This window comes from Populus alba, chromosome 1 (genome assembly GCF_005239225.2).
Source record: "Populus alba chromosome 1, ASM523922v2, whole genome shotgun sequence".
Taxonomy (NCBI): domain Eukaryota; kingdom Viridiplantae; phylum Streptophyta; class Magnoliopsida; order Malpighiales; family Salicaceae; genus Populus; species Populus alba.
In genome coordinates this window covers 28,747,464-28,819,552 of record NC_133284.1, presented here as the reverse complement: position 1 = coordinate 28,819,552, position 72,089 = coordinate 28,747,464, and the positions used below count along the sequence as shown (strand labels likewise).

The window sequence follows — 72,089 nt, the reverse complement described above, 5'->3', positions numbered from 1 at the left end:
TTTTTAGCATGATCTAAAAAATAATTTTTTTTTTTAAAAAACATCATTTTGATGTATTTCTAAACAAAAAACACTTTGAACTGCAACCACTATCACAGTCCTAAACAGGCAAAGTTATAAGAAATATTGAGTGGATGAAGGCTTTCAAAATCATTGAAAGAAGATGAAAATAATATTATGAAGAAATGTGTCTAATTAAGTAAAAATTATAGCGTTAGCTTTAAAAGGCTCTAATACCATGAAATTAAAAAAGAAGAAGAAAGTTTTGCCAACATATATAACTGGTTTTGTAGTATTGATCAAAATAAATAGATACAATGCAAGAAGATAAGAGTATTATAAGAAAGGAAACACTTGAGAGTTAACAGTATAAATTTACACAATTAAAACTAATATGTTGTTGAGTGAGTATTTTTAAAGAGAATAAGACAGTATGAATTTACACAATTAAAACTAATATATTGTTGAGTATTTATACGAGAATAAATAACTGGTGTTGGAGTGGAGTGCAGGTTAAGAAAAAAATACATTAACAATTTAATCATATCATTTGAATGTGGCACCGCCAGAACTTGGGCTTACCTCTATTTTTTCAAAAATCCTAACTATTTTGGGTATTATCAATCCATCTTTATATATTAATTCCTTTTTGTTTTTTTTCATTTTAAATTAATATGGGATTTTATTCAGTATTCACAACGCATCTTTAGTACAGAGAAAATATTCTCTTTTCAATTAAAGATATAAATATTCTCTCAACAATTCTTCCTATGATCACAATGAGGGGCTTATTCATGCCATCATATAAGAGTCTATAAGTCCATCCTAGAAAATTATAATTACCCATATTAAAATTAGGCTAAAATATCTCCTCACTTTCATAGCGTTTGCCGATTTAATATTTGTCATGGTAATACAACTTTTGTGTTTTAAACGACTAGCTAATTCTGTTTATTATTCTTGAAAAAAATTAATTTAATAATTTTTATGGTAATATGATTAATTTTTTCTTTGGCCAAGTATTCAATTTACTTATTTTTCCAATCTTAGAGAAATAGAATGAAGAAAAAAATTAGTAAAATGGAAAAATTGACAAATGAAAGAATATTTTTGGAACAAACAATTACAAAATCAAGGATAGTCAACACCAATTAAAGAATTATTATTTTTTACTTTTATTGTTTTTGCTACAAGAACTTTTTGATTCGACAGGATATTCTCGTATCAACCTGCACGTTAATGTAGATTAAGTCTTCTTTAAGCGATTTTAAGAGCTCACTTAACCCATTGGCTTAGTGATTTCAGAAGAATTTAATAACTTTATATTAATGGTTTGAACTTAAACATTAAAAAATAGAACATATTTTATTAATCATGGACTGACCTTTAAAATCAAAATTAGTTAATCAATTTTTTTATAAACTAGAAGTATTAAGTTATAATCAACTCTGCTATAAGAATTTCTTTTTCTTCCGATGATAATGTTCGATTTCTTTCCTTCATGCCATGTGACTTAGATCCCCCATCTTTGACCCTTTTTATTTAACCAATCTTTAATTCTGACCTTAGTCTTCGGTTATTATGACAAACCTTTTGGACCATAAAACTGTTTACAAGGATTAAGATGAATGAATTCATAAAAATCTTTGCAGAAAAATGGTAACGTGCGTCTATGGATCAAAAAGGTATCAGTATTCAGTCCAACTCCCAGAAGAAAATTTAAGTGAAGCGCCTTTCTTTCATACGAGGAAAAGTGACACCTTGTCGACATGATAAGTGCCAATTTGTGCTGTGTTAGTTGTTGGGTCTCTTGCATGCCTTGGACAGTCCTTAGTCTAAGTTTGAGATCGTGCCAAGTCAAACCCATGACTTGCACAAGTTGTTGCACACTGTCAAAATCGCATTTGTGTGCAGGTTGCCAATGTCTGCGTTGCCGAATTCGCATTTGCGTGAAGGCTACCAATGTCAACATTGTTGAATTCTACGACAGCCCTTATTCTCATCACCCTATCCCCTGATGAGTTTTCCTGCCTAGCGTGGACAATCCAGCATCCAGCCCATGTTTGTCAACAATCTATGGTGTTGATTTTTCTTTAACGAACCTAACCTGCACAAATCTGCGCAGCCGATTTATCCCACTGTTGGCATGACTGCTAGCACCCTTAAGTACTATTTTGGACAGCCTGTCAAAGTGTGCACCTCATGTACATTTGACACTGTTACAAACCACCCCCACCAAAAGAACCCGATGCCCTTGTCGGATCAAATTTGAAGTACCTTTACATCACATTTGTTCCTTGTCACAATCCATGTTTCTCCCCACAAAACCTCTAGCTTTGCCCACATTCAAGAACAATTCAATACACCAAATTCTTTGTCAACCTCTTTCAAAACCAAGCTGTGACACAATTGTGTGTTGGCCGGTTAGTTTTTGACATATGTCAAACACACATACTCGGAAGTGTGTTTTCATGAAGTTCGGACACTAATCACAAGCATCCTAGGTATCCATCCCTCTTCACAAAATACATTCATATAAAATCACTTTGAAGAACCATATGAGCTCCCATATGAACATTTAATTCTCTAACCATTCTACGTGCCAAACCTGCATGCATCAATTTTAGATATTGCTTACTTGTCCATTGTACGACAATCAACTCTACTTTCATCACCATGATTTGTTTATCATCAAAGTTACGAAAATCCTCAAATTCTGCCTCGCCCAAGACAGTTTTGCCACACCTAAATCCTCATCGACTAGGCTAGCCACTCACAACTAAATTTTCATTTCAGTAATCCATTTTGTCTTCTTTACCTTGTACTATCCCTTGTCAAGGTCCCCACCGAAGGCATCAATTCTGCCTTATACTAGGCAGTCTAGCCAGGCAACATCCTCCTCAATTCGTTTGGCCACATGAATAAGTCTCTTAACCCAGCCGTTAAATTTTGCTTCCATCATGTCAAACAATCTATCATCCAAACGCACAAAATTCTTGTATTCTGCCTTCACCAAGACAACATATTCACCTTTTCCAAATCTTCCATTACACAACCAAGAACCCGACTTAGTTGTTGTGCACACGTATGAGGTGTACGTGTGCAAATGTCCCAACACCATCTTCCACATTAACAGCATCAAGGTTTCTCCTCTTTTGACAACGATCCTTCACAAAGTAATTTCCATCGTTAAGAAAGCAGTGTAAATTCAGTTTCAAACCCTTACCGATTTGCCTTCTCATCTGACCTTTCATCGCCAGCTGCAAGTTTGGGCTCCCACTAAATTGCTTCTTCTTCTGTTTCGCCCAACCTTCCTCTTAGGCTTTGATAAAAACTCAAAAACCCCAGAAGTCTCTTTGCTAGCCCCTGCTTTCAAGTCTGCTAGTCCATCGACAATTTTGATGGCCAAATCAGAACCCATCTTTAATTTGATCCTTTGTCATCACTTTGCGTTGCCCATAGAGTAGTTAAGCCATCAAACTTCGAAAGCTTTTAAACACCAACTCTGCCCAAAAATGCTTGCAAGTTTTTAACAAAATGGCTACGAACAAATCAGCCCTTCGATATGCCCCCACAGAATTATCCATCATTTGTGTTATGAAACTATCCATTGTTTCGTCCTGAACTCAAATCGTGCTCTATTCTCAAGTCTTCCAGTCCATTGACAGCAACGATGGTTCTCCCAAATCAATCCACCGATTTGTCAAAAGAAGCATCAACATTCTCATTGTTAATCATTACATTGAAACCTGCCTATCCATCGGTATAAATGGTAGCCCTCCTAAATCAATATGTCAATTTGCCCATAGTTGTCCTGCTAAGAAAGCAACCACGCTCTAATACCAATTATCACAAGGTAAATTTTTCACTCCACAAATAGACCCGTGCAACAGCCTAGTCTCCACTAGACTCGGCCAATCCCTCACCGATTCACTCATTTTGCCTAGTAACTAAGTGTTTCCCTCACTAAAAGGTTTCTCATACTCTCTCACATTACGCAAACAAGCGGAATACACAGTGACAATGCACAACACCAAGCAATAGCACACCAAGAATACAAGAACTCTCAACCCTTATTTATCTCGTCAACAAAGGATTACACAATAAGTGTGTGTGTGCTATTACATAAATTGTATGCTACACAACCAAAGCTTTCTAACCTATTTATACACAAATATGTAAGCTACAAGGCACACCTATGATCCCTATTTTTCAGGACATAGTGGGGCACTTTCTCTGCCATGCTCTTCATGATCTTAATGGCCTATTTTCCAATAAGTAGTGGACATTTACTCCCCGTTATCCCATGATCCGGCAACTTGTAGAGCAACACATGTTCTGCCCCACGTTCTGCCCCATGATCTCATGATCTTGGATGCCTATAATTGCCACTAACCCATGTTCTGTGTGCCCACCTGGCAGCCCCAATTGACAATTTGTGTTGCATCAACTGTTAGGTCTCTTGCATGCCTTGGACAGACCTTCATCCAAGTTTTAGATCTTGCTAAGTCGAAGCCATGACTTGCACAAGCTACTATGTGCTGCCAAAATCATATCTGCGTGCAGGCTACCAATATCAGCGCTGCCAAATTTCACGACAGCCCTGTTCTCATCAGCCTATCCCCCTAATGAGTTTTCCTACCTAGCGTGGACAATCTAGCGTCCAGCTCATATTCGTCAACAATCTATGCTGCTAATTTTCCTTTGACGAACCTACAACTACACAAATCTGCGCTGTCAATTTGTCCTATTATTGGCATGACTGCCAACAACCTTAAGCATTGTTTTGGACAGCCTGCCAAAGTATGCACCTCGTGCACATTTGACACTGTTACAGTATCCTTGCTGCTAATTATAGGTTACGAAGCGTATGCACTACGTGTAAAGGCAAAGACAAACATCATGGATGCTTTTGCTTGTATAATGAATATCTTAGTGGGGAGGAATCAGTTTAGCCGGCGTGATGGGAGGGCATCAGCTTCGTCAAATCGATAGTCGGGTACTGTTATGTCAATTATAATAGTGCTTCCTTCGGTTTTAGTGACATGTATACTAGTTAAATAGCAATTTGTAAACATTCTATACGTAAACAATGCCACTGATGCACTTGGTTTTGTTAATGATGGTTATATATCTTAATAAGGCATGGTGGCGCCGCCAGCTAGCGTTTTCAGCTTTAAAGATGCAAGCATCCAATGATTTGCTTACTCATCCTCTCCTTAGTTGCAAACATATATCCAATTCAAATATTTATATAGGAACACGTCTTGAATTATTAGTTATTTGGATGGAGATTTTTTTATTCTTTTTTAGCTTTAAAAGTTCACTCGTTGCTCGATCATGTAAATGGTTGTTAATCAGTAAGTTCAATTTTGTAGCGGCAGGAGGGAAAATGTTGTGGTGCAATATATAGTCAAATTAACTGTCAATTTAGTTAAAATATATGATTAAGCTAAAAATATTAATTTAGTCCAGCATCAGATATTCCTCGAAAATATTTTCATAGCTGCTCATTAATTTATTCCATAATCTTACTCAACAAAACAACGTTACTTACAGAATTTGACATTGTGTGTATAAAAAAATATGATGGCAAATTACTTAATTGCTAGTCTTTAGGTTACTGGTCATGGGTTGATGGGAATGGCACTGATGCTCTAAGTTGGCTGGCAGCAGTTGTGGGCTCATTCCATGCCTGGAATACGTTCTCGGGCTATCTCTGTTAGGTTGAAGATGCATAGATAACAGGAACCCTAAGAAAAAGAACACCAGTAAATAAAATTACATAGTTCGTTGTGTTAGAGAATAATATAAATTATTTCTTAAAATTTCACATAATAGCTTAAGTTATTGGGTTGAGATGATTCTTTAACATGGTATCAGAACCTTGATGACCAAGCGGTCACGAGTTCGAATCTCACCATCCCCATTTATTTAATAAAAATTAAGCACAAGGTAATATGTATATATGAAAGTTTCAAGCTCAAAAGACTTTCACTTGAGAGAATGTGTTAGAAAATAATATAAATCATTTCTTGAAATCTTATCTAATAGGTTAAGCTATTGGGTTGAGATGATTCTTTTACGGTTCAAAGACTCTCAGACCCCTTGATCTTAAATTTCAGTATTCATTTTCTTGGAGTGCAATTTTTGCAGCCCAACAAATCCATATTTTACTGCACTAGATCAACCGCCATCCACTCTCATTTACATTTCCATGCTATACGTACGAAGTTAAATATCTAATTAAGTTGTAAAAAAAACTCAAAAAATAACTATGCTTTGAATGGTTTAGGTGCATAATCATATTGTTCATGAATATGCATGTGATTTTCTCAGTGCAAAATTAGCAAACCACTAAATTGTAATAATTTATGTCAGATAATTAAAAGCAAATATATCTTAAAGAATCGTTGAATATTAATCATAATGGACCAAGGACAATCTCTGTTGATCAATAATGAGCAAGATACGAAGCTCTTGTACACTCCTCAGTTTGATATGTGTCATTTAAATAGTGTTTTAAAAGTATTTTTTTAAAAAAATAAAAAAATATTTTTTTTATTTTAAATTAATATATTTTTTTAGTATTTTTAGATTATTTTAATATGTTTAGTATCAAAAATAATTTTTAAAAATTAAAAAATATATTATTTTAATTTATTTTTAAATAAAAAAATATTTTAAAAAATCATAGCAACTATGCTTCTAAAAGAGGATAAAAGTCTATCTTATATGCATCGATTCGACCAATGCAGCATTGTAGTAAATCAATTCAAGATCCGATGCGGCACGTCACTGTTTAATTTAACACTTATAATACAAAACAAAATATATAAATATCATAGATGGAACATTCAATTTGTTGGGTCCAGAGTGCGTGCTTGGGTACCATCCCCGACGACGATCACGAAGATGCTCCCGGGTCATCATCACTCGTGGTCAGCCTCAGGAATATATCTGTGGGCTCTTTCAGTGCGCAAGTGATCACCACGTATACGGTGTCGACCTTTTGTTCTAGAAGAAGGAAAGAAGATTGCATGTCGAAAAGGAAAGGCCAGAAACTAGCAACGGAAGAGCTCTTTCCAAGGTCGAAGCATGTAGTGTACAGGTGGCTAGCATTAGTTGGGAAGGAGAATACAGAGGAGAGAGGAAAGGGGTGCAAACCGCCCAACCAAATTAATTTCCTAAAAATTATTTTTTTATATATATTTGAATTGTTTGGGATAATTTTGATGCGTTGCGATATAAACCACATTTCATTAAAATTTATTTATTTTTTACTAAAATTCTATATATATATATATATATGTTTTGAATCGTTTTGATGCTCTGATTTTAAAAATAATTTTTTAAAAATAAAAAAAAATATTATTTTGATGTATTTCAGCATGAAAAATACTTTGAAAAGTAACTGCAACCACACTTCCAAACAGGCCATAATGGCCGGTGTAACCACGTGAACTGGTTGGTACCTCTTTTGACTTGCGCCACCACACATGTGGTTAGCTTTTGTTAAGCAAACACCGGAACACGTCAACTTCTGTGAAAAACATTCTACTTTTTTTTTTAAGATAAAAAAGATTCTATCATCACTCCGTCATTTAGCCCTGGTTCGTTCAGGAAAATACATTTTAGAAACCATTTTCTTCACTTTCTAATATCTGGTAAACTTATAGAAAATTAGTTAAGGAAAAATCAATTCCTAGTCAAAGGAAAAGTTAGCTTTTATGCCAGGAAAGTGTTTTCCTTTTATTATCCTTGGAAAACACTTTTCTTTCTTTACAAAATACATAAGACACGATTTACTCTAAAAAACACTTTCTTATGGCCGATGCATACCCCCCCCCTCTCTCTCAAATCTCTTTATCGGGAACAAAATAATCATAATTTCTTTTTTCTTCTTTGTTATCTGCAACAATCTCCATTGAAGCATATTAAATCCACTTATTTCAGGTAACTCTTTTTCCTCAAATGTCTCTTTATTATTTGCCTTATATTTCCTCATTTTTGTTTGGATTTGTAGTTATGATCATTGCTCTTGTGTCTTACCTTGATTTAGCTTAACAATTATAGTGTCGGTCATGGAAAGAAATGCTTGTTTTTTTTATGGATTTTGGTTTATTTTGGCCTTTTCTGCTTTACTTTCTCTCATCAATTGTTTTGAGAATCATTACTTTACCCAACAATAGAGCAATTCTTTTTCATGTTCATTTATACGTTTATGTTTGTTTAAATGGGAAAGTATGAGTTTTCCATGTCTTTTCTTTCAATCCATGCTTTATTTTTCTTTAATGGCCTGTCAAATCTGCTTTCAATTCCACTCCATCTCTTCATCTTCCTCTCCTTCTTCTTCAATTGCTTCTCTTCTAGTAAAACTTGACCCACCTGATGATTTCTCCTCGCATCACCTTCTCTCCATCCTTTCTCATCCTAAATGGAAAAGACACCCTTATTTCCATAAGCTAATCCTAAATTTGTCCCCTTCCCATGTTTCCTCCTACTTTAACAACCACCATGATCTCAACCCTAATATTGCCTTCCAATTCTTCAACTCCTTACCCCTTATAAAACCTAACTTTAAACACACTGTCAAATCCCATTATTTTCTGGTGTGACAGTTATTGATAGCTTCTTAGTGACATTGCAAACACTCTTGGAATGTGCAGTGTGAGATTCTTCCTTAGGCTCTCCTCTCTTCTTCTTTTTCTAAAAAAATTTATTCCCAAAAATTTATTTGGTATTAGTGAGAAAATATGCATTTCCATGATTAAAGCTTGTGTCTCTGCTAATGATATGCATTTTCTGTTAGGTATTTTGAGGCAAATTAATAGAGATGACAATGATATTAAGTTTAAATTGAGTGTTAAAAGCTATAATGAGTTGCTAATGATGTTGGCAAGGTTTTTTATGATTGATGAAATGAAGAGGGTTTATATTTAAATGTTGAATGTTATGATATTGCCCAATATATATATATATATATATAAATCACACACACACGATGGATGTTAATTTGTACGATGGGTAATATAGTTGAGGCTAATTTCTATATGAGTAAGATTTTCCAAGCGACTCAAAATTATATTTTCAAACCATGAAACATAATGATTGAGAATTATAAAATAATTTACTTAAAGGCCTTGTTTGTTTAGGGGATCATATATCATTGCTATAACTATTAAACATTGTTAGCTCCTTTTATTTCTAACTTTTTAGTTTATAATGTGTGTTAGTTTGAGCATAATTTCTTGCATTGATTGTGTAAGTATTTGATATGTTTTTTTAATATTTATTTCCCTAAATATTTAAGTTTTGTTAGTAGAAAACTTCATTTTCTTGTTATGGGTAGTAAAATTATTCATACAGCATATATGGGAGCAGTTTTAACTGTTATCGGTGTAGGGGTAGCTATTATTGAACAAGAAAAAAATAGAATTTACATACTAAGAAAACCATGCATAAATGCAATTGCTCAACGAGAATTCTATATTGATAGCATTTTGAATTAAAGTGATAGATATTGTGTTGAACAAATTCATATGAAACCAATTGTATTATATAATTTATGTGATGTTCTCACAAGTCGTAACCTATTACGATCAGCTCAAAATGTGTCTATTAGGGAGCAAGTAATTGTTTTCTCACAAATTATAGGCCGAAACCAAAGATTTCATTTTATTAGTGGTATATACTATAGGTCTGTTGAAGGTCTGTTGAAACTCTCCATCGTTACTTTAGAATTGTATTAAAAGCAATTTTTAATTTATATAAACACCTTATTAAAGACACAGGAGATACAGTTCCCGCAGAGATAATGAATAATCGCAAATTCTATTCTTATTTTAAGGTATGAGAACAATACCAATATTTTATACATTAATTAATTACATTTAGAAGAAAAGGTTATAAATTATTTTTTCATGTTTATATAGGATTGTGTGGGAGCAATTGATGATACCCATGTTCCTATAAATTTTCCTGTTGAGATTTAAGGAAAGTTTCAAGGTCAAAAGGAGGGAACAACACAACATGTTATAGCAGCTATAACTTTTTATTTGAAGTTTATATATGTTTTAGCTGAAAGGGAAGGAAGTGCACATGATTCCCGAGTTTTAGGTGATGCACTGTCATGACCTAGTGGTCTAAAAATTCTAGAAGGTATAAATTAAATATTTATTATATGCAATAAACATATAAATTTTCTAATTAGATAAAGATAGTAATAGGTTTTTTTTTTTTTTGTAGGAAAATATTATCTTGGTGATGCTGGTTACGGTATTTGAAAAGGAATCATTTCTCCTTTTCGTGGAGTTTGATACCACTTGAATGAATTTACAGAACATTCACTAGAAAATAAAAAGGAGTTATTTAATCTCCGACACTTTTCATTGAGAACCGCTATTGAGCAAGGGTTTGGTATTTTGAAGAGTCATTTTAGATCAATTGATGGAAAACCTTTTTGGTCTTACGAAACACAAGTGAATGTTGTGCTTGCATGTAGTATTATTCATAATCACATAATTTGAGTTGATCCTTATGACTTTCTTATAGAAAAAATATGTTCGGAAAGCAAACCAATTAGAAGAATAATCAGCTTAAGCCAATAGGAAGAGTGGGAAGAGAATATGGAGTGGATAATAAAAGGAGAAATGATTGTATCAATCATGTTGAATGATTATAACACTCAAAGAAACTAGTAATTGAATGTTAATTATATGTGTTTGTTTTTATTATGTCTTTTTTTAAATTTGTATTATCTTTGTTATATATTTGGATTGCTTGTTGACTTTATTATAATTTCTTATGTATTTCATGTATTATCTTTCAATTATTGATTGTATTTTGTTGTATAAAATTAATTCAATCTAAATATTATATGATTTTATTTTGTATAAATTTGTTTTTTTTTTTGGTAGAAATAAGTACCACAAAGAATGAAAAATGCAAGGGCAAGCACTTCACATGGTCTAAGCCTATGTCTCACATGCTACTTGAGATATTTGTTAAGGAGGCACTTAAAGGAAAAGAGTCTTCTTCCACCTTTAAAGCATAATCTTTTGTTAAGGTGGCTACAGAAATTAGTCAAAAGTTCAACGTGCAATGCGAGCCTAAACACGTGAACAATCATCTCAAAACCATGAAAAAAATGGGGAATAATAACCAAACTTAAAAATAAAAATGGATTTGGTTGGGATGATTGCTTGAAGATGATTATGATTTTGAAAGATGTATATAATGAAGAAGTAAAGGTATGATAAATAGTATATTTTTTGTAATTTTTACACTTACTTTTATGTCCAAAACTTCATACAAGAAACTAAAAATTACATATTCTAATCTTTATGAACAGGCACATCCCAATCATGACAAGTATCTCAACAAAAAAAACTTGATACAATTGTTATTTGAAAATCAACTTAAATTTTTATGAAGATTTAATGATAGAAAGATAAAATTTAAGATCTAATAGCCAAAAAAAAAAAGATGAGATAAGGTGATGTAACAAGAGAGAGAAATGAGAGAAGAAAAAAATGAAAAGAAAAAATGGGTCAACTAGGACACACCGGGGATTTTTTTTTTTCTTGCACACTTAATACCGTTAGAAAACTCTCAACGAGACAATTCTAAGTACACATTGAAAGACTAACAAACGAGGTCGTGATTAACCCTATATTAACCTCAAACAAAACCCCAAATCAATTACAACCTCGTTTGATGGTCTTTCAAAGTATGGTTAGAATCATTTTGCTGAGATCTTTTTAACAGTACTGGATGAGTAAAAAACAAAGCCTTAATATGTCTTTTATGACCCCTTTTTTTTGTCCTTTTTTTCTTTTTGAAACAATTGTTATTCTTAATAGCGATTATGTACAACTATTATTCTTAACAATGATTATGTTCAAACTATGTTATTTTTCTAATACTTTTTTAACATGTATTATTTTTCCAAGATTTTTATTAATATATGGTTAATGACAAAAGAATCTCTATATTCTAACAAATATATTGTTACATTAGAGGAAAAAGGTAATTGAATTTAAAATAATACAATGAGATTTCTAATAGAATTATGATAGTGTTGATGTAAGTATTGCAAATTAGTCTTAAATATTATTATTGATAGTATATAAAAGAGGGATATCACAAGCTAGCTAGAAGTCGTAAATGTTAAATGAAATTTTGTTGTAGTATGATTTATTTAATAAGAACCCAAATTTCATTCAATTATTTTATAAATGAGTGATGCTAAACATTAAAAAAAATATGATGATAAAAATTTTAAAAATTCATAAAAGTCTTTAGATTATTGATTTAAAATTGAGATTATAAATCTTTATTAATTGTGTATTTTTTAAGTTTTTTATCACATTTTTTTAAAAAAAATTAACATTACTTTTTCATAAATAATAGCAAGATATAATTTAAGTTTAATGAAAACTAATGGAGATATGATATGCCGAGCGAGAGAGATACAACTTAGCTCCGATCGAAGCACAAATCTTTCTTAATTTTCTTGTAGTTTAAGATAAGAGGGGGAATGTATGTGAATTGTAGTTACTTTTTTCAAATGCGAAAAGAAAATTACTTTATTGTACAACTGGCTTCACATAATAATTTGGTCAAATGAATCATTGTCATTGGCAAATGTTTCAAGCACTTCGCCTCTATAAATCAAAGAGGGTGCTAATGCTGGTAAGAAAGAAAAGGATAAGTGCTTGCCATAGTCACGAGGTGTACAAGTTGATACAAGTTAATTCATTTTTATTTAATTTCTTTTTAAGAAGTTAGAATAATATTGTTTTGAAATTTCTTTTTAAAATTAAATTAAGTATTAACCAGATCATATATAGATTTACATAATTGGATTAAACTAGTCATTTTTTAATTGAATTTTTTAGAAAAATCTTAGTCCGACTCTTAAATTGAACAATTGGGTCCTATATCAATTCATCAAGAAGAATCGATTTTATAACTATGGGTTAAAAGATAAAAAATGATAAAGAAATGACTTCTTGTATATACTATATTATACAAAATGATATGTGCCTTTTATTATCCAAAAATAGAAATTGAAATAGCAATAAAAGGGGGGAAGCTAAATTGAGTTGGAAAGGCAAAGTCAAAGCTGGCCACTATTGATGTTGAAAGGTAAAGAATAAAAAGTCTTTCAGAAAAATATAAATTATATTTTGAAAATTTATTTAAGAGTTTAAATTTTAGGGTTGAAATTATTATTTTTATATAGTATCAAAGCAAGTTGATTGTATCATACTCTAAATATTAATTTCTATATTTTCAGCTGTTGGTCAATCATATATATCTTACTCTAAATATTAACTTTTTTGTTTTTTTGATAGGTGGCTTTATATATGAAGTTGGTCCAACCACTTTAAAACATTTTTTTTTTCAATCCTCTTCATTGTGTAGAAAATATTTTATTTACTATCCTTTGTTAATGATACATCAACTGATTATATAGAGATATCTCAAGATCATGTGAATGATCAAATAACAAAAAAAAAGAGAGGTGTGAATTAATGACAAAGTCCAACAAGAGAATTGAGATCCTGCATCAAGAGAAAGACATAAAAAACAAGAGACTTGGTGCAAGTTGATAAGTTCTTGTATAAGAGATAAAGTGATACAAAAAAAAAAAAACACTACCCGTAAAGAGAGAGAGAGAGAGAGAGTTTTCTAAAGAAAAAGATAGGAAATGGCTAGGAAATCATGATAAGAAAAAGATATTAGTCTAATAAAGAGTGAACAATGATTATTTGAAATGTTAAATTGTAAAAAGAAATGTTTGACTAGAGAAATGAAGCAATAACCATAAGAGGAGAAAAATGGTTAAAAATAGTCATGTTTAAAGAAATATAGTCATTGAAGATTAGCAAATAAGGTTATAATGATAATAGAAGTTATGTATATTAAATTCATGAAAATTAAAATTAATATGACCATAAAAGGACATGTTAAGAAAATAATTATGGTAAATATAATTGATTTGTTTCTAATCAATTAAAAAAAATCCAGAAATTGAATAATTGAAGGCAAACAAAAAAATTATTTCAACTATTTAATTAAAGAAGATAATCAATTATATATATCTTGGTTTATAGCTATATAAACTACCCATGAGTTAAATATAAAATAAATAATCTAACAATATCTTCTTCTTTCTTTGTTTTGTTTTTTTTTTTTTTTTTGTAAATTTAAGGTACACATATACGTGACACGTGAAAACTGCAAGTTCCAATTAGTAAATTGGTAACATAAACATGGTCAAGCTTATGCTCTTGGCTAACGACACGTATGCAGGAACACCATGGTGCAGACAACGTTGCCGGGATAAGATTGGATGGGCCAGGCCGCGAAGAGCCGGGCTGACAAGTACTGACGATGCGTTTGAGGTTATCAGGAATGCATTATCATGTCTTTCCCTTCTCTTCCCGCGAGCTGACAAGTACTCAGAGGTTATATACAGCACACACATGTAGAACGTTCCCATCAAGTTTGACACTTGTTTTCGTGTGGTTTTGAAAATGCAGTTTCTTAAAGTGTATTTTTTGTTAAAAGCCTATTCAATTAATTTTTTAAGTGATTTTATATAATTCTGCTGCAAAACACTTAAAAGTTAAAAAAAAAAAATCAATTTGATAACATCTGGACCGCAATACCAATAAATATTTTTTTTTTCTTTTTTCAAGGGTTTGATACCAAAACTTCAGCACGTAATCTATTTGCAAGTAATTTTTGTTTTTGTTTGGTATTACGATTTAAATATGAGTTAGATAAATTTAAATTTTTTTATTAAAAAATAAATTTTATATATTTTTAGATCATTTTAATTTAAATTTATTAATATCAAAAAATTATTTTAAAAAATATTATATTAATACATTTTAAAAATAAAAATTTTGAAAAAAACGATCGCTGTCGTACTCCAAACACCTACTTCCTCTTTTTTTCTCCCATCATTTTCTTTTGTTTCTTTTTCCATTTCCTCATGCTTCACATATAATTAGTATCATTTAGATTCAAACAATTTGGATAGCATTAGCGTTAGTAATTGTAGCCAATAAAGATTTATTAGCTGATCCGGTACGGTGTTAATTACTAATTAGTATTAACAATAAAAGAAACAAAAATATAGTTGTAAATGCTAGAATTTCTTGAAACCTCTATATGTGTAAGAAACATTTATGTGAATCTTGATTGATTCATTGAACCAACAAATATCGTAGTGGATCGGTGCTGTGTGAACTCAGACTATATTTCATAGATGCAATAAATCAGCAAGATAACATATAAAATCGATTTGGTTTAATAAAGCAGGAATGTTTTGATTAATAGAGATAGCTACTGCCGCATGCATGAGAGAAATGGGAAATCGAATGACTAGTAGATCACAGAAGCTAAAGGTTTGTGCCAGACAAATGTAATTGAAACATAAAGTGGATATGATGCAGTAGCCTGGTCCGTAAATGCCAAGAACAACGCGGGAGCCGTGTCCTAATGAACGTGTCCAAAGAGAAACAGCAGTATCAAGAGAAAAGGGTGATTAATGCAGAGTGTAAGGTGGGGGTATAGCCCTAAAAGAGGGGCTGACGAGCAAGGTGTTCCCATAAACGTGGTGACGCTTGTCACCTACAAACCCCTCCTCTCCTCTATATAAGTCCCACTACTTCACGCCAATAACCCTCCCTCACTACGACACTACCTCTCTCTCTCTCTCTCTCTCTCTACCACCACTAGTAGTTGTTCGAGTTAGCCTCTGCCACCTCTCTGTCTCACTTCTTTGAATAGTTAATTTATTATCTTTCACAAACATGCAACTTAGTTTATCACCGCCCTTGGCTTTCGCAACTTTACGATATTCTCAGGTCCAGGTTGTGTTTCTGATGGTACCTGGAGTCCTGTTCTGTTGTTTTCTATTGTTGCTTGTTTATCTTCAATGGCATCACCCCAAAGACAAACGCCTACCACCTGGCTCAATGGGTTGGCCTTATATTGGAGAGACGCTCAAGCTCTATGCTGAGAACCCAAATTCCTTCTTCTTCAACAGGCAAAAACGGTATACAAAAGCTACACAACATGTACCATATATATATATATAGTTCTCTTCTTTTCTTTGAAATATTATTGTGTAGCTCTTTTCTTTTTTTTGGTTCTTGATAATTAAGCTCATTTTGCAGGTTTGGAGACATATTTAAGACCCACATATTGGGATGTCCTTGTGTGATGATTTCTAGTCCAGAAGCAGCAAGAATTGTTCTGGTGACTCGGGCGCATTTGTTCAAGCCTACATATCCAACAAGTAAGGAAAAAATGATAGGACCAGAGGCCCTGTTCTTTCATCAAGGGGCATATCATTCAAGGCTCAAGAAGTTGGTGCAGGCCTCTTTTTTACCCTCTGCTATAAGAGGGTCTGTCTCGGAGATTGAGCAAATTGTCCTGAGATTTCTTCCCTCTTGGAAAAACACCACTATCAACACCTTGCAAGAAATGAAGAGGGTATGTATACATGTCTGTTTCTTAAGAACTAAACTAATCTCTTACCAGTTCAACTTTTGTCTCATTGAGGTGCTAAAAAAACGTTCTTTTTCTTAGTATGCTTTTGATGTGGCAATGATTTCTGCCTTCGGTGAAAAACAAGACTTGGAAATGGAAGGAATTAAGCATCTGTATCAGCGCCTGGAGAAGGGATATAATTCTATGCCTCTAGATTTACCTGGAACACCCTTTCACAAAGCAATGAAAGTAAGGAGCTACCTGGCTCCCCTCTCTCTTGAATTCTACATTGTCTTCGTCTTGCACACATTGTATTTTTTGCGGGTCAAGGAAACATATATATATCTATTGATTTAGTCTATTTACAATTTTTAATAACAACTGGTGCCGGGTTTTGATGTTTGTTTGGAAAGGCAAGGAAGCAACTAAACGAGACACTGAAGAAATTGATACAGAAGAGAAGGCAAAGCAGGAGACAAGGAGGAGGCTTGCTTGGAGTATTATTAGGAGATAAAGACGATGAGAAGCTTAATAATCAGCTTAGCGATTCTCAAATCGCTGATAATATAATTGGAGTGATTTTTGCCGCTCATGATACTACTGCTAGTGTCCTGACATGGATTTTGAAGTACTTGCACGATAATGAAGATTTATTAGAAGCTGTCACGGTAAGTTAATATCTCGATCCCACGCTAATCCAATCCATTCATCCCCTTAGCTCATTATTCTTTTTTATAGTATGATTTTTACTCTTTAATTTGTCTTCGTTAACTTGATTTTTCTAGATTTATTTCGTGTTTTATTATTATTTTGACCGATCACTGGTCTATTAAAATAATGCCTCTCAAGAGAGGAGAAGCTTGCGGCAGAGAGAAAGCAATCGAATATTGGATTATTCAACTATGTATTGGATGGTATATGTTATTCATTGAAGATTAATTGTCTGTTGCAGAGAGAACAGGAAGGAATTAGAAGCAAAATAGTAGAGGCAAATCGTGGACTTACGTGGGATGATACAAGGCGCATGCCGTTGACAAGTCGGGTACAAATATCAATTATCAATTTTGTCTAATTTAATTTAATTCAGTTTTCTAACTCAATTGACATATCGCCATCCTCTTCTCTCTTTTTTTGTTTTTTTTTACGTGATTTGAATATTCAAAAAATTACAAAATTAACAACTTAATTTAATATTGTAGTGTTTATGATAATTATATTACAATGAATATGTCCACGTATATACGTGCGCTAGCTGTAATCCTTATTGATTATATATGATTTTAATTCCAGGTGATCCAAGAGACGCTAAGAACAGCAAGTATACTGTCTTTCACGTTCAGAGAAGCAGTGCAGGATGTTGAGTTTGAAGGCTACTTTATCCCCAAAGGTTGGAAGGTTCTTCCTCTCTTTAGAAGCATTCATCATTGTGCAGATTTCTTCCCTCGACCAGAGAAATTTGACCCTTCAAGATTCGAGGTGAGGGCCAGGACTAATTAATTCACATGTACGTAAGCTTAGCTACATACCAAAAACATTAATGTGTGTCGACTATGCATTCTGAGTTACTGAGTCACTGACCAAGTTTCATGAAGTGGGTCATACGGACACCGCCATACATTCTATCTTGTTTCGGATCACGTAGAAATACAGAGTTAATAAGGGAAAGATTATCCTGGTTGATGAGTAGTGTCCTTTTTCATTTTTGTTTATGTGAATCTTTCCTGTATTTAATTAGATGATCGATTGCAGCTCGTCGTCATGAAATCTTTTCTGTATCCGATCACGTGAGTTGGTTTTTGTAGGGTATAGTAGCAAACATAAACAGCAACTACGTGCTCTAACAAATCAGTATCATCTCCTAGCTATATATTTGTGGAAAAAGAATGTATATATATATATATATTCAGAGCTTATTTATTTAATTACTTGATGATGAAGATAAACAAGGAAAGAGATGAAGACGAGTATATATGTTCTGTGATGTTGCAGGTGCCACCGAAACCTAACACGTTCATGCCCTTTGGCAATGGATTGCACTCCTGTCCAGGCAGTGAGCTTGCCAAGCTTGAGATGCTCATCCTCCTGCATCATCTCACCACCACTTACAGGTCCGTCCCCCGTCTCTCTCTCTCTCTCTCTCTCATACACACTAATCTATCACACACGCGTCAAGATTAATCATGATGATAAGCTTAATTACATTAATCAAAGGATTTGGGTAATCTGAACATGACTGTATACCTAATTAATTTGAAGGGGGAAATACAGTGCTCTGCGTACATATCTAGTGATTTTGTTTTGAATGTAAGATAAAGGTCGAGCCACGTGGCTTAGGTCTGGTGTTGGTTGACTGGGGGAGCCATTGATGGTGGCGTTGTGGTGGTCCTCTTGATTTTCCTTGGGCCGTGGAAGTGGTCCTAGCCTCCTAGGTAACAATGAAACGCCAGTGGGGTTGTTTTTTGCTTTTGTTTTATTTTTTTTTTCCCTTTAAGTGGATTCTAGTAGTGGATACCAGGCTAGCAAAAAAACAGAATTTAGAATCATTCTCATTATACGTGGCTTTCATGCATGATACATGTGTCTAACGTACTTACTCCATTACCTAGGCACGAGTCATTGCTAGAGTTATTTAGAATTAGAGGGGCAATGGTAATTGGTGGGTCGCACACATGTTATTAATTTAATTGCATGCTAAGACATTATTTTAAGTGTCTTTGAAATTGAAATTTATAAATGCTTATCTATTTTTTATTTAATTTTTTAAAAATAAAATAAAAATAATAAGATTCAAAACTCGTGACTGTTTTGTTAATAAAATTATAATATAATATCAAAATTTTATTTTAATTTAGAATTTTAAATTATTAGATGAGATTCTAAAATTTTCTAGGTTGTCGAAACTTTAGTTATTTGATAGGATTAGCATTATCCATCCACGTGATTCGTGGCATGTGCTTCCTAGCTAGTTGCTAAGGAAGCCTAATTATAATCAATTGCAAGTAAAATTGACACATGCATCCTTGTTTATATATAAGATTTCGATATGTTGATTTCAGGCATACATATAATTAATATGTAATAGATTTCGACGTGGCAAAGGTTACAGTCATCAAATATCCAATCTTTTTCATAGGATTTTCATTGCCACGTATGCATATCCCCCAAAAATATTTGAATCCAGAACTCGCCATCCTCGTACGTATCTATATACCTCTACTCCACCGCAACAACGGCTGATCATGGGAATAATGTTAAGCATGCGAATCAAACAGAGTCTTCAGCTAGTATATAAGCGACATGGTTGCCAGCTACGCAGTCTCAAAAAATCAAAATAAGTAGGAGCCCATTTAGGATGCCAGCTATGGAAATTACTATAGACAAATTCAATGGTGTGTCTCACATGAACGGAGCCAGGTGGTCGACACCACAAGCTTAATTTCTTCTTTATCGGAGCCCACATCATTTCTCTTCTTTTGTCCTCACTATTTTAAAATTATTTCTTATCAATTAATCTAGAGAGAGAAGAAAAATCATTCCTGCAATTTCATTACTATATATTTATGGAGATGACGCTGATCATTAGCATACTAAGTGCAGCCATTCTGACGATGAAATTAAAGAGTCGATAAATGGCCATAAACGTTTTGTGATTCCTGATTTAATTTGTAATCTTGTGATGCTTGGTTTCAGGTGGCAAACTGTGGGGGACGACGATGGTATACAATATGGTCCTTTCCCTGTGCCCAAATGCGGGTTGCCTGTAAGGGTAAGCCGCCGGAACAAGTCAGCAATATTGTGATCGGATATTGGATTCTCCCCGATGATACGGAACTGTTTCAATGGGGCCAAAAAAGCAACCCGACCCCATTGAGTTTCTTCTTTGATTTTTTTTTTTTTTCCCTCTAGTTTTTTATTTTGGTTGTCAAAAAATCATTGTCGAGGGTCCTTAAATTTCTAGTTCACGGGCTTTGTCTGGTTTGTAAATATAGATACGTTGGCTTTTCAATGTCAAATGCACCCTCTTCCCTCTATTTGTGCCTTTAATCTTGACGTCCTTTTATTGTCACGATATAATCGATGTATTTGTGCAGAAAAAAAAAAAAGAAGAAATTAAGAATTGAAAAAAAGGGTGCAAAAGAAAGAAAAAAGTGCGTTTGAATTGGTGCTTTTGGACCAAGTTCGTGTCTTTCAAGGATCAAATGTCTGTGGCCCTGAATGGTGAAAGAAGTAGCTGTCATGTTCATAGATCTTTTTCTTTGCTCCTCTGGTCTCTAAAAGATTCTGGAGGAGAAAGATAACCTTGGCAAAGATAAGCTACTGGGTTGTGCCACGTGGCGTTCATGGCTGTGCTCTTTAGGATTCCACGTCGGGCTAGCTGCTGCTTTGGCTACAATATCGAATTCATCGAGTGAATGTGTGCTTGGAAATTTCACAGGTTGAGATTCATCCATGGCGAATGGTGATTTGAAAGAATATTTATGCATGGTCCAGGATGGCAGCCTAGTCTAGCTACTTACGTGACCTTTCAGTACAAGGCATTGAATCACCCTGCTGGCTTCCTCATAAAAATATATAAAAAAAACATAACAATCACAATTCACATCAATAATGATGCACAGGTGATTCTCGAAAAACATGTGTCTCTGTTTTTATTTTTATTTTTTTGAGTCAAAAGAATCAAGCATTTCCAAGACGAGTTTGTGTTCTTGGCAATCTAAATATCTCATTGTTTTGCATGTAAAGCAAACACCCAAATGCACAAGAAGATCACCCATTCACACGGCTGTCCATTATCGCCCGTTCGGCATAGTTGTCATTCTTTTATTCTTGGTTTTTGTTTTTAAATTTCTTTAAAAACCGAAAATTTATAAAGAGTAATAAAAAAAATTAAAAAAAAAAGACTAGAAGGTATCGGTATACACTAGTAATTTAATGTGGATTCACACAATAAAATAATTATTTTAGCCCTACCACACAAAAACATTTAGCCTGATTAAGAGGATAATTTGATTTTTTTTTTATGGTGCAAATGTCATTAATTGATTATTAAGGGATATTATAGCTAACTTCTATTTTAATTACCCAGTAAAAATACTAAATTATTTTTAAAAGTTATTTTCATTTAATTAGCATCAAGAGATTTTGTTTTTGCTTTTTACTTTATTTTAAAATTTTAATTGACTAAATTGCCCTAAAATTAAATTTACTAAGCCTAAGCCATCATCTAGGGGTGTTTCCCATGTGTTTTTTTTTTGTTATTATTAAGTTGGGTTAGGAGCAATCCAATCCTTTTTTATTTTTTTAAAATGATTTAAAAAAAACATCATGCATGTGTCAATATGTGGGGCAACCCCACACTCTTTAAACAACTTATGAACTGTTGTCTGATGAAGAAATACCGGCTTCAACTAAGACAATGGAAGCTACATGGCACCCCCTTTCATGAGAAGAGGCACATATGATGGTTATGATGAAAATTTGTCATTAACTACTCCTTTGTTTTCTTTTCATATTCTCTCTCTCTCTCTTTGCCTCCTTGAGTTTTGTGATGGCCATTAAAAAAATAAGGTTTGTCCTTTTATTTTATGACATTTCAATTCTGACTCTCAATATTTTGATTTCTAATCTTTATTTTTAGCTATTTTATCAAATTTTAATTTATTTTCTATTTCACCCTTAGATCCATAATCTTGATTCTTAATATTTTTATTTTGATTTGTGTTTTGGATTTTTTTGTTAATTTGATTTTTCTTTTCAATTTTTGCCCTTCAACTCAACATTTGATGATATTTAAGGTTTGACCCTTAAATTATTTTTTTATTCTTAGCCCTTTTATCAAATTTACCCTTTTGTATAATTGGATTTTTTAAAGATTTCATCATTCAACATTTGATTTATTAGAAGCTGGTCTTATGGTTTATTTCATAGTTTTTAGACCCAATCGAAAAGTCAATTTGAGGTCCTGGGTTAGATGGGTTGACCCAAGTGAACCCAAGTCAACCAAATCCTTTTGTGTTTATAAAAATGTTAAAATAACATTATTTTTTTAAAATAAAATAAAATAAATAAAAATACTCAACAAGTTTTAACCCAATTTGTCCTGGCTTGACTAGGTTATGAGTCAAACCGAGTTTTTTTTTATCATTTCACACTAGGTCAATTCCCCCTCAATTTCTTTTAAAACTCGACCCGGCCTAAGCACTATAGGGTCATGAGTCAACCTATCGGGTCGATTCTAATATTAAAATGGTTGTTTTTTTAAATGGGGTGCTTTTGGTTTAGTCACTAACCAAGGTCGTAGGTTTAAAAAGTTAGCACGGATTGACATTGGTTTTTTTTTTTTTTTCAATAACATCCTTTGAAGATGTTCATTTTGAAAAATAAACTTCATTATTTTCTATGGTTTTCTTTCAACCAAGTTATGATCTAGGCAATGAGTTTGGTCAGTTGCCCATGTTATTTTTGTCTTCTTTTAGATTATTCCATTTGCATAATTCTGCTGCTGGCAAGTTTTGATAACCTCCCCCAGGTTTGATGACTTTTTTTTTCTCTAATTTTTTCAATTGTGTCTTTCTATATTTGGATTCTTAGGATCAATTCGCAAATACCGTTATTTTTTTTTTTAATTTTCTTTTTATAATGTAAAGTGGTGGATTTTCTTTTTGTTCTTTAAATACACTGACAGCGCTAGCTTGAGTATCATTTTTTACATTACAAAAAATTGTGTCTAATTGTGTCTTGCCGGCGTCAAAACAGGGGTCACTTGTCTAATTAATAACTATACATGGACATCAAAAACAGATGATTAAGTTAGAAATGCAAGTTAAAATCTTGAATTTTTTTTCCTTCTAAAAACAGATAACAAAAAACGCGTATTAAACTGGCGAAGTTCAAGGGTTTAGCCAGATAAATTAATACTTAATAACATGATGTATGGTAAATATTTTTTACATAACCACAACAGCAGCAGCAGCAGCTAGTAGCCCTAACCATTTTAAATGCACGGCTTTACCAAGTGACTTCTTAAGTAGTAAAATGAGAAGGCTAACCATTATAAGGTGGCAACTAGTAAGAGCTTAGTTGTTTATGATGATCATTGAAGACTTATATATTTATTAATTTAAAAACTAGTAAAATTAGTTAAAATACATGTAAATTAATCCGAATACCTATATTAATTTATAAAAAAAAAAATGTATCATTATATAGAAACAATATTATTTACCAGTCGAGGGGAGGAAGCAGTGCCCGTGATTTTGCATCGATAACTCACTCCTTTATGCTAAGATCACCTCCCCCTTTAACATGTCGGGAGCAGGAGGATCATCTCTTTCTTACTGTTGTTACAGAAAACTCCTATCACCACCATGTTACCATATCAAATCACCTCCAAAGCCAAAATAAGCATGCTAGTTGTTTCCTCACAGGTAATGTTGGTTAAAGTTAATTATAATCTAGCCCTTAATTAAAGTTTATCAAAATAAATAAATTAATCCTTGTAAAAAATAATTAAGTAATTCCTTGATCGGAGTTTATCATGCTTAGTTTAATAATATTTTATTTTAAGAATAGAGATAATATTAAATTAAACATCATTTTCATGATTTACATAGAATTAAGTATCTAGATTTTCTATCAAATATAAAGAAATTAAAGACTTGTTGTTTGAACGTAGAAAATTCAACAAATCAGGAATAGTTAGGAAGTGGGGATTTGTTGTTTGAACTTGGAAATCTTAAAAAGGCCACCGAGATGACGAGAAATACCACGGGCGAGAGGAGGGGGGAAACGTGGAAAATTTTCTCCACGTTTCCAACGTAGCAAAAGGCTACGATAATTCGTAAAGGAAATGACAATATCGAACAAGTAGTAAAAACCAGTCCCTTCTCATCATCACGATCCATCACAAGATTAGAAATGACAAATTGTAGGAACCCGCAAGAACAAATACTTAAATTATACATAACTGAGACGTAAATCGGTGAACTTCCAAGCAGCACGTTCGCAGAACACAAAGAAAAGTCAATCCAGCTTGCCCTCACAACATACACTTGGAAGAGATCAAATAGCGATAACCACAAGTGAGGAAATCTGGACATCGATCCCCGCACGTAAAGCTCGTCAGGTATCGGGAGCCAGAAGAGGATCACATTATGGAGGTGCATGAAAATGGAAGAACATGAAGGGACATCAAAGAAAGTGATCGTGCGTGATTGCCATCAGAAGAAAAGTAGATGCATATTTTCAAGTGATTTTTTCTTGATAGAACTTGGAGGTTTTCAACTGCATGCTGACATGGTTGTGCGATTGCAAAGCATGCATGAGCTGATATATTTCACATCTTGATGAGCTGGCAGTCATGTGCATGTGAGTTGGCTTCCACAATGCCCAGATTTTCTTCTTCTAGGATTGAGCTTAAAGGGTTATGCTACAGAACAATCGATTATTGGGTCAGCTTCCCTGAAAGGCTGAGACGCAGGATTGTAAAAGAATGCATTCCATGTCACAACACAACAGCTTCAGTAAGTCGCAGCACAGTTCCAGCAGAATGACAGATCATGAAAAAAATGAGATAACTAAAAAGTTGCAGACATCAAAGGTCTTTTGACACCATGTCTTCCTTGTTGGATTAAGATATAAATGTTTCTATAACAAAGTTAACGAGGCAACTACAAAACAAACTAGAAGAATCGATCTTCTCTACAGAGAGCATAAACTGCTAAGTCCTATCCAAATACAATTCTTCAATAACCATTAGCTAACTATATTGAAGTTCTCTACTTTTATTATATATATATAAAAAAATAATAAAAAAAAAAAAGTATATTGAAGAGGAAAGCCCCGCAACCAACTACTTTGTGCTATAATCAAGTGCACTTCATCTCAAGTCATCAAGGAATTATGAGGCTAGAGTTGGTACTAGGATCAAATTTAAGTGGATCTATCTGAAAAGTCAATGAATGATTTATCAATAATTGGATAGAATTTTAAGCTGAAATTCCTGATTTAGTTGCTGGAATTCTCAGTATTGCTCACCAAATCTAATGACCAAAAAGGTTGTTTAGTATGCTCTAACAAGTCCCAACCGGGAAAGGTGCAGAAAGTACCATCTTGCCACAGCCAACAAAATCCCTCGATAAATTGTGAAGCAAGCACCCAGATTAGAAAACTAGAAACCTGAACTTGTTTCTAGACTTCAAAAGCCTCTATTTTGATGAACAAAATTTTTCCTCTAAGGTCTTCAAATTGAACAAATATTTGTCTAACAGCAACATAGTTGCATCATCAGATTGCTTATAAATGAACTTAAGATGGATGGCTCATCAATGATCAAGAATGAAATTCTTAATTGTGACAACCAATCAGTCTAGTCTTGTCACTGATAGGGGCTGATTGTAGTTCTCATCGATAGAATCATAAGATCATTGTTGTCTTGTTGCTCAATTCATATAAGTATTTTCATTTTAGCTCTTTCCTTGAAATCATCAGGGGACTTGAAACTATCATTATCGACCAGGATATCAGGTGTTTTTACTGTTGCAAGATAAACTATTCCCAGCATTTTCATTTCACTATTTCAGTATCTACAGAGTGGAAAAACCGCATTATAATACTGCATTACTAGTGTAGATTTCAACATCAATTGTATTTGTTTAATTCAAAACTCTAAGCGAGCAAATGGTAAAACCAGGGAACTTTGGGAATGTAAAAAATAAAGTATTAACCACACAAAACTTTTGTTGACCATCACGATTCATCCAAATCTGTGACTCTATTTCATTCAATTGCATTCTTAATATGATAAGAGAATGGTAAAAACACCCAACAAATGAAATAAGCATCTCAATAACCAAAGGCTGTGGACTCTTTAAGTAAGTTATCTTCCAGAGATATATCAGATGGAAAGTTGCTGGATGAAAAAGAGCCTATATTGATTTAAAGCAAATTTTCAACGGATTACTAGATCCCTGAAATTTTACGTGTGATAGCCTAGCCTAAAACATATAAATATCCCTGAAATATCGACCATTTTGATTGACATCTATATATATTTTTTTATGTCAATGCATGAATTGTGATGTGCTTAGATTAGAACCCCTTTTGTTACCATCACCATTGGAACTTCACCTTTTTTACTACCAAATCAACTCAAAAAACAACTAAAATAATCCTTTCAACCTCTCAAAAACCATTTTTAAACTCAAAATCAAACTAAAAAATTTTAGTTTTTAGTTTTTCAATTTGAAATTTCTAAGTCTTAAAATAGTCAACTATGATAATGATTGGATTTAAAATTGAGATGAACACTCACATCGATAAAACCGTGGTATCGTCGGATGAAACCTAATGGAGGTGCCTCAATCCAATGACCTCATAACTTGGGTATTATAATTAGAAGAAAAAAAATATAAGAGTTGCCAATCAAAACAGTGATAAGCACGTGAGATTTTAAGGGAGAAAGTGAATGAAAGATGACAGAAGGATCTCCATCCAAAAGACCAATAATTCAGAGGGTGTTTGTATGAGGCCATTATCACTTTGTACAGTTTATATTGGTTATGCAACTCTCTAAGTTGGAAAAAGAAAGAACAAAGTTCTAAGGTTATAAATATTTTAACTAAAGATATATGGATGCATATTATTGCATGATCTCAATTGAACATAAAATTTCCAACCAGAGCCACCAAAAGTGAGAAAATAAACATTGAGGCATTAATCTATCGTAAGATGTTGAAAAATTTATATCAGGTGGAATAAAAAGTAGATTATTATTTAGGAATTTTAAAAAACTAATAAACTGCCTGTTGAATACTTAACTTTAAAGGCAAGTAGAAATGATGCCTCAAACTTTATCGTATTCCTGGTCAACAGGCAAAAGACAATGGTTAGGAGCTCAAACTTTTTAAAACCAAGAATCATATGTTGGCAAAGCAATGCACTAGTGGAGTGCTGAAGATCTCCAAAGACCGACACCTTTCCACTTTAATGTACAGAATATAAGAGTTCTTTAGCTTCTAGAGAAAAGTACACAGCATAAATGAGGAAAAAAGCACATATTGATTCACTACTCAGAGTATTAGTATTATCTCTCAAATACTGAATGACTGATAAAACAACATTACGGCATGGCTATCGCCAACATATCCAACTGCTAGACCACCAGAAGCCTCAAATAAGTGTAGAACTATACCAAAGTTGACAATTAAATAAGTGGGAAATATGGATATATTAAAAGATGAACACTTTTTTTGTAGAATAAAGATGATCATTGATCATTCAAATGCTGAAAGAAAAAAATGAAAAATGCCCAAGACCAAGTGATATTCCCTAGGATGCATTTACTTACTCTTAAACATCCTCATCAGGTTTACTGTCAAATTTCTAACACTTGTTTCTGGAAATATCAAAAAGAAAAATGCCCCGACAAAATGATATCAGATGCTTCACGCTCAATAATGTCCTAACTTGGTCTTGGCACCACTTTCCTTAGGATGCATTTACTAGAACTCTTAAACATCCTTATTTGGTTTATAGTCAAATTTCCAACAATTGTTTCTGGAACTGCAATATCAAAAGTCTCCAAATCGTATACATCATTAATCTTTCCATAAGCCACCCAAGTTACTTCACACAATTTCCTTGTTCAAATTGTGTGAAAATGCAATCTAAAGGACAAGCCGAGATAGATTCTTGCTTGTGTGCATCTCTCTAAGCATCACTTCAGAAATTGCAATTAAATATGTATAACAAAATAAATGAGAATTTTATGATTTGCATTCAAATATAGCTTGCTAGAGGATTTGCCAAGTGATTGTACCTTCTAGCTGAAGTGCATCTCTCTAACATTCTTCAGAATGTGCAACTTAATATGCATAATAAACTTAGAGAGCACTTTATAATTCCCCTCTGAAACTCAATGAACAGATTACTGTTAAGTTCACTCTTAGCAATGAGAATCAAGAAGGCACCAAGTAGAAATTAGAAAAGAGCAGATACAAAATTATTAGTTATGCCCAGCATGCTTATCTATAGAAAACCATACTTTTGCACGCAACTACAATTATTCAATCCATATTAGCACAAGGAGTCACCGCTAAACTAGGTCATTGCATTAAACGTAGGAATGAATAACAAGTCACAGCAGAGCACCCTGAAAACTTACACGAAGAAAAGCCGAAAGACATGAGTACCGATTAAAACAATGGAACACTGTAATTTAATATTTTTTTTCCTTCTCAGTTAAAAATCCAAGTACTTTCATCCAAGAAAATTGGTCACGTTGAGAAATCAACAACGCATACCTGGATGCTGTCTTAATAAACCAAAGGAATGAACTTGTACCGAACTTTACCCATGTACTCTAGATACTTCTCCCCGAAAGTCTCAATCATTAGATCCTCCTCCATTTTTGCCTTCTGCCCATAATACATCAAACATACCGCTACCACAAACAACAGGCTCAAAGGTGCACGAAGCGCAAGGAAATAAGTCGCAAAGAGAAGCATTGTGGATGAATAGATCGGGTGCCTGACCCACCTATATGGCCCAAATTGCACGACAGCAATAGGCACCACCACCTTCTCCGAATACTTGGCAAGGTAAAATGTAGAATTATACTGCATTAGCAAAGTTGCCAATATCAGAATCCAAATCCCCACATTGCTCCACCCACCAGGAATGAGGTGCAGCTCTGGACCTTCAAAAGCTGCAAGCCAGTGCCCAACCATGACCCCAACGCAGAACAAAAGGCGAGACCATCTGGGTGGGTGTAAATCCCACTTGGGGTCATGCGGACGTGCATAATAATCACCATACAAACGTTTCCTCACACTTACATTGAAGAAAAAGAAATAATGATACACAAAAAAGAACACAAAAGGCCATCCTTGTAGGTATCCATTGAAATGGGCAGGAGGGACTAGAGTTAACCAAGTGAACACTGATGTAACAATTGCAATCTGCTCAAAAATGCTAGCTTCGCCGATTGAATGCTTATAAAAGCAATATAACCCATAAACAGCAAGTGATATAGCCACAAACCACGGCCAAAACAACCATGTCCAGCTAAAATACATCCAGAAAAACGGGTTCAAGACCAAATTCACAGTCCATTTTGTGGCTGCAATTGCAATTGATAAGATACCTGACCACTTGATGATATCAATAGGGGTTAATTGCAAAAAGGTCGCTTTCAGTTTATCGAGAGAGAGGTTTTTGAAGGGTTTTAAAAATGGGTGGTTTTGAGAACCGTCTGTGCTTGCAGAGCCGGAATATGAGCATTTGGGAGGAGATAACAAGTGTGTTCTTGTAATTTTCAGTGACGAAGTTGATTGATATAGTGAAAAAGGAAGTTCTGCTTGGTTTTTGATGGGTTTAAGGCTTTTACCAAAGAGGAAATTGTTATTTGACAAACGGGATTGAAACTGTTTGTTGGAATGCCTGAAAGAGAATTTTCTGCTGCTGTTATGAGAGATGGTGAAACTGAAAGGAATTGTTTTGGAGTGAAGGAGAACTGATATAGTTTCCATAGTAAAGTGCAGTGAGAGAGCAGCGAGTGATTTTATGGAAAAATTAAGGAAGTTTAACGCCAAGCCAAACGGGATGCTTCATGTTCCACCTCCAGGAACAAGATGATCTGTCTAGTCTAGTTTGCGTGGCTCCGATCAACAAAACACGGGTTTAAAATCTAGTTGAGGTGTCTTGTTACTCATCTCATGACTTGGGCTAACTATGTCCAGCTCCAGCCTCAATAGCCCATTCATCCTGATGGGCTTTCTGTGGGGAGGAACTGACAAACTCTTTAGATATGGTTCTGATGTGCATGCCCATCTTCCTTTTAAATTTGTTTTCCGTTTATTTCTTTTATTTTTAATTTTTTTCGAATTTCTATTTTCAATTTAAGATTCCACATTTTATTTTCTTCTTCATGTTCCACTAGATAATACACATGTTATCACCTAATATATTTACTTACAATAATTTCTAAGTTAAAAGAAAAATATTAATAATTTAAATAGATAAAATTAAAAGTGAGATACTCAAATATAATATTAATAAAAATCCAGACATCAAATATAATCTTATCTTGTGCTAATATGTTCATAATATTCTTTTTTCAAGTTTCAAAAAAAATAAATTAAAAAAATAAGTACTCCAATAAGAAAAACTAATAACATCGAGCACAAAAAACACAGTTTCTCCTTCATCGTTAACGTGTTGTTAATTAGAGGTTATGAATGAAAAAATAAAATAAAAAACCAGATTCAGGTGGGATCGAAATGAATTGAATAATAATGCAGTCCGTGTGAGAATGCTTTCGTTTCTTGAACATAAGAATCACCTGCGCTCCTTCATCTCCGTGCATGGAATCCATGCTCGCAGAAATGTTACCTTTGTTCATCGAAGATTGAGCATCCGGTTCTTAACATATGATATTTTTGTCCAAAAAACTGAAAGATCTAATTAGACAAGGAGTGTTTTATAATATTATCTCATCCAATCTGTGTGGTTTCGAAGCATCTGCTGCCAGATTTTCTTATAAATATCATGCATCATGGTTGAATACTGGTATAGTGGGAGACAGGTTCCATGTTCAACTTGCTTGGAAAAATGGAATTGCTCTGGAAAATCCTTACGGAACCTGTCATTTTATGCCTTCGTTTTTGCACGATGCACCGTTAATTTTCTTCCTGTGTGCTTCTTGTATTTTATTATTGACAGATTAGTTTGCAAGAGTTCAAATACAGACTTTTGGAGCCGTGGCTAGTAGATCATATGGTTGTTTCTATTCGAGTTAAAACCTAATCTAACAGCTTAAATTTTTAAATTAAAATGGTTTCTTATATGGTATTAGAGCCTTGATAATTCAAGCAATCATGAGTTCGAATCTCACCATTCTATTTATTTGATAAAAATTAAACACAAGATAATATGGACCTGTGTAAGTTTCAAGTTCAAATGGCTTTTACTTGAGGGGTGTTTTAGAAAATAATATATATTATATTTTAAAAACTTTACCTTAACAGTTTAAGTTTTTAGATTGAGATGATTCCATGAGTTGCAGAAGTTTTTGTGAATAGTCCAAACAACCAGTGAAGGATCACTGGTTACGTTGGAGCATTTTGAGGCAGAAGGAGATAAAGCCATTGGTGGTTTGGAGAGGAAGATCAGGCGTGTTTGAGATTACGGTGGAAATACTATTTTTTTAAAATAATATTTTTAATTTTTATATTATTAAATCAAAACAATTTAAAAATATTTAAAAAATATAATTTGAAATACTAAAAAATAGATGCCCTCGTACATGGAGCCCAGTTGTTGGCGAGAACCATCATGATCAATTATGGCATTCCTATTCTGTCAAATCAGGTAAAAAGCAAGCTTGGATGCAGAAACATTTGCTTTTTGAATCGTTTTGATGTGCTTAAAAATGATTTTTAAAAAATAAAAAAACATCATTAGCATGTATTTACCGTCTACCAAACACGCTCTTCAAGGGATGTACTAAAAGAAAATCTAAAAATTAAAAAATATTATTTTAATTTTTTTATATTTATTTTATGTACTTTAAGGTAACATTAAATAAAATATTAAAATATCTTTTCTCTTCTATGGATGCTATTTTTAAATATCTCTTAAAAAAATTAAAATCAATAAAATAAAGCCAATAAAAAAAACCAATTAAATATAGCTAAATTGACATCAAACTTATTAAAAAAATAAAACACTTATTTCTTCTACTCTAAATAATTATTTTCATTGAAATATATATATAATAAAAAAATTATATTTATATTATTTAAAATATTATTTTATCAATTTAACTTTTCAAAATATCTTCCTTTGAATATATAAAGCAAAGCAATATTTCAATTAATAGTACTTTTATGAGAAGAGGTATGATAAAATTTCTTCATGAGATCACGATAATCTAATGGACAATAAACAAAACAAATCATAAAATTTAATTATTAATCAAATCAATATTAAAAGATGAAATTAGAAAAACAAAACTAATAAAAAAAATATCTAAATCAATTGAGTTAATCCGTCAAACCTAAAATATATATCATAAAAGTGTAATAATTAAACAAAAAAATAATTAATATTAACAAACTAAATCAAATAATAAAAAGAGTAATTAAAAATACACATGACTAAAAGCATCAGCTATTTTTTTTATGGATCACATAGTAAAAAGTTGATCTCCTTGTATGAAATCTTGAAATAATAAGAAATAATACCCATGTCATACCTAATTCGAAAACTAACTTGAAAATTAGCTTGGATCGCTCAGTTACAGAATTAATTCAATGGTCAATAACTTAACCACTTTATTAAAACAATAACATTTTTTTATGTTGACTTTTCTATATTTAAATTGAATTTAACTAAATTAAACGAACTACTAAAAATCCGAAAGGTAACATGATTTAATCGAATCAATTCAACTAATCATGTTTTTTTATTTTAAGTTTTTCAATTCAATTTAAAACTAGCCAATAATCCATCATATATTCTTTTTTTTTTTTTTCAAAAAGAAATGTGAATCCAGGACAAAATACTATAGGGGACAGAAGTACGGAACATAAACATAATATTAGAACTAAAAAGTCGACAACAGGTGAAGCACGTGTGAAGGTTGAAATTAACGAGATTTGAAAACGATACTTCACCAACTATAGGGATGCCGACACGTATGAAAAGTGAAAACATTACCTACGTGTGGCTGTTGGCACGGGCGGTGTCATGAGTGACCATAGTGATAAAGAGAAGAATATATATACAGGAGTATTTATTTATCGTCACCCCACTTACCTTCTCCCTATCACATATTAATTATTATTTTTTTTGGTAACCTGGAGTGATCGTGTCAACTTGCACGCACCACAACTAATTTTTAAAACCAATTAAACATCATATAAGCTCAGTAAGCATGTAAGGCACCACAATGGTGATAAACATGCACAATAAGATTCGAACCCATATACAGTAGAAAAAAACAATTCTATTTCACTACTGGATCACATCCCTCAGTGCACATATTAATTATCTAACACATACTAAAAATGCTTAGTATTTTATAAATCAATCACCAAACAGTGAAATACCAAGTCTTTTTTCACTATGTTGTTCCATGTTCTTGAGGATTTTTTTTTTAATTTGCATATTTTTTTTATTTTATTTTTAAATATTAAATTTATTAGGCATTGAATTTCATAATTTATTTTGATTTATTTTTTATGAAACTATTTCAAATTTCATGATCTATGTCATGAGTTTTACGGTTAGCCGTGATGACTCCATGTAATTTTTTGAAAATCAATTTTTTTTTCTCAACTTTATCATTCAATATTGAATCGATTAACAATTAAGCTTTATAATTATTTTTTAATTTTCTCTATATAAGGTTATTATGGTCTTATAACCTGGATTGCGAGTTTTGCAGGTTAGCTAGGTTGATTCAGTTTTTTTGTTATTTTTTAATTAAATATTTTTTTCAATATTATCATTTAAAATTGAATTGATTAGGAATTGAACTTTATAATTTCTTTTGATTTGTTTTTCATGGAATTATCTCGGTCTCTAGATCTGGACTTAACAAGTTAATATGGGTCATTTTGTTTATCTTTTTTTTTTCAATTTAATAATTATTAATCGGGAATTGAGTTTTATAAAAAAAAAATTTATTTGCTTTGTGACATATTATCATAGTCTTATGATCAGGGTCACGAGTTAGGCCGATTAACTTTTTTTCCCCTTTTTAGTTGATTTCTTTTCAATATTATTCTTTAATTCTAGATTAATTAAGAATTAAATTTTATAATTTATTTCGGTTTGATTTCTATGAAATTATCCAAGTCTCATGACCTGAGTTATAGATTTAGTTGGTTGACTCGGGTGGTTTTTATGTTGTTTTTTTCCATTGATTTGTTTTAATTTCATCATTAAACACTGAGTTGAATAAAAATTGAGCTTCATAATTTATTTATATTTGTTTTCTATAGGGTTATCCCGATCTCATAACCCAAGTTTGACTGATTAACTTAAGTTGACTTGACTTGTTTTTTTTTATAAATTTTATTTTTAATTTTATCATTTAATATTTAGTTAATTGAGAACTGAATTTAATAAAAAAAATTATTTGTTTTTTATAAAATAATCAGGGTCTTATGATTTAGGTAACAAATTTGACAGGTTAACCTGAGTTAAGTCGATCTAATATGTTATTATTTTAATATATTTTTTTAAAAATATTATTTTAATTTTTTAAAATCAAACTATATCCTTATTTATCATTTGAATTAGTTTTAAATTTATCAAGTCAGTCAATTAGATTATACCATATTCATTCACATATCAATTCAAGTATAATAATTAAGAAAATTATAAAATAACCACAATACTAATATTTAGATTTTTTTTTTTTACTTTGAAAAAAAATGTTCAAACCTACCGTGCAGAGTAGACAATGATGCAGAACTATTATACGACAAAAAAGGAATACACGATGCATGTGAAATTAATGAGCCCTAGCTTCCGCCTTGTGAAATTTGGGATTGCGTTTGTATCTGGTTTTATCAAATTTTAAATTTTATTTTTTATTAAAATTGAGTGTGGTTTATATTTTTTAAATTGTTTTGATGTGCTGATGTCAAAAATAATTTTTAAAAAATAAAAAAATATCATTGACATGTATTTCGGCATGAAAAACTATTTGAAAAGCAACCGCTACCACACTATCAAACATGCTTATATGATTACATGGGGATCTTGTTGCAAAAGGTTCCTCAATATAAACACTAAATATATTTTCAAGAAAAAACAAGCACCAAGATTCCAAATAATGTTAAAGTCAGAATTATGGGTTACTGATCTGTTCATAATGTTACCTGTTCATGCCCAAATGTAACGTCTCCTCTCTTGTTTGTAGACATGGGGCACCATCAGCAGCCATCACACTTTCTTCATTCACGTTAATCTATTATTAATATTACTGATTCAAAATAAATTTTTAATATTTATTTAAAAAAATAATTCAGCATCTATACTCATGTGTTATCCATGTAAGAATAATAACACAAATTCAATCTCTAAAAAACATATTTATTGGAAAGGGTAGCCATAATCTTTTAATGGGATCAATTTCACTCTTTAAAAAAGTACGAGAATATTCAGATAAAAAAAATATTAATAATATGCATGAGTCACTGGATTAATATAATGGTTCAGTAAAGTGTTTGCATTAATAGAATTAACGAAAAATTTTACTTCTCTAATTATTAAATTAAAGCTACATAATGCATATTTACAGTCTTCTCGCTTCGCCCCGTTTCACTGAGCATTTGTTTATCTGCTTACATAATGTATATCTTTTCATGAAATTTATTTAGTAGAGAATTAGGCAAACGAATGTACAAGTATTAATTTGTTGAGTGATTTTTTTTTAGAATATTTAATCTATTTAAATGACTTGGATAATAACTAATGAGATAACATGGTGAATAGTTTAAAATTAAGATCTTGAAGTTGGAGTTTCTTTCAAATCAACCCCTCAATTATCAAAATGGTTATCTTAACTAATTAAAAATTATCTCACCATATTTTGTTTCACCTTCACCTTCACCTTCATTTTTAATTGTTTATTTTTCTATTATCTTATTTTTAGTTATTTGTAAATATAAATTTGATTATAGAGTGTATTTGATAAATTAATTTAACTAAACATGTTTAGATTTCAAAAATTCGAATCTTCTTAATTCTAATGTAAGCAGGAGAGCTGATTATTAATGATTAACAAAAAAGCTAAAGCCGATGGTGATTTTTTGTTCTTCTGGGCATGATTTACTATTCATTTTAATAGTGTAATTAACATATTGCTCTTTAATCATTTTCACTTTTGTCTTTGCTTCAAGAGTAAGATGATCTTTTTCACATGATATGTTTATCTTTTGAAAATTAAATAAGGTTATTTTGATAATTATATTTATATATACACACTAAAATAAAACATGTAACACTATCATTAAATAATTTAATGCTTTCTACATAAGGGTGTTTTTATATCTTCATGTTTGGTGGAACAATGACATTACTCATGCCATTCCAATTTGTTAGCCTTGCATTCAGGGGTTATATATTAATTTCTTCATGGTATATTTTGTAATTGTTAATTAGTTTTAGCGGCATTTTAAAATTTATGCAATTAAAAAAAACAAAAAGCACTCACCAGCGCGTCAACTGCTTTGCCAACTTCAAGCGGCATGTGAGGTCGACTATGGTGGTTGTACTGACGCTCACGCTGCATCATTGGATTCTTTTTGGTGTATCTTTTCTTCCTGAATGACATGTTTGTGGTGGTTTGGTATAATTTGGCTGAAAAATAACTTTTCTTTTCCTTCTCTTTCTTTATGGATTCGCGTGTAGGCTAACTAGAATTGTGGTCGACTCTTTCTTAATTGTTTTTTTTATTTAATCCATCTTTTTTTATTTGCTATTTTTTATTTATTTATATTGGTTATTTCTAATTGGATTTTATTAGGACTCCATCCCTGATCATTTAATTTTTGAAATTTGTTTTTCAAATTTGTGCTCATTCTTTAAATTATTATTTGTTTTGTTTTGAATTGTTTTCTTGATTGATTAATTTTTTCATAATTTCACATAGACATTTTTTTTTCATTTAATTTTTGTGTTAAACTAGGTCATGTTTATTTTAATTGCTATTTTTAAATCATTTTCTTGATGTATTAGTTTCTTACAATTTCATCTATAAATATTTAATTTCATTTGATTTTTATGTTTCATCGAGTCCTAATTTTTTAATTGCTATTTTTTTGCACGGTTTATTGGTTTTTTTTTATATTTTTTTTAATTTTCATTTTCAATGTTGAATTTGATCCTAATTATTTTCGCAGTTTGTTTTTAGGATAATTTTGATTTTTTTAAAAAATTTCATTTTTATTTAGTTTTTTCTATCAAGTTTTACATTCCTTTTTTTGTTGCTCATTTTTTTTGCAAGTTTTTTTTATTGGTAGTTTTTCAAAGATTTTATTATTTAAAATTAAATTGGATGATATTTAATTTTTTAATTAAACTCAGGTTGAGGATCTAACAAGTTGAAGGTTTTTTAAATTAGATGAGATTTAAGAGGTTTATCTGAAATTTTTTTTTTTTATTTTTAAAGTTGATGTATTTTTTGAAGTTTGACTTTTTTTTTAATTTTTTTTCCGTTAAGTAAGTATCGAATTATTTTATATTCTAAATTGACGCGAGTGTCGTTGATTTGATCGTCTTCTCGTGCTAATTTTTTTTTTAAGTTAAAAAAATTATTATTCCACGAAACGCAGGTAACATGTACAGTGAAGCAATCTAAATTAAAAAAAAAGGAAGAAAAATCATAAAAAGAAAATTACAAAAGTAAGGTTGCAAATTTTTTTAAATAGAAAGTTCCAAACGAGGACGTGGCAAATCGTATGCGGCTTGTCAAAGGAAATAAAACCAGACCGGGCCAGAGTCTAAGGAGAGCGTTATGCAGAGGACTGCAGCAAGTCACGTCAAAGAGTAAAGTTAGATTGAGACGTGTCAAAGCCTGATACAACACATTTTCAATAACAACAACAACAAGATAATAAATATAAAAAGGATAACTACAAATCAGTCCCAAATGTATTATTATACACTTCACAAATCAGTTATTAACTCTCAACTTTTGGTTAAATTTGGCTCAATATTTCAATATTATTTTTGGAGACAACATCTTCAATATTCTTGCCATTATGGCACCAAAATATTACTTAATTCAATTTGAGGTGAAATTTGAATAACGTGTTTCACAACTAAAATAATATTATAGAATTTTTGTATCATTTTATATTTAAATTATTTTAAGATTTGAATTAAAATCATTATTTATAAATCCAAATATGAGCTGATGGGTTAGTTCATGACCCGGGTGACCAGGATATAGACCGAGTCAAGTCTCAATAAAAATATAAAAGAATTAACCTAGCGTAATCTATATAAAAACCTGAATAAATTTAAAATTTAGCCAGTTAAGAGAAAACACACATTAAAAAAATAGTTAAAGCTCGTTGAATTTTTTCTTTTATTTTTTTAAAAATGATGTTATTTTTATTTTTTTATAAGATAGAAAAATTAGATTCACCCGAATTAATTCAATTCAACTCACTTTACCCATGATATATAATTTATCTTGGATTAATCTCTAATTTTAGGTTTAAAAATTATAATTAAGATAACTAATCCATAATTTGATGTTTTTTGAATTAAAATATCTATTTTAATATTCTATTTTTTTTCAAATCAAAAGCAGAAAATGCATCAAAAACTATACTCATCCATTAAAATATATCCCAACTCAACGTAAAAAATCACCTGATTATATAAATCAACAATAAAAACACTCCATTTAGTTATTGTGCCATGTCTACATTCTCGGGGCAAAATAACGGAAAAGTCAAGTGTGGGATGAAGTGATGAATGATGTCATGATTATGAAGGGTTGAGCAATGTTTGCAAGAATTTGAAGATCGAGGACCGATACATGAAATAAATAATAGGTTGATGACTGATCTGTACTTATTTCAATACAAAAAAAAAAAAAAAAATCAGAAGTGAAGAAGTAAAAAGTAGTCGTGTCTCCCGGAGTTCATGAGGATGCGTCTCTTCTAGACTTTTATCCAATAAAAAATCTAAAAAATCTAACCGTTGATTTCACTCACCGACCCTCCTTTCCTCTTTAAAAGAAAACTAATATCTTCCTTTCTTTCTCAAACAGCATCTCTCTGATCTTTGGAGATCTGGTAATTTGCTTGCTTGCTTTTGTCTCTCTCAGGTTTCTTGTTTACAATTAGACCGCTGGGATAACAATGTGTTGGAGTACTGTGTATATTATAACCAATCTGTTTGTTTTTCTCCTTTTCTTGTCGTTTTGATTTCCAGATTTGGTGGGCAGTAAGAGAAGTTGGATTTTTTTAGTGTTTTTTTTTTTATAATTAAATTGGTTGTTTTCTTGCAGTTGATATCAAAACAACTTATAAAGATTCTGCTTTTGGTTAGTACGAAAATGGAGTCTTATGAAGATGATCAGAAACAGCAAGCTTTGGGGCACAAATATGATTGCCTCCTTTTTGGTAAGCTCTTTTGTTAAGCATTTTCTTTTGATGTTATATTTTCTTCTAGTGGACTTCTTTTCTTGAAGATGAATAAAAATACTATAATATAACTGATGGATTTTTTATATTTAAAATTCCAGATATTGATGATACCCTTTATCCACACGGTTCTGGTTTATCAGTCCATGTTACCCAAAATATTCAAGGTATTGCTTAATGAAGCACTCTCTCTCCTTAAGATTATGTTATGTGATATACCCTAATTGATTTGGAATGTTCTTGATTCATCATAGAATATATGATTAAAAAGCTTGGCATTGAGGAAAGTAAAGCCCCTGAGTTGTGTTTTTCATTGTACAAGTATTATGGGACGACCATGGCTGGACTTAGGGTAATAACCCAAGAACTTGATGCTTTTTTTTTTTTTTTTTCACAAGATTTTGTTAATTTACAGTGATTTCACTAAAAAGTTTTCTGGGTTTTTTTTTTCTTTCTATTTTTATGCTTTTCAGGCTATTGGGCATAAATTTGACTATGATGACTTCCATAGGTACTGATTTCTTGCTCTTATGTGTATTAATACAAGGAGTATCTTTTGTGAAATTGATGTGGTCCTACGCTTTTGTATTTTGCAGTTTTGTTCATGGAAGATTGCCCTATCAGATGCTTAAACCCGACCCTGTCCTGAGGAATATCTTACTTAATGTGCCTGTTCGTAAAGTTGTAGGTTTCCTTCCTTAGTTGCATACACTTTTAAAATCACTACATTTGGGAAAAGTATTTGGTTGACTGCATCAGATTTCTGCTGGTGATTAATAATCCTTTTTTCTTCATGGAAAGGTCTTTACCAATGCTGATAAGGCTCATGCAAGTCGAGTCCTTAGCAGGCTTGGATTGGAGGATTGTTTTGAAAGGATCATATGCTTTGAGACTTTGAATGATGCTGCTAATAAAGGAAATGATCCTGTTGACGGGGATGACAGAGAGGTTTTTGACTTCGATGAATATACTACCCGTCCTGATGCAGATCTTGTACTTCCAAGGACCCCCGTAGTCTGCAAACCTTTTGAGGAAGCATTTGAGCAGGTTTTTAAGATCGCCGGCATCAGCCCTCAAAAGACGGTGAGAAAATTGAACTTACATTACAAGCACAGAAATTCATCGGTTTTGCATTTCTATATTGTTTGCACGTTGAATCAATGCTTGGATTAGGTTTAGAATGTGCTGTCATTTGAAAACATGCAAGTTTCATTCCTATTACGATCTCCAATGATTCAAAGCTATTCTAAGTGATTTTCATAGCCTTCAGTTTCCTTGTCTAGTCTGCGTTCATCTAACGTAGTGATTTCTTGCTCTTTAGTTGTTCTTTGATGATAGCATCCGCAACTTACAGACTGGAAAAGGATTGGGTCTCCACACTGTTTGGGTAAGTTAATGATATCATAAACCTCTGCCAAAAAAATAAAGAAAAATGTCACTGCCAGTTTTATTTTCCCGTGGAATTTTCCAAATTGCTTCGAAAATGTTAAATCAACAAGTTCCAACGGTGGTGATACAGGTGGGCTCTTCTCATCGGATTGAAGGTGTGGACTGTGCGTTAGAGAGCCTTCATAATATCAAGGAAGCACTGCCAGAACTCTGGGAAGCCAATGATAAGTCTGAAGCCATCAAGTATTCCAAGAAGGTTGCAATTGAGACTTCTGTGGAAGCTTAGCTAATTATTATTTTACTATTATTATTGTATTTTCTCACCGGCACTTTTCCATTACCATCTCTGTATTATATATTCAGGTGGGGCTGAACATCTAAATGTTATTACGTTCTAATTATAATGATTAGTTAATATAAATAAGAAGCCACTCTGTTAGTTGTGATTATCTAAATAATCGAGAAGGGAATCATCTGCATCATGGCCTCTTGTTTTTCTTTTTGAAGCATTTCTCATGAGGAATCCAGTGGTTTATGTCATCTTGAACACCTAGAATTACGCTTTGTTACATACGGCTGAAATATTCGAGTCTCTGAGCATCATGGGTGTTCTGCCTCACCATCAAATATTGCAGGTGTAGAGAGCATCAAAACATTTAAAAAACAAAGGAACCAAAAAAGAAAAAGAAATAACTAGCAGCCTGGTGAGTTTTATCTTGATAAATTATATATACTAAACATAAGGATCCATAGAAGACCCCGTATGCCAAACAGAAGTTGACTGGGTGTTCTTCTGAGGTTTGGACCATTGACGTGTACCCGATTTTGGGTTCAAAAGTTATAAATTATACAGTAGCAAAAACATTCTATTAAATAACCAGAATCAGTTGATCTCATCCTGTGTATACTAGAAAAAGATGGATGGAGTTGAGATTCAGCCTTTTAGGGAATACTTCTTTCCCGTGAAAGCTTGAAACTTCGGATCTTCCACCTTCTGGGAAGGTTCCTGAGTGCTTTTCTTTAAGGGAACCTAGTTACAGAAACCAATTCATATCAATTTAAGTGGCAGTCAAAAAATTGTATCCATTTTTTATGATATTATGCATTGATCAGATATATCATGGTGAATTCTTCAGAAAAATTTGTGGATGACACCATGGAAGCACATTCTAAATTCGGGTCATGTCGTGGAATCAGTGCATTGTGGAAAACGAGGACATGCTCTACAGAACTACCAGCAAGGCAAGACATACCTTTGGCGTTTCATTTTGGGGTTGGTTTGACGTAGAACCAAACACAAGCTTTCCAGACTGCTGATGTGATATGGAGCTTAATAACTTGGAGCCATTGTTATCAGCTTCTGGTTGGTGTTGTTTCAACGCAGGGCAGATAGTGGATGCAGTTGGTTGTGTTGCTGGTTTGCCATCCAAGCGCCTTGCTGAACCAGTAAATGCACTGAACCTTGGCATCTTTGCGGCTGGCTCTTCCATACCTGAAAAAGAGTCAAAACCATTTGTTTTAGGGAATTGATAAATAAATCCAATAATAAAAAATCAATTCAGATAATTGGACAAATTTTTTACATAAAATTGAGAAAAAAACCTTTGGGAGGTGTCTTGTTTGATCGAGGAATTGATTTTGGTTTTTCAGGTTCTTTATAATCAAGAGGTGGGGCAAAATCCACTTCACAATCCGTTTCAATAATACTAATTGCAGAAGAGGGTTTTGCTTCAACTATATCAATGTAGTACTTCTTGTTGTTATAGGCAACCATTATTGTATCACCAGTGGTTAAACAAGAGTAGTTCCTCAACGAAGTTTCCAAGCTACAAAATGATCACCAAGCAAGAAAGGAATGAATAAAATGAGCTACCAAGCTTACTGCAATCACGTAGAAAAGAATATGACCAATAAATAAACCAACATTGCTTTGGGATTGGAGATGTCTAAGAAGTCCTTGGTGTGGGGCTGCAGCTTCACAAAAGTTCCCTTTGCCAGGCTGGTATTTCTCAATTGCACAATGTCCCCCTCTTGTAGCAGCATGTTCTCCATCATCTAAAAGTGTCGAACAAACGAGCAGATCAAGTAAGCATATAATAGCCGAACCATTACATTCATGAAGATAATGTAAAAGCATACCCAGTAGGGCAAGTATATCATGCCCTCATCTGCAATAAATTCTAGAACCCCACAATGAGAAGTACGTCCAGCAGAAGGATTATGGAGTTCAAAAAGCATTGGATAGTCAATGTGCAAGGTTGCTGCAGCAAACACCATTATCTTTAAATGGTGTATAATCATTAAACAAGGATTAAGGGCACAAGATACAATAGCAGGAATAGAGAAAAGGAAGTTTATCGAGAATGATCTGCTTACCTAGGCGATCAAGAGCTGAGGGAGGCATAATAACTGGATGCAACAAGAGATAGTAGATTGTCAATTCTTGAAAACCAGTTTTATTTTATTTGATTTTTAAAATAAATGAAATGGATAGCATAAAAGAACATGAATGAGAAGATGGACATACTTTTATCCCCCTTTTCCAGATGTGCCTGCAAAGACACAAATAACTCGGAGCAAATTTAACAAGGAATAATATTTTTGTGGATTGACAAACATCTTGTTCATTTACATGTATAAGCTACTACTATATACATAGAACACTATATCATCAAACAAATAGGAAAACCAACAACTAAAAAAATTTGCAGAATCATAATTTTAGTAGTTATGATTCAAATTGTAGTAGTTATTTCTCAAACCTTATCAATGAAAGAGACAGGGTAGCAGCGGTAACTCTGTTCAAATGATGAACTGTGGAGGTCTTGGCGATCCTGCAATTGTCGAAACAAGTGATTAAAATAAACATATGCGGCTAAATTACTAAATTTTTTTTAGAACAAATTCACAGACTTGAGCAACATAAGATTTGACGCAATAAACATGGATGATGCTTAGACTTTTGAGTCCTATTCATTCTACCATCTTTCACACAATGAAGGATGAGCAGGCTCAAATATTATTAATTGTTTCAAAGAATGCAATCAATATCATTCTATCATATATTAAGACAACCGTTTCTCAGTAATTATCGATGATGTTGATTAAATCAAATAATTCTTCCAAGCTCGCAGTACAGCAAAAATTGGGGGAACAAGTCATTAGCACTAACATACCATGTCTACTGACTTCAACAGGTTAAGCCCACAAGATTTGTTGTAGAGAACTGTCAAAATTCAAAATTCAAAAAAATTAGTTGAAAAAAACAAAACCCAATTCATATAATCAATCATCAATCAAGACCAAGCAAGCTCATTTTTTAACAAAAAAGATTAAGATCATCGGGTTTATGTAGAAAAATTAGTAAATAAATGAAGAAGGTAATCTTGGATCAAAACCTTGTTGCTAGGGAACGATGAAAACGGGGCGAGCTTTTGCGTGACAGAACCCCAGAAGGTGAGGGAAGCGGAAGCAGCAGCAGCAGAAGCGTTTGAAGAGGAGGCAGGGCTCTCTCCGGCTTTTATAAGTTTAGAAAGCAGGAGAGTTTATTCTTTCGCTCTAAAAAAATCCTCAATAGAATCGGAGACTTCCCTTTTTTGGGTTAGCCCAACTAAATGAATTGGGCTGATGTATTTTTCGTTTTGGGTTAACCCAAAAAACTATGATGGACTGACCCAAAAAAGCCCAGTACCAGAAGGGATGAGAGTGATTTGAAGCCCTGAATTAACAGACCGTCTTCTTCGACGCCACAAAAAAGGGTTTGCTTTCTTTGCTCTCACACGGGCTCAGGCTCAGCGGAGAGACAGGGAGAAGGAGAGGAAGCTTGTATAGCTTGTTATTATTTGGTGGCATATCGAAAGAGAATTCAACAGCTCGAATATGGCTAAGCAGGAGCTCTCCTGCACTTTGAAGAGCTTGATGGTGATAAAAACTTTCCCTTGTTCATGTAATGGCTCGATATTTCTCTTCAATTCATGACACGGTGAAAAGGTAAATGACATGAAAGCAAGTGATAATTTTGTTGTTGTTGTTGTAGATGATTGTAGAATGAACAAATATACATCATTAGTTAATATAGTATATATAATACTTATATGATCAGATAATCTAACATCTTTGCATTAGAGGGTATATAAACAATACATTTATATATATCATTATGTCATCATGTATATAAGTTTATGTTTTTGTTTCCAGAAAATCATCATTACAAGTCTTTATAAAAGTGTTAATCAATAATTCTATGTTACACAAAGATATCATCCTAAACATACAATTACATAGTTTATATTAAAACCCATGGAATGAAATTCCTACGCGTTGTTGCTATGTAATGTCACTATACAATTCAAATGCAATATAAGAATAAAAAACAATCCTTAATATAATAATAATGGGAAGAAGAACATGATTTCAAATTTTATTATTAACTTAGGTAAGTTAGTTCTTTTCATTAATTTCATATAATACGATTATTTTTTTATTTCATTAAATGATGTTAATCTTATTTGTATATCTAGACTTGAGTTTTAGAAATCAAAGTTGATTCCTTGATCTTCTTTGGTCCATAAACCCAAGTGTCATCACCCAAATGTATTTTTTATTAATTAATCTTGAATATCCAATAATTATACTATTACCCGAGACTAATCCTTCCATTCAACCTTGATTATCCAATAAGAATAACCAATAAGAACACTATTAGTCAAGATTAATTACTCTATTCATTCTCAATCATCTATTACAGATATTATTAGTCGAAGCTAATCGCATTATTCAATCTCAATCATCCATTACAGATGTCATTAGCCAAAGCCAATCATATTATTCAAATTTCAATCATTCATTGTGGATACCATTAGCCGAAGCTAATTACATTATTCAATCATAGTCATTCATCATGGATACCATTAACTGAAGCTAATCACATTATTTGATCTCACTCATCCATCACAAATACCATTAGCTAAAGCTAATCATATTCTTCAATCCCAATCATCCATTGCTAATACTATTAGTTAAAGTTAATCACATTATTCCAACAACTATTTCATGAACAAATTCCAATAATCATACCCAAGTAGCAACAGTTTATATAAAATTCATAATGAGGATCTAACATAATTACAAAAAGGGGTGGAGACCACCTACCTTGCTCCTCCCATGGGGTGTCCTCGTCCAGGTGAAGTTTTCCCATCTCGTCGTATGTCCTGATACACCAAATCATCATCAATCAATACATTTGGATTTAGAAATCTCATAGGCCAATACCACACATATTCCAAGAATGCACATGTTCACATTCAAGCATTCCTCATATCATATAATCATATAACGAAAGTTATCATATCCATACATTCTTCTCAATTCTAAATATAGGTTACCCATAAAAATTCTATAGTTTAATTCTAGAGTCCCATAATGAGGTTAGGCCAAACCGACACTAGAACCGTCAACAAGAACTAGATCATTTATGGTATGAAATTCATTAACGAAGTCACTTCTGACACAAAAAATTATCATAAAAAACTAAGTCGCTTTTAACACAGAAATCATCAATGAAAATTAAGCCATTGCTGACGTAAAAAATCATTAGTGAAAACTAAGTCACTTCCAACACTTCAACCTAGTTCGGACATAGACCACAACCAAATCATATTCGACTTTATGAAGTAAAGTCGATAAGGGGCGTCCTTATTTCATAACAATAGTTTATACTTAACCATATTGTTAAGGACAACCTATTGATCAACATTCCTTTCTATAATGACCATAACTCTATCACAGTCCTTTTTTGACATACTATAGTTCTCCTTAATGTTAACTTCACTTCTCATTCATCGTAGCATGGTAAAATACATCCTAGGCATTCTAGTTTATTTTATACAACCTAACATTGACAAGAGTAAGAAACACACACTATCTATAATTTCATCAAGTTTATCACAAGGTTCCCACACAATTCAAGATCAATCTAAACATGTACATTGTTTTTAAAAGATTCTCCTACCTAGTGGTCTATAGCCGAACCAAGTGTTGCCAACAACTATTCATAACATTGTTCACAATTGTATCATTCCAACTTATTAAACACATTCTAATAGGAATTATTCATCATGCAAGAGTCTCATTTCCATTCTATATCTTGTTTCCTTAAAATTGTTCATCATACAAGGTCTTCATCATGGTTTTTTCCTTTTTAGCCAGATAATTCACACATGCAATTCATCATTTCTATAACAAGTATGTCCACAACATGTTATAATCACACATTCATTCACTTGATTCATAATCATACAAGTTTATCAATCATATAAACAACAATCAGGACATTAACATAACATAATTTTTGTTTCAGATTCAAACATGTTTCTAAAGGTTTAATAAGATCACAACTATACATTCCATCACTTCATTTCACTTTCTTTTTGTCCTTTTAATTTGGTTGGCCTTCATTTGGGGTTTATACATTCATAATCATCCATATTTATCAATATTTTAAGTAAGGATTTTGCACTTGTGCTCTTTCATTCCTTACTCTTCTTTAAATCTTCTCTTTGTATTGTTTATTTTGAATTAACAAGTGTAAGAACTCTAAATCTTTCATTTTGAAGTTTCTCCCTCTCCCTTGTCTCGAAATCTTAAAGCAACAAACAAGAAAGTGATATTAATCTTACCACACGATTTTAAACAAGCTTTAGGGAAGGTTTTAGTGATTTTCTTCTTCTTTTCCTCTTGGTTTTTCTCCTCTTCTTCTGCTGTCCTAGCCGGCCCTTTTTGTTCTTCCTCCTTTTGTGTTTTTAGTTCTTCTTCCTTTCTCCAACTCTTCTTTCACTCAAGCATTCAAAGAAGGTGACATGCAAGTTGTTTTGGATGAGTTTCTTTGTAAGAGAGAAGGTTGCTGCAACTAGGGTTGCTACCGACCTTGGGGGAGAAGAAAAGTTATCTCCTTTTCCTTCTCTTGCATTTATATCCCCTCTTAAATGTGATGGAAGTGTTTGAGTATGAGTTGTTTTTATTCTTGTTTCTTCTTTTGGCTAACCTAGGGCTAGTTTGTTTCCTCTAATTCTTACCTAGAATAGATCGGCCTAATACTACTTTTTTTTGGTTGGGTTTGACAATTTTCATCATTAATTGTTTGTTTTCTGCTGCTTTTATTTTTAGAAGTACAAACTTGGGATTGGAATTGGGTTTTGCTTTAATTGATCCGGGTTTACTTTCTTTTTTATCAGAATTTGCTTTTAGCTGTTCTGTGAAATATGAATTAGTCAGTACTAAGCTTGTTACATTATGGGCTCTCATTTGTTGGCATGATATTTCATGCAAACAACAGCTCAGAGAGATGAGAGAATTAAGAAACAAGAAGAAGAGGTAAAACCTGATGGGAATTTCTTTTCCCCTGGTATCGTTAACAAGTGGTAATTTTGAACTGGTGCGTTTATATCCATATGTTATGTTTACATGTGTTATTTTGACTCCCTGGATTCTAATTTGATGTTGATTTCATCGGTTGTGTTTTTTATTTTTTTGGTTTGTGCTTTGATTGGATATCGTTTTGGACTTTGGCTCGCTGATGTTTGTTTTAATTTTTGGTATCTTTTCGAATGAGCAAGCTGGAGGAATGAATGAACACATCATTTGATCTGAAACTTCTTAGAAAAAGAGTTCCCTTTTTGTTGCTGAATAGTGCTTGCCATTGGTATAACAATTGCATGAAGGTTGCATCTTTTGCATGATTGGCCACCGTGCCTCATCACAGATTCTGCACTTTTGACACTGGAAGACCTTAGTAAATTGATTCAGAGGACAAGACTAACTTGATACCTAAGTGCCTCTATTTACGTAGGCATGTGACCTGAGCTTTTGAACTAGCATTTTAGATGTCCTTGTAATTTAACCATGATCTGCTATACTACGAAGATAATTATGGTCCAAATCTCCCTCTATCTTCTGAACATATTCTTATGATCATCTGGAAATGAGAAGAATTGTATCTTTGGCTTGCGTTCTTGCGTTATTGATATGTTTTTGCATGTTATTTTCATATGATTTTAGTTGTTTTTTAAAATATTTTTTGTTTGAAAATATATTAAAATAATATATTTTTTTATTTTTTAAAATTTATTTTTGATATTAAAATATCAAAACAATTAATTTAAAAATATTAAAAAAATTAATTTTTTTAAAAACACAATCACAATACAATAATAACCATTTATAAGCAATGACTAAGGTTGTTTAGAAGTCATTGAATGCTAATTAGGGAGCTTAATTAGTTGAGTAATAAGTGTGTTCAATTGAAAGAATTATATTTCTTGTGCTACTATATAAAAATGAAATAACTTTGACTGCATAGTTTATTTAATAGCTTGTTTATTTTTGTTTTTTAAAAGTTTTTTTTTAAATAATTTTTTTATTTTTTCTTTACTTCAAATTAATATTTTTAAAGTATTTTCAAATTGTGTTGATATAAAAATTAAATTTAAAAATAAAAAATATTTTTTTAAATAAAAATATTTTAAAAAATAACCATGATCCCAAACACTTTATAAATGCAAAAGCTTAAGTTTTTGACATGTAGTTTGTAAGAAGCACACAATGGTGTTAGCAAGTATAAGAAGCCAAGTTAAACCCAATTAACTTGTTTGTTTTTACATTTTAAAAGTATTTTTGAAAAAATTTAATATTTTAAAATATTTTTTACTATAAATTAATATTTTTTAGTGTTTTTCAATCATTTTAATATACTGATATTAAAAATAGATTTTTAAAAATAAAAAAATATTTTTTATAATAAAAAATAACTTCAATCACACTCTTCAACGTTATATCATCCTTCACCTTTTTTTTGTTCCTTTTGCCAAGAGTTCCCTGATCATGGTATTGTGTAAAAGAATACCAGATTAGAAAGGCAATCCCCAGAAATGAAGTGAAAGTTTACAGTGGACTGCAACAAGGATTTTATCTGCATTTTGTTTGGCCAGATGATGTATGTTCTTTGGATGAGAACACAAAGAGGGTGAACATATATACAAAATCACTGCTAAGATGATAAATTTATCGCCACGTCTATTTCATATACTGTACAAAAAAAAGTTACACTGAGATATCTGAGGTGAAATTTACATATGATGTAGAAAAACTTCTAACAGGATCTTAAAAAAACAGCAATACTAAGTATTTAAGAGCACAGAAAGATTTATGTTGTTATTCTTGGACTGGTTCCCAGACAGAAAGAGCATAGATTATTCTCCCCTTCCATCCCTGAAGCATCCACTGGCCATCTGCATCAACAACAAAATCTTTATGGTACTCTGATTTCACCACAGATCTCACCTCCTTGAAAAGCTCCGGATCTAAGGTGAGTTGCCTGAACCCAGCTCTCAGATTTCTCGACTGCCACTGCTTGTATGTCTCTGGCCTTTCAACTCTTGATGTGCCCTCACATGCGATAACATTGATAATCTCTCTTCCGTAGCGCTCTTTTTCAAACAGCATTCTGTTTTCATCTTCACGTGACACATTAGCCTCAAACATATCAAACAATGAGGAGTAATGGTAGAGTGCCTCTCGGAACCTAGTGACAAAGTATGGCGCATTGAAAGCACCGTTTACAACCCCATGGATAAACATGTCTGGTTTGATCTTGTTAATCAACTTCAAAACAGCGTCTCTTGCACTATTCTCCACAACTGTGTCATCGGGGAGGTTCCTTAGCCGATATGAACTGTTGACGACAATCATCTCGTCTTTGTCAATTCTGAGATCCTCATATCTGATGGTTTCCCATTTCTGTGCTATGGCATCATACTCGAAAGGGACTTTAAACCTCTCACAATATTTTTCTAAGCGACGGCCTGTCTCCTCAACCCTTTCCGCAGGCCGGAAATCTGGGTGGGGAAGCTCAATTCCTGTAATACGTAGCCTGGGAGGTCCACCAGGTCTTTCTGATAGACGCTGGATTAGGCAAGGCCATTGAAAACCGTAAAGAATGCCAAAATCAAGAATGTGCAGTCTTGTTGCTTTCTTTGCAAGTTTCAGAATTGTCCTGTTGGCGAAGAAATTAGACATCCTTTTGAATGGGCATGCTCTAACATATTCCTGGTAAGCTTTCAAACTCTCAGCTGCTGATGTTCTGTGACTTGCAATTGGTGCAAATGTAGGTGTCATAGTGCCGGCTAAACGTGTATCGAGGGCATTAGCAAAGTAATGCGCCAACCTTTGATTTGCATCACCAAATGGAGAAGAATGTTGCCTAATCTGCTTAAGGAGCTCACTTGCAGTTCTTTGGTCACCAATTGCCACCGCCTGTGCACATTGGGTGAGGAGAGAGCTCAAATCCACAACTTCTTCTTTATTTTCCTTTCTCTTTGCGCGTGCCGCTCTACCATTAGACCCTTTTCTCTGTTCATTTCTCCCTGCTCCATTTTGTGACTTGTCCAGAAGAGCACACGATGCAGACACATTCTGTGCACCTGAACAAAGCAATACCTCGTCAAACAACTCTGACTGCACAGACTCTGCAGGAGAAAGTGCAGAATGCTTCTTGCCCCTCTCTTCTTCTAAATCATCACTATCCTCGCGCTGATGATTTTTCCTTCCCCGTGAACTATTTGGTGAGTAGCCTCTCTCCTCCTTGTCCGGAGGGTTGGAGGAGCTGCGCTCTCGAGATGACATCAAATAATCACTAGTTGAGAGAGAATTGCCGGCTCCTCCTTCCCCTTTGCTAAGCATCTCATAAGGAGGCGCCGGACTTTGGGAATCTGTTCCTTGAGGGGCTTTTTCAAGGGAGAAAACCGGAGAGGATTGCGGTGCTTGAGATAACTCCAAATCAGCTTGATCAAAAATCCAATCGGATTTTTCAACCAAGTTGTTAGCAGTATGATAGTCGTTGGTGCTACCAGTATTGTTAATCCAAGTGACACCATCATTCGAGCTTTCAACATTTTGATTGAAACAAGAAAGAGTTTGATTCGACGAATGGGGGTACTCCTGACCAAGGACATCGTATAAGGATTTCTCGGCGGCCTGGAGGGTTAAACAGTCCTGCAACATACAGGTCTTACCCTCCAAGTCCTCTTCCAAAAGCACATCGCTTATGAACTTGAGAGTAACATTATTGCTTGGACCATATACTTCAGAACATGAATTTGAGGAAGAAGATGATGATGTTGAGTCACTAGGCGATTCAGGATTGAAATAATTAAAAGATGGATTTGGACCACTCAAGGTATCATTGAGTTTATATCCATTAACAAGATCCCTATTTGGAGAGAAAGAAACTGAAGCATGGTCAAATATGAATCTGTTCATGGGATTTGGGTATTCTTGGAAAAGGTTATTCATGAACAATCTGGGAAAATGAAAAGAAAAAAAGACAGAACTATATGGCTCAGGAACCAATCAAGAATCAAAAGCCTGAACTTGCTAGATTAAACCAGAAGTTTTGCAGAAAAATCAAAAGATTGATTTGCAGAAAAATCAAAAGATTAAGTGTATCGCGCTAAAACCACAGTTTTTCCTTCTTCAGCAGGAGTTCACACACTCTTCTTTTAAAGGAAAATGGTGAGGCCGTCGTTTTTTAAGCCTAGAATACTGAATATTGAAGTTTCCAGGTAAGTGCGGCAAGAGGACAGGAAGCGGCCATATCAACACTGTAGATTTGTTTGTCAGATATTAGTGCTTCTACTGTTCAAAAAAGCACGTGCTGTCATACAGTGTTTGCACGACGGCTGCGATTTTTCTTCTTTAAATTAATATTTTTTAATATAATTTTGTCATTGAATTTATTTTTTTAATGTGAATATTTATTATTTAAATTAATTATATCTTGAATTGATTTTATACGAATTTTTAAAGTCAATTATTATATAAATTTTTAGTGGCTTTATAGATGTGTGATTTAAATTAATAATTTTTAAAGAATATACTTAAAATCTAACCAATTAAATTACACCCTTTAGAATTTAGTTTAATCTTAATAGTATTGAAAATTTCCATGAATATTAATTTTTAAATTATTTTTATTTAAAAATATATGAAAAAAAAGTTTTTTTTTTAAATATTTTTAATATAAACAATATTTTTTTTCATAAAACATTATATGAAAAGTAATTTCAAATTGTCGGCTGGACTTTTGATACAGGACCCCTTTTTTTGGGCAGGTGTCAGGTTGGTTTTACAATAATTCATGCTTGCAGCTTGTACAACAAGCTTTGACGAGATGTAAGCTTTGACCAGATGTGGAAAGGTGCATGCATGGTTTTTAAATTCTGCAGGGCAGTTGGATGAACCCTTTTCATTATACTGCCTTCATTCATCTAGTATCTTTTCTTCTCGTTAGAATTTAGTCACAGACCGATGGCATTTGAAAAGAAATAGAAGAAGATTCTCTCTTTTTTTTCCCCATAATATATTAACCATTAAGTTTCTGAACACATATATATATATATATATATAAAGAGATAAGAGGGAGAGAGGATCATAAACATTATCTTTGTTTGTGAAATATCTTTATTAATTCAATTTTAATATATATAACTTAACTAATAAATTTTAAATTTATTTTCTAGAAATCACTAAATCCCACAAATTTTATAACTATTAAAGATTTATATAATTGTTAATTTTATGGCTTATAAGATTAGGTTAAGATACATGAAAGTTAATTTATATAACAACGTTAATAAAAAAATTTATCTTTTTTTTTTTTTAGTAACCATAAAAATAAATATTGACATCTTATCATAAAATAACATAATAACATGAGAGTTTCTCCCATATATGTTATTGTTTAACCAGCAAGTCTCGTAAGACCTCTTCAATGTTTACAAGCCACTTTCTTCTGTGAGATTCCAAATAATTGTGCCTCCACTCTCATCTGCCGAGAATAGCTGTCACGCACTTGGAAACTAAGAGCATAACAGAGAGAAGGGATAGGCTAGTGGATTGCTAGCTTTTTGGCCATGGTGTATACTTCCTATATTCTTTAATGAAGGAATATTCCTCCGTCGTCCATATCAGCTGAATCCACACCCCTCTCCTCTCACCCACACGCACTCCTTCCATCACCATCAAACACGCACGTACTGAGAAGCTTCGAGCTCACGAGTCACTGTTCCACCAGGACGCTGGCGCATACAGAGATTCATCACATTAATTTATTAATAAATACAAAGTGATTAAACTTGACTCAGTTTATAACTTGTTTAGAGCTCGAGTTATGAGTTATGGACATGAAAACGGCTACAGGGAGAAGGAGAAACAAAATGCAGTCAATAGTATTTACCAACTACTATGTTACAGATTTGAAGATCTGTTTGCACACCTGAGAATCAAGGAATGTGCAGGCAGCTTCCATTGCAACTTCAAGAACCCTAAACCAGGGGATGTATATTCCCAAATACGATGTCGAAATTCCTACTTCTCCTTCGATTCAATTCAGCACCTTCTGACTGTCATACATCACCTACCCCCGGCGTCATCAATCGTCCTTGTAGCTCCACCACATACTGCAACACGTGGCTGTCAAGGGAATCTGGGAGCAGAACCTCGTCAGCTGTAATAATACACCGAATCTGCTCTAAGTTTAGAACCATAGCCTTCTCTCTACCAAGGATTGTTGAGGGGTAAGCAAAATCACGAGCAGGTAGATCAACACGAATAATTTGGGAATGGAATTTCCCGAATAATCAACACGAATCCATGACCGAAGGTCTTGGCCACGCTTTTTCAAACCTAGAACATTAACGCCTTGGAAAGGCTGGCGTCCAGAGGCAGATACAGCCGATAAGATGAATCTCTAAGGTTTATAGCTGATGCTGGTTTTGGAGGGAGCAGGCTTCCTTTAAGGTCCGCCATTAATAACACGCCCTAAATGCTGGTACATTAGGCAAATAAAAGTGTGCAGCATACTTACCACCATCCTTCTTTTTTCCGGGATGTAAAAGTAAAAGAGAATGCTCGTGACACTTGTTCTCGCCTGCGAAAGCCCTTCTATTTGAAGTCATTTCACTACGAACAATGAACTTGGTCGAATTTAAAAAAAAAATAAAAAAAATAAACAAACTTAAACAAATCTCTTAAAATTTAGTTAAATTTTTAAAAATTTACAACCCTTGAAATCGTTAATCCAAGTTAAAACAAAACAAAAAATTTTAATTTCAAACCAGTTTAATTTTAAAGATTTAAAATATAAAAAAAATATGGATCAGATTTAAATTAAAAAAAAAAATTGTAATTTTATGATGCAAGCATATTTTTAATTGTTTTTTTAAATGTGATTCGAGGCATTTATGTGACCAAGAAAAAAAAAGCCTAATATATGGGCAACTTCAAAAAAAAGAAAATGAAAAAAAAAAATACAAGGTTAAAAAAATCATATAGAAAGCAAGTTAAAACTAATAAAATTAATCACCGATGATATAAAATGTTGCATGATGAAACTAAAAAAAATCAACTTTTAAAAAGGGAAAAAAAAATTGGATGAACCTTCTAAACCCAAAAAAAAAATCTCAAATTCGCAACTCATGAAATCTTAGATCCTGGCTAAATTAAAAATCTCAATTCCTAATCAATTTAATATTAATTAGCCAGAGTAAATTCAATAAAGAGTAACAAATAAAAAAAACCCAAGAAAACCTTGGTCATTTTTAAACGAGTAGAAAATCCTAGAGAAAACAAACAAACAAAAATAAGTTTTAAAAATTCATCTCAAATAAAACAATTAGCAATAAAAAGAATGATAATTAAATTCAAAAGAAAAATAAAATAAAAAGGAATGAAATAGAAAAGGAATTCCAATCTTGTAATTTTTTTTGAAAAATCATTTTAAATATTGAAGGAAAGGATCAAGAAAAAAATAGATTTTGAAGAATCAACCAAAAAACCTAACAAAGAATGATAAACAAAATGATCGAAGATAACAAGGTCATTTTCAAGACCAACAAAAAGTCCCATAGAAAGCAAGTTAAGAAAAAAGGAACCCGGTATCGAATTGAATAAACATTAAATGATGAAACAAAGGAGGGGATTAGCTTAGAAAAGGGGAAAAACAACAAGTAAACCTGAATAAACATTCTAAACCTGGTTAAATCTTAAAAACTCGCAACCCATGAAACCCCTAGATTCAGCTCCAATCAAGAATTTTATTATGAACTTATCTAAATAAATCAATTTTAGAAATTTGTCAAAGCAAAAAAAAATTGGCAAATCAAAAGAATAAAGATTAAATTTGATGAGAAAAAAAACCAAATGAGGGTGATTTCGTAAAACAAAATCAATTTAAAAAATAATTTCAAATAAAAACTTGCCAAAGAAAAAGAATTGGCAATAAAAAAAATATAGGGATTAAATTTGATAAGAAAAAAAGAAGAAGGTGAAACTGTAAAATAAAATCAATTTAAAAAATGATTCCAAACAAAAAATATAACAATAAAAAGAATAAGGATCAATTTTGAAATATGAAAAAAAATTTAAAAGGGATGAGATTGAAAGGCACACCAAATTTAAAATTATTCAAGATAAAATAATAATAATAAAAAAAAGGAGACAAAATCTGAAGAATCAACAAATTAAAAGGCCATTCTTGAATTTTTAAGATGTTGGCATTAAAATTTAAGTGAGGAGAGAGAGATGATGGGGGGAAATGGAATCTGGACCCAAACCGCCATAAATCTTGGGACATGCAAGCCTTATCGGGTTGGGACATTAAAAAACATTCAAAAATCATCCGGAAAGCAGTATTTGATCGTCAAACAGTCCTTTATATATCGTCTAAATAGCAACAGGGGCCACTCACATGCAGGTGCACATCATGCACCAACAATGTTTTTTTTTTTTTTTTTTTAAAAAAAAAAATTATACATAATAAATATAATTTACACCAATGTCCTTGAGTATAATCGAAATTTACAATGAAAATAATATAAAATGACAAAAAAGCTTTTTGGTGAGAGTTTTATTTTTTAAAATCATTAAAGTAATGACTATTTTAAAAAATGAAAAAACAAAAATGTTTCTAAGTAGTAGGTATTGGATTATTTTATTCTAGTATAAAATTAATAATTTTACTGTATAAAACAAGATTATTAATCTAACCCCCTATAATTAAAAAAAAAAAAACAAACATTTGTGTTACGGTGAAAAAGACCATTTACAGTCCCAATGTCCAGTTTTTTTTTGTTTTGTTTTTTTTAAAAGAATAAAAAACTAAGTCTTGGATTCACCTTTAGTTTTTTTTTTTTTTTAATAAATTAAAAACCCAAAATTTTACAGTTTCAACAGCACATACACTGCGAAGGGCCTAGTTATGCTTAAATCTTGAATCTCAATCTCAATTGGATGAGACGGTTTGCGGGCCTCACTGCCCGGTTCAGCTCCTTGTCAAGCGAAGTTACAGGCCCACTATACCGAGTTTAATAGCACTGGTCCCTTAACAATTTTATTTTGTTAATTCAGCCACTTCTATTTAATTTGTGAAAGTAAGCTTCGTACTTCATGCTTCTTTTTTTTGTTTTTTGATATTTTAACTTTTATCCATTTCTATCCAAGTCAAATGTTAAGGTTTACTATAATTGTCTACATGTCATTTAATATAGGGCTCGCTTTTGGTAACCCGTGATCAAATATTACAATTACAATTGCAAAAAAAAAAAAAAAAAAAAAAACTAAAAGCCATCATTAAAACCCTAAGACACATTTTAATATTTATTAAAACAATAAAATTATATTTTTTTTTCTTTTTAGAAGAAACTAATAAGGCTTGTAATTTGGGGTAGATCCCTGTTTTTTTTTACAAGAATACATTGGGCATAATAAGATTGATAGAAGATAAATTGGTCTATATAAGCTTTTTTAGCATAGTTAAATTACTTTGTTATTCTTAAAAGCAAAAAAATATAAAACTTTAGTCCAAGATAAATGTGTCACTATTTTTTTTTTATCTTTTCAATATTATTTGCATAGAAAAATTATGTTAATATATTTAAAAGCAAAACGATATTAAACTTGCACATGAGAACTTTTGTCTTTTTATTTTTTTAAAATAGTGAAGTTACAGAATTTACCTGTAATAAAAAATAATAAACATGGTTTCAAGGGTTATTGTGGTGTTGACCTAGGGGTTGTTTGGTAATTTTAAAAATTTAAATATTATTAAAAAAACATACATGTTAGCACGTGGAGGCCCCCGCACCCTTTGGGAGGTGCATAAAGGACTGTTCGAATACCAAAATCAGCTGTTCATGATGGTTTTAGAGTGGCACGTTATTCTTTTTTGCTTTGGTGGAGCGCGTGTTCACAACAGAGGTGCAATTGAGCTCCAATGACTTTTTTTTTTCCTTTTCTTTTTTTTTGGCCTAGAAATTAATTTCAGTCCCTCCAAAAATTAATTGTGTCCTTCAGTTTCTATTTGTTTTGGTTTTGACCCTTATTCTTTTAATTACTAGTTGTTTTGCTTTTAATATTTTTTGAAGTTTAATTTTTTTGCATTTTATTTCATTTAGTTTTCTAATCAATTTGATCTCATTTTTTTTATTGCTCTTATTTTTGTGTTTTATCCTCTTCTTGATTATTGTTTTTCAATTTTTTTCCCTTGTCATTTTATATCTTTTAGTTTTTTTTTTAATTTAATTACGGTTCTCATTCTTTTGATTGATATTATTTTTTCTTTTCTTGATTTTTTTTCTCTTCAATCTTTCCCCTCAACATTTCATTTCATTTAAATTCTTTATCAAATTTTGATCCTCATTATCTTGATGGTTATTTTTTTTTTATCAATCTCTTAATTTATTTTGTTTTTTTTTCCAGTTTAATCCTTAATTATTTTCTTTCACTTGGTTTTTATATCGAATTTAGTCTTTATTATTATGATTGTTATTTGTATGTTTTAATTTTTTTTTTTTTTTATGATTGGAAAGTTTTTGTGTCTGCCTTTTGACAAGATAATCTTGATCTCATGACTCAGGTCATTAGTTTTAAATATTAGCTCAATTTGAGTTAGGTTTTTTTAGATACTTTATGAAATTTCTTTTTTTTTTTTAATTTGATCATTCACCATTGGGTTATTGGAATAGAGTTTCATTATTTATTCCACTTTTATTTTTTATGAGTTTATCTCGATTTTATATTTCGAGTTGCGAATTAGTTGAGTTAACCCAAGTTTTTCTCTTGGTTTTTTATTAAATTAATTTTTTTTTAATTTTATCATTTGATATTGAATTATTGATTCATGAGCTTTGTGATTTTTTTGCTTTTCTTTTAGTGTGTCATCCTGATTGCGGATTAGTCAAGTTATCCAGGTTAACTTGAGTTTTTTTTTTAGCATTTTTTTCCTTTTTTTTAATATAAATTTTTTTTTTATCCCAGTCTCATATCACAAGGTGCCAGGTTAGTTAAGTTAACCCATGTTGACTCGAGGGAATTTTTTCAATGTTATTTTTAAAAACAATTTTTTTTTTAATTTTACCATTTGACATCAGATTATTGAGCCTTGAACATTGTGATTTTTTTTTTTACAAGATTATTTCAATTTTATATCCTACATCACATGTTTTTTTGAATTATCCTAAATTGACTTGAATTATCATAACTTATATATATATTTTTTTTTACATTAAAAAAACTTAACTTGGCCCGCGACATAATACTCCTGTCTTGTCAACTCTAATTAATTTCTTATAGAAATTATAAATAATGCTTAAACCAAAAACATTATAAAACAAAATACTTTTTCCCGATTCGAGAATTTAAACTTGGTCATTAAACTTATTTATAAAATCAAATAAGTTAGCTTGTGCTAACCAAACCCTAAATCATTTAAATACCCAATGGTTTCTTAATTTAGAATCATTAAATAAATACCCAAAAAATTTTGGAACTTGGAAAATTAATATCTAGATTATTAAAAACATTTCAGTATTGTTATTAAATGCAGTATTTCTTTTTTCAAAAGTTGATTAATAATTTTAAATAAATATGCATAGGCAATAATAAATACATATATATACCCATATTAGAGATATTTCCTTTTTATTTATAATGATGTTAATTATTTTCATTCATTTTCTACAAATAAAAAATTGTTAAATAGTTAATAAGTTAAAATGGAGATGTATGTTTCGATTAGACATGTATGATAATCAGAGTTTTTAAACCCGGCTCGGTGACCGGCCTGGTTCAAGGCCAAGATTCCGGGTTTTGACCAGGTCACCAGGTCGTTTAGGTCAATTTTTTTTTAATTAAAACAATGTCGTTTTAATAAAAAAAAAAGTTAATTACAAGCTGCAACCAGGTTTTTGACCGGGTCACCGAGTCACTCTGAGTTTTTACTTTCCCTATTTTTTTTTAAAGTCGGCCTTGGTCCTAGCCCTGGGTCAACCAGGTTCCAGGTCAACTTGTTAGGTTTCAAAATTATGATGATAATGTTTATATATATAACAACATAGAGAATGCTATAGTAATTGTCCATGTAGTTTTTATCCTCACAATTAAAATTATTGGAACTTTTTTTTTTTTTTATATTAACGATTTACTCCACAACTTTTTTTGATATTGTTAAAACAATATGATGCAATATTCTAAATTCTTTATAAAGATCTTCAAAGATGAATTAACTATTTTAATTTTCATGTGAAGGTATTTATATAGAATTCTCAAATCATCACAACACGAAACCTTAACAACTAATCTAAAACACATGATAGCTGATAATCAGCGACCAATCACTTAAAAAGATTAAGGAAATAATACATTAAAATAAATTCTTGCTTTCATATGTGACTAATTAAACACAATGTAAAATAAATTAAACCTTGTTAATTTTTCAATGGCCAATGACCTTTTGTAATGAATGTGAACAGTGTCCGTTAAACTTAACATTTTGACTTGGATATAATAAGATGAAGAGTGTGTTTAGTATTGCAGTAGCTGTTGTGGTTGTGGTTTGAAAAAAATTGTTTTATAAAAAGTGCTTTTAGTTAAGGTTGATTTGAAAAAATAGGTTTGGTTAAAACTGTGGTTGAAATTGAGGTTGAACAAAAAGTAGTTTAATGTATTTGGTTAAATAATGCTTTTGAAATTGAGGTTGTAAAATAATTTTAAAAAATATATATTAATATTGATGATTTTTAATTTAAATATTGTGGATTTAACTATTGCTATTACATCATAAAATAAATCATACTTTATATAAAATATTTTTTATTATTCAATAAAACCATCTATAATTCCATTACGTACGAAATACATCCGACAAGAACTATAATTTCCATAATTTTTTAGTGTGTAATAAAGTTAGATAAAATATTATTATGTATAAAATTCATTCTAAACTAGTTTTTTTTTTTAAATGTTAAAAAAATTAAAAAAAAAAAAAGAAAAAAAGAAAAAGTGCCCACGCAGTGCAAGTGAACAGTGCAAGAGAATTGCACTGTTCACTATTTTTAAAGTGAACAGTGCAATTATCTTGCACTTGTTCACATGAACAGTGCATCACAATGCATTGTTCATGTTAATTGCATTGTTCATTGAACAGTGCAATTAACGTGAATAGTAAAAAAAAACAACGAATTCTTGCCTTTTAAATGCTGCATTTTCAACGCAGAAAAAAGGTGGGCCCCAGTGAATAGTATACCTCATTTTTCTTTAACCAAACGGCTGCGTGCTGCGTTTTCAATAAAACATAGCCGCAGCCGCAGAGCCAAACGGGCTCGAAGTAGATGGGTCGCATTAATAAAAACGATAAGTGGCTATCTTAATGATACCGAAATATTAGAGGGACTAGTGAGTTCATTTAACCACTAATTTTGGAGGGGAAAAAACATTAAATCAAACATATTTCATAGTATACATAAAGCTAAATGGAGTTTTTTCCGTATACGAATTACTATTTATCTTCCCACATTTTACTATGGATTATAATAATATAATATTTAAAAAATTTCAATTTAATCCTCAAACTTTATTTTAGTATAATTAAGTCCAAATTAGAGCCTAATTGAATTTTTTTTGGGTGGGGATTGAATTGAAAAACAAGGACTGAAGTGCAAAACAAGGGTAGCATGGGTGGCGTATTCAAATTTATTTGTGAAGTACATTTTTATCTATAACATGACTGGTCCTTTGTATTTTTTAAACTTTCATTTCGATATTAAACTTCATTTTTTTTTTTTCGGTTCTTTGTGGGTGAGATGAGAGAGAGAGAAAATGGCTAAAATCTAGTTTAGAGAGAAAAACTATCATTTCTTCGATCCCGACCACTAAAATATTAGCCTTTTATTTTAAATGGTTCCATATGATGAGAAGAATTTGAATTGAGTGTTTTTTCTTGTCTTGAAAGTGTCTAAAAAACCAGATTTGAGATTGGAAATAAATTGGTTTTCGAGTTGATTTTGAGTTTATGACTGGTTTTTTACACTTTTAGAGGTTAAGGATTGGTTTATAAAGGTTATTAAGGGATTTTCTAGGTATTTTGGGTTGAAAATAGGTTTTTAGAAGAAAAAAATCAGCCACTGTGACGACTGAAATCTAGGTATGCCAAACGACATGTCCTCTGCCAATTTTTTTTTTTTGAAATTCAAAAGAGACACACGACATGTCATCTGTCCTATTATCGAACAAAAACATAATAAAGGTCTACATGACTGGGCCTGACATTGCAAGCTCATGTGCAAGCCTTTTAGGCATGGGCTAAGCTCTGGCTTGGCTTGACCTCATTCTTCTTCTTCTTCTCTCTCTCTCTCTCTATATATATATATATTTTTTAATAATAATGCATTATTTGATATGTTAATTTTTTAACATAAATTTTGGGTTTATATTTTAATTAGATTATGATGATTTTTTTTTAATGTTTAGTTTATAAAAAAATCAGTACTAACTCCTGTAATAATAATGCATTATTTGATATGTTATTTTTTTAAAAAAAATAAATTTTGAGTTTATATTTTTAGTAATTAGATTGTGATGATTTTTTTTAATATTTAATTTATAAAGAGGTAAGTATACCGGCTCATGTTAGGAAGGTATCTTTTATATGATATGCACGCAGAATAGAATAAATTATCAAGGAAGACAACAAGTAATGTACATTTAGGATAGGCGCTGCCTCACGTGTATAGGGTGTGGAGAATCAATGGTTTTTCACTAGCTCGACCCAACCTTATACGCCCAATTCTATCATATTTTCTTTGTTGATTACCAATTTTTATCAAAGTTCACTATATAAACATTAGAATAAGCTTTTAATGTTCTGATACGAGATTGAAAGCCTATCAATACATATACTTTATATTAACAAGGAAAAATTATGTTTTTTCAATGTGTGATAAAAAATCTTTTGAAATAATATTTTAAAGTTTATTATTTACAACATGTATAACCTACATCTACATGAATTATTTTTAAAATTTTTAATGTGAGAATTTAAAACCCCAATTTTTTTTTAATTTTCCGAAGTTGACTAGGGTTTAATCGGGTCAACCCTCGAGTTGGGTCTGATAACTATGGTGTTAGGTTGATATTTTATTCATTAATTATTTTTTATTGATTTTATCTTTTAATATTGAATTGGTTGAGAAATAAGCTGCGTGATTTGTTTTTATTTTTTGTTTTTTATAGGGTTATCACTGTTTCAAATAAGTTTTTATTCTGTAGGTTGGTGCTCAATTTTGTTCCATTTATTTTTATCTTATAATTACAAAATATTTTATAAAAAGTAAATTATTAAACTCAATGTAGTTTATGACATGGTTTGTTGAGGATTGAGATCGATCCAATATATCATTGTCTTAATAGTTTTTGTTAGAAAAGTTATTATTTTAAAAATTTATAAAAAATTATATTTTTTACCGATTATCAAGATTGCATGTGGATCCATGAAATCAATCAATTTAATTTGAGCTAATTCATGCACAATTTAGTTTAAAACTTGAGTTAGGACAAATAATTAAGTTGTGAGATTTTAAAATTAATTTATTAAATTAGGTTAAATAAAACAATTAAATTGCTTTTTACAATCTTAATATTTTTTTTTATTTTAAAAATTTTATTTAACCCGTGGGAAGCGCTAAACCAATGAATTAGTAATAAACTAAAATTTGTGACCTTTCATGATGCTAACATTTCTATCCTACGGATTGATGACAGATGGATAATGTGTGATAGATGATAGGATACCTAACTAAAAGAATAATATTAATTTGGGCACTCAATCGAGAGTTAGGTGATGATTGGGAATAAATATGTGTGTTGACCAAATATTTACTCGCAGAGACTAAGTTTATTTTGGTCTGAAAGTGTTTTTAAAAAATTATTTTTAAAAAAATTTAATTTTTTTTTGCGTTGAATTAATATGTTTTTAATATTTTTCAAATTATTTTAATGTGCTGATCTCAAAAATAATTTTTAAAAATAAAAAAAATTATTAATATATATTTTTAAATAAAAAATACTTTAAAAAATAATAACAGTTACACTTTCAACCACACACTAAAGTTTAATATTTTGTGTGTAAACAGAGAAGCAAGAGCATTATAAATTATTATTATTTTTTTCAATCCAATACACATATTTTTTTATACTCTTTCCAAACTGATTTAAGGAAAACAAAGAGTTTCATTTGTTGCATATCTGCTCAGGAATTAGTATCTTCGTGGCTCATAACTCGAAGCAATGAAACTATATATTCACTAGTCCTGTAATCCAAGATAATCGGCCGGGCATGTTCAGAGGACTCCTCTTCCGGCCAATTATTCAGTGTTTATGATATTAGATGCACAGTAAACAATTGAAAGAGGACTGTTGTAGTAGCTCAACGTGGATCATAATCCACAGACGCTAAGCAGCAAAGTATAAATTTACTTTACAAAAAAAAAGAAGAAGCAAAAACACCATAGTTTTATGTGTTACTCCTGGACAGGTTTCCAAGCTGACATAGCATGGATTATTTTCCCCTTCCATCCAAGAAGTATCCATTGTCCATCCTCATCAACGATAAAATCTTTATGATAATCATGTTTAACGTTTTTCACTCTTTTAATGATGCTTTGATGAAACGGGACCTGCCTAAATCCAATCCTCAAATTCCTCATATGCCATTGCTTGTATGGCTCTGGCCTTTCAACCCTTTGTGTACCCTCACATGCTATCACATTTATAGCATCCCTTCCAATCATTTCCCTCTCGAACAGCAATCTTTCTTGATCTTCTCGAGGTGCAGTAGCTTCAAGCATATCAAAAAATGCAGAGTAATGGAACAATGCCTCACGGAACCTTGTGACAAAGAAGGGAGCATTGTAAGAACCATTACAAACTCCATGGAGGAATATATCGGGATTGATTCTCTTAATCAATTTAAGAACAGCATCCCTGGGGCTGTTGACCACCATCGTGTCGTCAGGTAAGTTCTTCAATCGGTACATACAGTTGACGATAATCACCTCATCGCGATCTCTATCGATCTTGAGATCCTCATATTGAATAGTTTCCCATTTCTGGGCTATGGCATTGTACTCAAACGGAACCTTCATTCTGTCAGCCAATCTTTGTAAACGACGGCCAGTCTCTTCAACCCTTTCTGCAGGCCGGAAACCTGGTTGGGGAAGCTCAATTCCCGTAACGCGAATCTTGGTAGGTCTTCCAGGCCTTAAAGAGTGCCTGTAGATAAAGCAAGGCCATTGAAATCCGTAGCTAATGCCAAAATCAATGATGTGCACGCTTGTTGCCTTATCTACTACTCTAGAAATTGTTCTGTTTGCACACAAATTTGTCATCTTCCTGAAAGGGCATATTGTAACATAGAGCTCATAAGCTTTCAGGATGTCAGCAGCTGTTGTCGAACTTTGTGTAATGGGTCCAGAGAGTGGCATTCCAGTACCAGCAAGGCGTGCCTCAAGGCCATTGGCGAAATAATGTGCCAATCTTTGATTTGCATCCCCCAAAGGAGAAGAATGTTGCCTAATCTGCTTTAATTTCCCACTAGCTGTCTTTACATCCCCGCTTCCTGCAGCTTGTGCACAAAGAATTAGCAGAGTCCACAGGTCTGTCTCTCTTTTATTAGCCAGTGTTCTCGTACGTATATCAGAAGCTGCTGACTGCTCACTTTGCAGAAACCTCTTGCTCCTTGCACTTGGTGGATTACCGTACAGAGGACACGGTATGTGTCCTCCATTCTCAATATTATACAAAAAGGTATCATCAAGAAGCTCCAAGTGTAGGGACTCTGAGACCGAAGATTGCTTCTTGCTTCTCCCTTCTTCTAAGTAGCCATTATTGTCATGCTGATGATTCCTCCTTCCCCTTGTCTGAATTGATGAGTAGTTCCTTCCATTCTTCTGGATTCTGTCTGCCATCACCTCTCTCTCTAGCTCTTGAGGATCTGATACATTTCTCATTGAAGAAAATTTGATAGAATGACTATATGGAATGGATTTGTTAGCACTTCCCATGACTCCATTGAACTGTCCAAAAGGCTGCGTTTCTACATGTAAATACGGCATGCTTTCAGGAGAGTCAAATGGCTGTGTAACAGAAGATTGAACGCTTCTAGTTGGAGTGAAATTCTCATCTGGGCTCTCATTGCTATGAATTAAACAAGGAGGGCAATGATCCGAAGAAGATGGATACTCTTCGCCGATTACATCATAAAGTGATTTTTCAGCAGCTTGGAGTGCGAGACTATCCTGTAACATACAGGTTTTATCCCCCAAGCCATCTTCCATTAAGATGTCATGTATGTACTTCAAGACAGCATGGTAGCAGTCAGTCGTTTCACTGTCGAGCGGAGATTCTCCATCTGAGGTCGACCTTAAAGAAGGGTTGTCAGCGGCAGCTTGTAGATTGGTGGGATTGGAAGGTGGATCCATAGATTCAATCACCATTAGTATGGAAATGAAATGTGTTCAAATTCGTATCCGATTGTCGAACAAGAGAGTGGAAAAGGTGTAAATAATACTACTTATCTAGGATGCCCTGGAGAATATGATTTCGGTGAAAACCCAAAAGAAACACAAGATTTTGGAAGTGATGGGTAAGAAGCTAGGTAGTGTAGATCGCAGGTGTACTAATTATGAGACCAAGAGGCCAAGTTTTTTGAAGAAAGCGATTTGAACAAGAAGTATCCAAATGTTTACATAATAATTTTGGTAAAATGGTGGCGCTTTTAAAAGCTAAGCCAGAGGCCTTGGAGCCCACCTCCTCCTGCACTTTAGTTTTGATCAAGCTTGAGTCGCATCCATGACTGTAGAAGACTTGAATTCTGATGCACGGAAGAAATGGGTTGTCTGTATCGATCGCCAAAGGCCATTGACTAAATCAAAAAGCTGTTGTCATATAATGGGTCCCATATTCGAACCAATCATGTTTAACTAAATTAGACAAAATCTTTATTTTATTTATGGCAGGATTTCCTCTTTACCATGTTCTATGTATTATTATATCATTAGAAAAAGGAAAGGTGTTTGATCATGTGATAGACCAGTCAATTTACTCATTCAAGGGAAAAAAAATTCTTTAATCTCATCCTCTCTTATCTCGTACAAAAGAATCGGTCACTGACACATCTTAACGGGCTCAAAACTCTTACTAATCTAAAAAAGCTAGGTTCAGGCAACAGCCATGACCCCTGGCAGCACACTTGGGTTCATTTTCTGCTCCTAAAAGATCAAGTAACTTGTGTGAACTCAAAACTCTCTCATTAATTTTTTAAAATTTTTATGAGTATTTTAATATTTTTTTACTAATCCAATAAATATTATTTAGATAAAATATAACTCAAAATATTACAAGGATAAATTGACTTTTCATTCATTTTTTTTTACAAAATGACAAGACTTATGAGCTATAAAAAGCCAATGAATCCTTTAAGCTTCAGGTTTATAATCTTTTTATTTTTAAATTTTTTTATTGTATATATTTTCAGAATCTATTTTCTTAAAATATCACTGCATTTTTTTTTCTTTTAAAAAGATACTTACTTAAGTATTCAAGAGTTTCCACTCCAACCAATTTGACATACCAGACACTAACTATAAGATACCAACCACCTTGGCTAGGAAGAATGAATCAGATTACTAGAACCAATGGATTAATTGATTACCTAACACATAAGTTTTACTCCTAAGCTACTTGGATTTTTTGGGATCTCATCATTGACGTTGTTATGGAAAACTGAACACAAATACAATTCATTGACCTCATCATTGATATTGTTGTGGAAAACTAAACACGAATTCAGTTTATTCTTGTTGTTTAAAAGCTTTTTTCATGGCTGACAAAGCCCCAACATAACAGTGATTGTGCCTACGATTACACCCATGATTATACCCCAAGGTTATGCCTCTAATATTTATGGAGGCTTGTACACATCAAAGGGTGTCACAGGGACTTGGAGAGCTCTAATGATACACAAAAGGTGAGTTCCACCTACCAGGCGAGCTCTACCTACTAGTTGAGTTGCATATATTGGACAATCCCCACATACTAGACAAGCTCCACCTACCAGGTGATTTTCATCTATTGGATGAGCTTCACCCATCAAGTGATTTCCATCTACTGGACGAGCTCCACTCATTGAAAACTCTCCAAATGATTGGTATAAGGTCTTCTTAGTGCAATAGCACCAATCTCTAAAGGATTGACTTGGTCTCTCTAATACAATAACAATACTCTTCTTGGGTTACTCTCAACCACTCAGAATTTTTCTAAGAATGGGCTTATCTTTCTGTGCGTTCCCTCTAACCACTTAGAAATTTTCTAAGCATGGGCTCTACCCCTAATGCATTCCTCTATGAAGTTCCTCCAAGGAGAGTTGAGTTTATGGAATGAGTTCAAAGGTGAGAGTTTCTCTAATGACTTTGGAGATCCTTTAATGGGAGTTGAGTTTCTCTAATAAGTTTGGAGATGAGAGTTCTTTTAGTGAGAGTTTCTTTGGTAAGAGCTCCTTCAAATAAAGTTCCTTTAATAGGAGTTAAATTCCTCTAAAGAGTTTGGAGATGGGAGTTCCTTCAATAGAAGTTCTTTTAGTGGGAGTTCCTCTAATGACAATTAAGTTTTCCTAATGAGTTTGGAGATGAGAGTTGAGTTCCTCTAATGATTTTAGAAACAAGAGTTCCTTAAATGAGAGTTGAGTTCATCCAATGAGTTTAGAGATGAGAGTTCCTCCACTAGGAGTTGATTTCCTCCGATGAGTTCAAAGATGAGAGTTCCTCCAATAGGAGTTTCTTTAGTAGAAGTTCCTTTAATGAGAGCTCCTTCAGTGAAGATGAGAGTTTCTCAAATGAGAGTTTAGTTCCTCCAATGAGTTTGGAGATGAGAGTTCTTCTAGTGAGAGTTTCTTTCATGGGAGTTGAGTTCCCCTAATAAGTTTGGAGATGAGAGTTCCTTAAATAGGAGTTTCTCCAATGAGTTTAAAAATAAGAGTTCCTTCAAGGGGAGTTTCTCTAGTGAGAGTTCCTTCAATAATAGTTCCTTTAATAGGAGTTCTCTAATGAGAGTTGAGTTCCTCCAATGAGTTCAGAGATGAGAGTTTTTACAATGAGAGTTGTTCCAATAAGAGTTCATCTAAAAGAAGTTCCTCCAATGATAGTTTCTCAAATAGGAGTTGAGTTCCTTCAATGAGTTTGGAGATGAGAATTCCTTCAATAGGTTCCTCATTTGAGTTTTCTTTAGCAAGTTATAAATTTTTTAAGTGTAGGCTCACCTTTATTTGGATCCCCTTAGGCATTTAAATTTTTTTCAAGTATGAGCTTCACCTTTCAAAGGTTCCCTTTAACCTTTTAGAAAAATTTTCTAAGTATAGACTCATTCTAATTGGATTTCCTTCAACTGTTTATAAATTTTTTTCAAGTATAGGCTCATCTTCTTTAGGTTCTTTCAACCACTTAATGTTTTCTAAGTATAAGCTCTTCCTTAACATATTTCTTCACCTGTTAGAAAAAAATTATAAAAATATATTCCTTTATGATTTCACTTTATCTTTTTGAAAAATTTTCTAAGTATGAGTCCCTTTATGTATTAGAATTGTTTTTTCAACCATGGTGCATACCCTTACACATGGGCTTTTCAGTTTATTACCTGAATTTTCCACCCTTTTTCTTATTTGAAAAAAATTCGAGGAAGTTATCATTGTAACCGAGTATTTTTATAAGTCTTTACGTTTCAATATTACAAAAAACTTGGGGGCTATTAATAAACACAAATTTAACAGGCTTAAAACCCTTAACAACCCAATCTTTTTCTTCTTCTTTTTTGTTTTTAATTTTAAATAACTAGATCTCAAATCATCTGTCTTGGGTAGTGTGCCTGAACCCATTTTCCACCCTTAATAGGCTTAAGCAACTTGCTCTGAGCTCAACATTTCTTTAATAATTTTTCAAGATCTCCACATGGGTCCCTCAATATTTTATATTGATCCAATACATATTATTTTGAGTGGAATACAATTCAAAAAATCACAGGAATGAAATGACTCTTCAACCCTTTATTTTCATAAAAGAACAAGATTTATAGGCTATAAAAAGCCAATAAATCCTTCAAATTCCAGGTTCACAACCTTTTCATTCTCAACGTTTTTCAAGATATAGAGTGTATCTCTCTAAAATATTATTGTATTTTCTCTCTATAAAAAGATATTTTCTTAAACATCCGAAAGTCCTTACTTCTAATAAAAAATATCTTATATAGATACCAGCCACCTTAACTTGTCAGATACCAGGTACAAGTTACCAACTATCTTGATTAGAAAAAATGAATAAACTTATTAAAATTAAGAGATTAATTAATTATCTAACCCAAACTTTTCCCTTTAACTATTTGGGTTCGTCAGGATCTCGTAGCACGATTCACGATTTCTTAAAATTTCTGAGCTGAAAATAGTAGTAAAAGAAATAACAAAAGTAGAGCTACGACCAAGAATATGGAAAACAGAAATGATTGAAAAACCATTCCTCTTGTGTTGAGAATGCAACCGAGTGAATGATATTGTTCACTGTCGGCTTTCGGTGTTTTCAGTTTTCACAACTCGCTTCTTGTGACGTGTCAATAGGCATCAACTGCCTAACAATCTCAGAATGACCGAAGCCGCCAGTCTCCAACTCATCCTCGCCTCCATGTCGTCGTCACCTCCCTCTCTGGAGTCTGGCCCGTGGTATTGATTTGCTTTTGACGTGAACTCACTCTCTGTCATAATTGAAGGTCAGATTTATTCCATTTGTTTTAAGCCATCAAAATAGAAAATTAGCCACCATGATTGTGTTTGTGAAGCAATGGGGTTGCTGGCCTACCAGCTAGACGGGGACCCTCGATTCCAAGAGCTAGCATGATCAACAATAATGGAAGCCCGTTTTCCTTCAATCAAAAACCATAATGTCAGGTGATTTGTCATGATACACCAGATTCATCTCACCTCTCATGGAGCTTTCACTATTCTGGCTTTAATTAGACCTCTAAAATACCTAGAACATGGCTGTGACAACTGACAAGATATTTCTTTGAACTTATTTTCAAAGCTTTAACCATTGTTGACCATGTGCCCCTCCTCTCTTTTTTCAGTGTTGAGGGCAAGCATCCCGTTCAAAGATTGCTATGCTGCGAAGAATAATTTCGCTCATGTTTTTTATTACTTTTTTTTTTTTGTTAAATTTAAGTTATTAAATTCAAAATGAATGATCTTGCGTTGAGAATTTTGGAAGGTATCTCAAAAATCGATGAGGTTTTTAAATTGAAATAAATGAATTATTCATTCTTAGATTAAGATTATTTAGTTACTAATGAGTTGCTAAACCAGTCATCCAAAATTTGTAATTGTTCCCTAACATGGTTTAAATCAGTAGCATTAACTTGCTATAATAAGTTTACTTGGTATATGACTATCGCATATTAATTAATTAGATATCGACCCTAAATTTATTATTTTGAAACTATAGAAAAAACTGAGTTTTTAATCGAGCATCCTGTTTTATTTTTCTTGTTTGAGGAGAGGAAAAATGTTAGGATTTTTTTTATTATAATAAT

The 72,089-nt window shown here is 32.3% G+C and overlaps 6 protein-coding genes across 9 annotated transcripts; 2 read left to right on the top strand and 4 right to left on the bottom strand.

Moving 5' to 3' along the window:
- Window positions 1-15,646: 15,646 nt before the first annotated feature.
- LOC118028035 (abscisic acid 8'-hydroxylase 2) lies at window positions 15,647-20,559 on the top strand. 2 transcript variants are annotated; one of them, XM_035031548.2, is made up of 8 exons: window positions 15,658-16,078; window positions 16,200-16,518; window positions 16,615-16,764; window positions 16,929-17,183; window positions 17,468-17,557; window positions 17,806-17,991; window positions 18,505-18,623; window positions 20,206-20,559. In XM_035031548.2, exons 1-8 carry the CDS (start codon window positions 15,834-15,836, stop codon window positions 20,312-20,314), a joined length of 1,473 nt encoding a protein of 490 aa, XP_034887439.1. In that variant the 5' UTR covers window positions 15,658-15,833; the 3' UTR covers window positions 20,315-20,559. The 2 variants fall into 2 exon arrangements, with proteins under 2 accessions (XP_034887440.1, XP_034887439.1); XM_035031549.2 differs by lacking the exon at window positions 20,206-20,559 and having other exon boundaries at window positions 15,647-16,078; window positions 17,806-18,019.
- A 3,617-nt stretch (window positions 20,560-24,176) lies between these two features.
- On the bottom strand, window positions 24,177-30,184 carry LOC118028034 (uncharacterized). 2 transcript variants are annotated; one of them, XM_073408183.1, is made up of 2 exons: window positions 28,818-30,184; window positions 24,177-24,943 (listed from the first exon to the last, which is right to left on the bottom strand). In XM_073408183.1, the coding sequence occupies exon 1, from the start codon at window positions 30,042-30,044 to the stop codon at window positions 28,830-28,832; it is 1,215 nt and encodes a 404-aa protein (XP_073264284.1). In that variant the 5' UTR covers window positions 30,045-30,184; the 3' UTR covers window positions 24,177-24,943; window positions 28,818-28,829. The 2 variants fall into 2 exon arrangements, with proteins under 2 accessions (XP_073264284.1, XP_034887438.1); XM_035031547.2 differs by lacking the exon at window positions 24,177-24,943 and adding an exon at window positions 27,387-28,422.
- A 9,011-nt stretch (window positions 30,185-39,195) lies between these two features.
- On the top strand, window positions 39,196-41,508 carry LOC118028033 (uncharacterized protein C24B11.05). Its single transcript, XM_035031546.2, has 9 exons — window positions 39,196-39,341; window positions 39,557-39,671; window positions 39,794-39,859; window positions 39,947-40,044; window positions 40,166-40,203; window positions 40,289-40,376; window positions 40,494-40,775; window positions 41,014-41,079; window positions 41,212-41,508. The coding sequence occupies exons 2-9, from the start codon at window positions 39,605-39,607 to the stop codon at window positions 41,365-41,367; spliced, it is 861 nt and encodes a 286-aa protein (XP_034887437.1). The 5' UTR covers window positions 39,196-39,341; window positions 39,557-39,604; the 3' UTR covers window positions 41,368-41,508.
- A 253-nt stretch (window positions 41,509-41,761) lies between these two features.
- Window positions 41,762-44,375, bottom strand: LOC118028032 (uncharacterized). 2 transcript variants are annotated; one of them, XM_035031543.2, is made up of 9 exons: window positions 44,258-44,375; window positions 43,844-43,915; window positions 43,609-43,633; window positions 43,458-43,490; window positions 43,221-43,342; window positions 43,006-43,136; window positions 42,684-42,907; window positions 42,335-42,573; window positions 41,762-42,111 (listed from the first exon to the last, which is right to left on the bottom strand). In XM_035031543.2, exons 1-9 carry the CDS (start codon window positions 44,258-44,260, stop codon window positions 42,016-42,018), a joined length of 945 nt encoding a protein of 314 aa, XP_034887434.1. In that variant the 5' UTR covers window positions 44,261-44,375; the 3' UTR covers window positions 41,762-42,015. The 2 variants fall into 2 exon arrangements, with proteins under 2 accessions (XP_034887434.1, XP_034887436.1); XM_035031545.2 differs by lacking the exons at window positions 43,221-43,342; window positions 43,458-43,490; window positions 43,609-43,633.
- Window positions 44,376-50,105: 5,730 nt separating this feature from the next.
- Window positions 50,106-52,722, bottom strand: LOC118028031 (scarecrow-like protein 30). The gene has a single exon (XM_035031542.2). The coding sequence runs from the start codon at window positions 52,425-52,427 to the stop codon at window positions 50,289-50,291; it is 2,139 nt and encodes a 712-aa protein (XP_034887433.1). The 5' UTR covers window positions 52,428-52,722; the 3' UTR covers window positions 50,106-50,288.
- A 12,017-nt stretch (window positions 52,723-64,739) lies between these two features.
- Window positions 64,740-67,199, bottom strand: LOC118028030 (scarecrow-like protein 14). The gene has a single exon (XM_035031541.2). The coding sequence runs from the start codon at window positions 66,956-66,958 to the stop codon at window positions 64,985-64,987; it is 1,974 nt and encodes a 657-aa protein (XP_034887432.1). The 5' UTR covers window positions 66,959-67,199; the 3' UTR covers window positions 64,740-64,984.
- Window positions 67,200-72,089: the final 4,890 nt, after the last annotated feature.

Coding starts and splice junctions, on each gene's coding strand:
- LOC118028035 (XM_035031548.2), top strand. CDS start 15,834: ATGCAACTTAGTTTATCACCGCCCTTGGCTTTCGCAACTTTACGATAT. Junction 17,184..17,467: donor ATTTATTAGAAGCTGTCACG/GTAAGTTAATAT, acceptor TGTCTGTTGCAG/AGAGAACAGGAAGGAATTAG. Junction 18,624..20,205: donor CATCTCACCACCACTTACAG/GTCCGTCCCCCG, acceptor GCTTGGTTTCAG/GTGGCAAACTGTGGGGGACG.
- LOC118028034 (XM_073408183.1), bottom strand. CDS start 30,044: ATGGAAACTATATCAGTTCTCCTTCACTCCAAAACAATTCCTTTCAGT.
- LOC118028033 (XM_035031546.2), top strand. CDS start 39,605: ATGGAGTCTTATGAAGATGATCAGAAACAGCAAGCTTTGGGGCACAAA. Junction 39,860..39,946: donor TGTTACCCAAAATATTCAAG/GTATTGCTTAAT, acceptor GATTCATCATAG/AATATATGATTAAAAAGCTT. Junction 40,045..40,165: donor CGACCATGGCTGGACTTAGG/GTAATAACCCAA, acceptor TATGCTTTTCAG/GCTATTGGGCATAAATTTGA.
- LOC118028032 (XM_035031543.2), bottom strand. Junction 42,908..43,005: donor ATCTCCAATCCCAAAGCAAT/GTTGGTTTATTT, acceptor ATCATTTTGTAG/CTTGGAAACTTCGTTGAGGA. Junction 42,112..42,334: donor CCCAAAATGAAACGCCAAAG/GTATGTCTTGCC, acceptor TTCTGTAACTAG/GTTCCCTTAAAGAAAAGCAC.
- LOC118028031 (XM_035031542.2), bottom strand. CDS start 52,427: ATGAATAACCTTTTCCAAGAATACCCAAATCCCATGAACAGATTCATA.
- LOC118028030 (XM_035031541.2), bottom strand. CDS start 66,958: ATGGTGATTGAATCTATGGATCCACCTTCCAATCCCACCAATCTACAA.